Source organism: Musa acuminata, chromosome BXJ2-7 (genome assembly GCF_036884655.1).
Source record: "Musa acuminata AAA Group cultivar baxijiao chromosome BXJ2-7, Cavendish_Baxijiao_AAA, whole genome shotgun sequence".
In the NCBI taxonomy this organism is placed as follows: domain Eukaryota; kingdom Viridiplantae; phylum Streptophyta; class Magnoliopsida; order Zingiberales; family Musaceae; genus Musa; species Musa acuminata.
The window spans coordinates 30,371,517-30,437,487 of NC_088344.1; the positions used below are offsets into that span (position 1 = coordinate 30,371,517).

General features: G+C 39.2%; 9 protein-coding genes across 12 annotated transcripts; 3 read left to right on the forward strand and 6 right to left on the reverse strand.

Annotated features, from left to right (window-relative positions):
* Positions 1 to 11,410: 11,410 nt before the first annotated feature.
* On the reverse strand, positions 11,411 to 12,738 carry LOC103992165 (photosynthetic NDH subunit of subcomplex B 4, chloroplastic). The gene is made up of 6 exons (XM_009411771.3): positions 12,566 to 12,738; positions 12,420 to 12,464; positions 12,185 to 12,347; positions 12,048 to 12,103; positions 11,908 to 11,979; positions 11,411 to 11,714 (listed from the first exon to the last, which is right to left on the reverse strand). The coding sequence occupies exons 1-6, from the start codon at positions 12,659 to 12,661 to the stop codon at positions 11,586 to 11,588; spliced, it is 561 nt and encodes a 186-aa protein (XP_009410046.1). The 5' UTR covers positions 12,662 to 12,738; the 3' UTR covers positions 11,411 to 11,585.
* A 1,948-nt stretch (positions 12,739 to 14,686) lies between these two features.
* LOC103992166 (transcription factor MYB106) lies at positions 14,687 to 16,868 on the forward strand. Its single transcript, XM_009411772.3, has 3 exons — positions 14,687 to 14,962; positions 15,079 to 15,208; positions 15,752 to 16,868. The coding sequence occupies exons 1-3, from the start codon at positions 14,701 to 14,703 to the stop codon at positions 16,611 to 16,613; spliced, it is 1,254 nt and encodes a 417-aa protein (XP_009410047.3). The 5' UTR covers positions 14,687 to 14,700; the 3' UTR covers positions 16,614 to 16,868.
* Positions 16,869 to 27,419: 10,551 nt separating this feature from the next.
* On the forward strand, positions 27,420 to 29,693 carry LOC135617539 (1-aminocyclopropane-1-carboxylate oxidase-like). 4 transcript variants are annotated; one of them, XR_010488779.1, is made up of 5 exons: positions 27,420 to 27,589; positions 27,677 to 27,900; positions 27,990 to 28,326; positions 28,396 to 28,770; positions 29,061 to 29,693. XR_010488779.1 is itself a non-coding variant. In XM_065117879.1 (4 exons), the coding sequence occupies exons 1-4, from the start codon at positions 27,485 to 27,487 to the stop codon at positions 28,684 to 28,686; spliced, it is 957 nt and encodes a 318-aa protein (XP_064973951.1). In that variant the 5' UTR covers positions 27,420 to 27,484; the 3' UTR covers positions 28,687 to 28,862. The 4 variants fall into 4 exon arrangements, 1 of the variants encoding a protein (XP_064973951.1); XR_010488777.1 differs by having other exon boundaries at positions 29,125 to 29,693; XR_010488778.1 differs by having other exon boundaries at positions 29,158 to 29,693.
* Positions 29,129 to 29,566, forward strand: LOC103992250 (uncharacterized). The gene has a single exon (XM_009411886.2). It carries the CDS (start codon positions 29,129 to 29,131, stop codon positions 29,564 to 29,566), a length of 438 nt encoding a protein of 145 aa, XP_009410161.2.
* Positions 29,694 to 31,889: 2,196 nt separating the features above from the next.
* Positions 31,890 to 32,453, reverse strand: LOC135616392 (vegetative cell wall protein gp1-like). Its single transcript, XM_065115578.1, has one exon. It carries the CDS (start codon positions 32,451 to 32,453, stop codon positions 31,890 to 31,892), a length of 564 nt encoding a protein of 187 aa, XP_064971650.1.
* A 798-nt stretch (positions 32,454 to 33,251) lies between these two features.
* On the reverse strand, positions 33,252 to 43,425 carry LOC103992168 (E3 ubiquitin-protein ligase SP1). Its single transcript, XM_009411774.3, has 11 exons — positions 43,112 to 43,425; positions 42,978 to 43,030; positions 40,928 to 41,052; positions 40,721 to 40,816; positions 39,728 to 39,865; positions 39,583 to 39,648; positions 39,240 to 39,352; positions 39,048 to 39,158; positions 36,757 to 36,800; positions 36,571 to 36,679; positions 33,252 to 33,705 (listed from the first exon to the last, which is right to left on the reverse strand). Exons 1-11 carry the CDS (start codon positions 43,183 to 43,185, stop codon positions 33,603 to 33,605), a joined length of 1,032 nt encoding a protein of 343 aa, XP_009410049.1. The 5' UTR covers positions 43,186 to 43,425; the 3' UTR covers positions 33,252 to 33,602.
* Positions 43,426 to 47,242: 3,817 nt separating this feature from the next.
* Positions 47,243 to 48,839, reverse strand: LOC103992169 (uncharacterized). The gene is made up of 3 exons (XM_009411775.3): positions 48,647 to 48,839; positions 48,486 to 48,552; positions 47,243 to 48,405 (listed from the first exon to the last, which is right to left on the reverse strand). Exons 1-3 carry the CDS (start codon positions 48,719 to 48,721, stop codon positions 47,555 to 47,557), a joined length of 993 nt encoding a protein of 330 aa, XP_009410050.2. The 5' UTR covers positions 48,722 to 48,839; the 3' UTR covers positions 47,243 to 47,554.
* A 1,357-nt stretch (positions 48,840 to 50,196) lies between these two features.
* Positions 50,197 to 51,653, reverse strand: LOC135617540 (probable galacturonosyltransferase-like 6). Its single transcript, XM_065117880.1, has one exon. The coding sequence runs from the start codon at positions 51,613 to 51,615 to the stop codon at positions 50,503 to 50,505; it is 1,113 nt and encodes a 370-aa protein (XP_064973952.1). The 5' UTR covers positions 51,616 to 51,653; the 3' UTR covers positions 50,197 to 50,502.
* Positions 51,654 to 52,919: 1,266 nt separating this feature from the next.
* On the reverse strand, positions 52,920 to 59,674 carry LOC135617541 (enhanced ethylene response protein 5-like). The gene is made up of 13 exons (XM_065117881.1): positions 59,388 to 59,674; positions 59,164 to 59,300; positions 58,980 to 59,073; positions 58,784 to 58,873; positions 56,904 to 56,969; positions 56,689 to 56,778; positions 56,526 to 56,582; positions 55,922 to 55,983; positions 55,571 to 55,658; positions 53,708 to 53,784; positions 53,558 to 53,632; positions 53,373 to 53,478; positions 52,920 to 53,282 (listed from the first exon to the last, which is right to left on the reverse strand). The coding sequence occupies exons 1-13, from the start codon at positions 59,553 to 59,555 to the stop codon at positions 53,151 to 53,153; spliced, it is 1,242 nt and encodes a 413-aa protein (XP_064973953.1). The 5' UTR covers positions 59,556 to 59,674; the 3' UTR covers positions 52,920 to 53,150.
* Between the last annotated feature and the right edge of the window lie 6,297 nt (positions 59,675 to 65,971).

Here is a 65,971-nt window from a genome sequence, read left to right on the forward strand (position 1 = left end):
CCAGATCTTGGGTGCTGGGCGGTGCCACCGCCCAGTCTAGACGATGCCACCACCTAGGCCAATTCAGCTCACTGGTTGGGCTCCAAACTTGGCCCAAACCAGTCCGAACTCGGGCCCAATTGGCCCCTACTTGGGTTCTAGGATTAACACCTAATCCTAACCCTAATTAACATGCTAACTACGAATTTAAAGACATTTTCTAAGCTATTACAAAGTCCGTAAGTCAAGACTTCTTCCGGCGAGCTTCCGGCGAACTTCCGACGGTTTTCCGATAAACTCTCGGAAACCATTATGCGGACTCCCGGTAAGCTCCTAGACTTCACGATTTGATCTTGGCGAGTTCCAATGAGCTTCTTCAGCAAGCTCTGATCTTTCTCAAAGAGCTCCACGAACTTCTAACGAACCTTCCGGCGAGCTTCCGAAAAACACTTCGGCAAGCTCCCTACTCATTCTCGGCTAGTTCCGGCAGCATTCCCGACGAACCTTCGGACTTCCGTCGAACTCTCGAACTCGCAACAAATCCTTCGCGCTTGACTCCAACACTTTGTTTTGCTTTATGTCTTCATCGTTATTGTAGTTAATCCTGCACACACAAGCTAAAACTCTACTCCGATCTAGACAATTATTAAAACGCAAATTGACATTCTGTTGCCCAGCACGTCATTGGTTGGCTCTTCGTCCGATTCTTCAGCACATCGTCCTCTCTTGCGGCTTGTTGCCCAATTGGCGGTTGACCTCCGCAACCCCGATATCCTTGGCGTAATTCCGCTCTCCTTGGCCCGATGCCCAACGTCCGAAGCCTTCTGCCGTCCAATATCCTGACGTGATCTCCTCCGGTGCAACGTCAATTCTTCCTGCGTTAACTTGTCTAATCCTGATCGAGTAGACCTGCATCACTCAAAATGCAGTTTAAATTATAAACACATATCAAGTGGTTTCATCATCAAAATACGAGATTCAACAATCAATCTCCCCCTTTTTGATGATGACAACCACTTGATGATGGAGTTAACCTTAACTCCCGGAGTTTAAACAAACTCCTCCTATCAATATGCCATATTAATAGAACCTTGAATTCAAACAGAATTCAAGTCATTGTAATATTCATCATGAATACTTGCAACACATCATCATGAACATATGCATAAACTTATGCATCACATGTCATGTCATCAACATACTTCACCCCCTTTGTCATCAACAAAAAGGAGAAGTACGACAATCAAGTGTTTGTTATATGGGTTCAACTCATTGCATGAAAAACATAATATTAAATTTTTATTATCATGCAATCTAGCAATTTTATAATATTTTAGAACTTGCAAGCTAGCAATTTAGAGATGTTCAAGAAAGCAACTCTTGCTTCTTGAAATATGCAAGTTTTATAAGCTAGCAAATTCAAATATATGCAAAGTTGGCATATTTGCTTTTCTTGAGATAGGCACGATAGCACATTTTTACATTTTCTTGATGTTTGAAGCTAGCAATTCTCGGTGATGTTCAAGATAGCAATTTCTTCTCTTTTGAGAAGTACATTTTTTGCTTTTTTCTTGAATTGTGCTAGCAATCTATCTCCCCCTTTATCATTGTCAAAAAAAAGGGAAAAACCCTTTACATCAATTTCTAAATCATGACAAAGGTAAGTAATCATTCTTCTTTGTGCATCATTATAGTTTCAATGCACAAATTCATTAATATTACATTTCATTTTTTTTTTTTTTTTATGCACGATACTAAATCATCATTATGAGCATATTAAACATGATATTCAAGCATTCATGATATATCATTTTGGCAACATGATCATAGCAATTCAAATGATGGTATCTAAATGTCAAAATTCATTACATTCTATCATGCATGATCATTGACTTCTCATTTGTATTTCATGCATTATTTCATTTCATCTCATAAGGAATATCAAGAAGAGTTATTGGGTGATGAGATAAATATTTTATGAATACACGAAATTGTATAAAAATCATATCATAAGTGTTTTATGTATTCATATTATCACATGAAGCATACACGACAATAATGCAAAGAAATCATGTCATAAAGGATATCAATGTGAAAATTCAGCAAAGATCACATGATACAATCGTAAAGCATGATATAATTATGCGATATATCATGAGATGATAATTTATCATATCAATAAAAGATATCAATTGTTAAACATGATATGATAATAGTCTCAAAATTTTCAATTTGTGATACATATGATACATTGCGATACACTAAAAACTTTAATGTGATGCTTTTAAGGATATCAACCTATTTTTGATACAAAGCATGGCAAGAGCAATTATATTACAAGTTTTCTAAGTTTTGCATTTTTTTGCTTCTTTCGAAATAGCAATTCTTTGCTTCTCTTTATATTGCAAGATTTGTAATTCATTGGTAGTGTTTATGATAGCAAGTTCTTTCAATGAAATGATAGAGCTAGCAAATTTTTCTTCCTTTGAAATATGCAGGCTAGTAAACTAACTCCCCCTTTATCATTATCGAAAAGAAGGGAGAACTCAATGGCTAAAAATTTCAACCATTCAACAAGCCAAATATGCAAAGAATTCATGAAAGATATCAATAAGGATCAATTCGTGAATATCAAAGATATGATTCATGGTTCATTAAAATTCTTCTTAACAAGTTCACGATCAAGATTCATATAATTCATAATAAAGCAAATTGATGTACAATCATCACACAAGACATACAAGGCAAAGAAATCTTGTTATTTCTATATTATGATATCAAGGCTCATGATTCATTTGAAAAGATATAGCACAAAGAGCAAATTGAAACATTCTTATCAAGATCACATTTTACAAGAAATTTCAAGAATCAAATATCAAGTAATCATCATGTTTCTTCAAAATTCTTAAGTCAAGAAGTCAAGGGAAAGTTCATGATTCGATTAAAATAAAATTTCATTCAAGTTAATTCAAAAGAAATCATAATCAAATCATCATTTTTGAGATTCATAACATGAATAACGTTATTACTATTTCATCAAACTCAATTTCAAGATTCACACAATATCATGAAATCATTAATCTCGATAAGATGGGAAAAGCATTTTCTTTTTAAGTGATTCTTTTAACACATCATAAAAAAAACTTATTTATAATTCAAGTAATTTACAAGATATCATAAATGAATTTATCACTTGTATTTCATCAAAATCGAGAACTCTAGAGATAGAAAATGATTGAAGCATTTAACATGATTGAAGCATGATTCATATTTAAAATGTATCTTATGTCGTAAATACGAATCAAGCATTTGTAAAATCTGAAATCATCCTCAAAATTACATTCAATAAATTCATATATGACAAGCATAGATTTATTGAAAAATCAATAAGATAGAGGATTACATTTCATTTTTATAAATTTCTATTCATGTGATTTGATTCTTAAGAGCATGCCTTTGCTTTAAAAAAAAATGTCAACATTCAAGATAGAAAGGTAAATTTCGTAAAATAAATTATCAAGCATGATTCCATGATAACATCCTTTTAATATCTTGATATTCATTATCAAGTATGATTTCAAAAAGTATGTTCAAGAGAAATCATTAAGACCAAATGCATGATACACTCATTTATTTTCAAAATATTAATCATGTTTATTTTCATGAGATTCACAAGATTGGTAAAATAAATTCATTAATCTCAATAGGATATAAAATTCATTTCCATTTCATACAATTGATTTCGTGTGAGGGTGTTCAAGTCTTTTTGTGAAAACATTGTATCATCATTTAAAGTCAAAACATAAGTTTCGTCATAAAGCCGTCAAGACCAAACACATCAAAAATAAAACATCATGATATCACATCTATCATCAAAAGACTATCAAGATATTCATACATAGATGTACATGCACTATGTCATCTTAATATGTCATGAGAATGTCATCTTAATTCGTCATAAAAATGATTAAACCAAAAACATGTTAATCCAAAATGAGAGTATCAAATCAACATTTACTTCAAAAACTCATGCATAACATAAAATCATCAAAATACACATGCATAGATTAATCCTAAGCATTATCACATATCATATAACTATCATCCATAATGTTGCATACATCATTCAACATTTCAAAACATAACATGCATGAAATCTTAGCAATATACTTTTCATAATCAAATTTTTTAGTTTTTCAAAGATGCTAAAAAGAAAAACATAATATAATTTTTGAAAAACAATTTTTTTATTTCCTATTCCTATTATCTAAATTAAGCACTCATGAAGGGCTTTAAATAATTTCAAAATAATTCAAGAGAGTTGAGTTACTTACCTTGTAGTCGAAGCCCGTCAAAGCCCAATTCGTTGTTTCATCTTTGGAAGTTTTTGATTCATCCTTGGTTGCCTTCCTCTTCTTTGGCCTCTTCCTCCGTTCAAGTTCATTATTTATTTTAGATTTTTATTTAATAAACTTATTAAGATTTAGTGTTCGAAGTTCAAGTTCATTATTGTCCTCATCACTTGAGTTATCGCTCAAGTGGTATTCATTTGTCCGGAGTTCCAAATCCTTCCTATTCTTTGGAAGGTGGTTCAAGTATTTATTGTGTTCATCATGTGCATTGCGCACAATTTCATATGTCATCAATGAGCCGATAAGTTCTTCAAGTGAAAAAATATTTAAATCTTTTGTTTATTGTATTGTCGTTACTTTTGATTCCCAAGCTTTAGAAAGTGATCGTAAAACTTTACTAACAAGTTCAAAATTTGAGAAACATTTGCCAAGAGCTTATAAACCATTGACGACATCCGTAAAACGGGTGTACATGTCAACAATGGTTTCGCTCAGCTTCATTTGAAAAAGCTCGAAATCATGCATTAAAATGTTAACTTTCGAGTCTTTGACTCTACTAGTTCCCTCATGCATGATTTCAAGTGTTCGCCAAATATCAAAAGCCGTTTCGCACATAGAAATCCGATTGAACTCATTTTTGTCCAAAGCGCAAAATAAGGCATTCATAGCCTTTGCGTTTAAAGAAAAATACTTCTTCTCCAAATCCGACCATTCGTTCATCGGTTTAGAGGGAAGTTAAAAACCATTTTCAACAATATTCCATATATCCAAATTCATAGAAATAAAAAAAACTCTCATTCGAGTTTTCCAATAAGTGTAGTCCAATCCGTTAAACAACGGTGGACGAAAAACCGATAAACCCTCTTGAAAGCCATGAAGAGCCATTTCTCTCGGGTGTAAATCCGAAATGAGAAATACCGGGCTCTGATACCAATTGTTAGGACCGGAGCAGCACTAAGAGGGGGGGGTGAATTAGTGCAACGGTAAAGTATGATAAACTTTCGACGATTTAAACACTTACGGAAACTTCGTACGATAAAAGCAATGTTTCGTTTGAAACCGTTTCGATTGCATTTTAACTTTAAGGCATATGTAAGAAGGAGACAAAGAAGTAGAGCATCAAAGTGAAGATGGTTTGCAGTAATATAAATGACAATAAGATAAATGCAAACCAGAGAAGATGGTAGTTTATAGTGGTTCGGTCAATCGTGACCTACATCCACTCCTCCGATTCCTCTTCCGTCGAGACCATCGGCATCCACTAATGATCTTCCTTTACTAGGCGAAGATCAACCTCCTTCTTACACCCCTCTTACAACCTCTTACAAGTGGTTCACCCTTTTACAAAGATTTCAATGAAAAGAAAGGAGGTGACCACTCAAGCTATTGAAAACAAGACTTTTCCTAAAGCTTTTCTCAACTTCTAGCTTCTCAAAAGGTTGTATTCTCTGCTGAGAATTGAGGGGTATTTATAAGCCCCAAGAGGATTCAAATTTGGGCTCCAAAATTTGAATTCTCTTGGGTTTCAGAGGTTGGCGGTGCCACCGCCTATCAGTGTCAGACTGACAGTGGACTGGCGGTGCCACCGGCCAACCAAGCGGTGCCACTGCCCAGATCTTGGGCGCTGGGTGGTGCCACCGCCCAGTCTAGGCGGTGCCACCGCCTAGGCCAATTCAGCTCATTGGTTGGGCTCCAAACTTGGCCCAAACCAGTCTGAACTCGGGCCCAATTGGCCCCTACTTGGGTTATAGGATTAACACCTAATCCTAACCCTAATTAACATGCTAACTATGAATTTAAAGACATTTTCTAAGCTATTACAAAGTCCGTAAGTCAAGACTTCTTCCGGCGAGCTTCCGGCGAACTTCCGACGGTTTTCCGATAAACTCTTGGAAACCATTCTGCGGACTCCCGGCAAGCTCCTAGATTTCACGATTTGATCTTGGCGAGTTCCAATGAGCTTCTTCGGCAAGCTCCGATCTTTCTCGGAGAGCTCCGCGAACTTCCAACGAACCTTTCGGCGAGCTTCCGAAAAACCATTCGGCAAGCTCCCTACTCATTCTCGGCTAGTTCCGGCAGCATTCCCGACGAACCTTCGGACTTCCGTCGAACTCTCGAACTCGCAACAAATCCTTCGCGCTTGACTCCAACACTTTGTTTCGCTTTATATCTTCATCGTTATCGTAGTTAATCCTGCACACACAAGCTAAAACTCTACTCTGATCTAGACAATTATTAAAACGCAAATTGACATTCTGTTGCCCAGCACGTCATTGGTTGGCTCTTCGTCCGATTCTTTAGCGCATCGTCCTCTCTTGCGACTTGTTGCCCAATCGGCGGTTGAACTCCGCAACCCCGATATCCTTGGCACAATTCCGCTCTCCTTGGCCTGATGCCCGACATCCGAAGCCTTCTGCCGTCCAATATCCTGACGTGATCTCCTCCGGCGCAACGTCAATTCTTCCTGCATTAACTTGTCTAATCTTGATCGAGTAGACCTGCATCACTCAAAATGTAATTTAAATTATAAACACATATCAAGTGGTTTCATCATCAAAATACGAGATTCAACATAGCCCATATCTCTTTAACCTAAAAACCCAACCCTTTTAACCAAATAGTATGACAGCTAGAAAAAAAAAAAAAAGGGTTGCGGTGGCTATGAATAGGGCTAGAATAATACAACTATGTGATTATAAAACAGAGGAGGAAAGAGTATAAAAATAAGAGAAGAAAAGGGAAGAAGTTAAGGACAACGTAGAGAGACTATTTTGCAATCATCCAGATAGTGTTTTCATCTTAGGTTAGATCAAATATATAGTAGATTCTTATTATGATTACTTAGGGTGATTTTGGATATTGTGCATAGTGACGTAATTCTTATATCTCAGTTATTCTCTTGTGATTGTTGCTTGGATTTTGGGCAAGAGACTCTGATATTTCTATATTCATTATTCTTATAGTAAATTTTCTCTAGTTTACCCTATGGTTCTTATCCTTTATGTTAAAGGGTTTTTTCACGTAAATCTTGATATTCTATTTTATTATGATTTTCATTTAATTCCGCTGTGTGTTACGACCTGCTAGTATTTGTTCGTATACAAAAGTTTCTCCCTTTATATCTCATCAACTAGTATCAGAGCAAGGTTTTGGTAATTTAATTTTTGTGTTCGAACATGAAGACCGGTAGTGTTTCTCGCATGACCAGCTTGAATGGAAACAATTGGATGATATGGAATCCAAGAATAAAAGATCTTTTGTATAACAAGAGATATAAATATAAGGAAATCCATATCAAGTTTTGTACTTACTTTTGCATGGGAGTTGTATCATGACAATCCATATTGTAAATGTGTATTACTCTCTGTACCATATAGGCAGAATATATTGCTACTACAGAGGTTTACAAAGAAATATTATAGATGAAAGAATTCTTACAAGTATTTGGGCTGAAATAAAAAAACTATATGATGAATTGTAACAACCAGAGTGTTATCCATTTGTGTAAGAACCTAATTTTTCATTTCAAGTGAAAGCATATGATGACAAAAACCACTGGATTCGAAATGTACTTGAAGAGAAGCAGTTACGAAAATTCATACAGATGATAATGGAGTAGCCATGTTGACAAAGAACAAAGAACTTACCGAAAGAAAGGAAGGAGATATGCCGACATTTAGTTGGCATGGTTTTATGTTGAGAAGTCATGAGACAATCTCCCTTATGGGCTGAAGGGGGAGGCTATTGGACTGACAGCCCATAAGTTCAGCCTATAGTGGACTTTAACAGCCTATAGCCCACCTCTATTTAACCTAAAACCCTAACCCTTATAACAAAAGAGTGTGGCGGCTAGAAAAAAAAAGGAGGGCTGCGGTGGCTGCGAATAGGGCTAGAATACTATAGCTACGTGATTCTAAAAGGGAGGAGAAAAGGATAAAAGACAAGAGAAGGAAAGGGAAGAAGACAAGGATAGCACAGATAAACCGTTCTCAATCATCCAAGCAGTGTTTTTGTCTCAAGTTAGATCAAAACTACAGTAGATTCTTTTTGTGATTACTTGGGACATTTTGGATATTGTACATAGTGATGTAATTCTTGTATGCAAATTATTCTCTTTTGATTGTTGTTTGGGTTTTGGGCAAGAGACTTTGAGATTTGTATATTTATTATTCTTATAATGAATTTTCTCTAGTTTACCTCGTGGTTTTTACCCTTCACGTTGGAGGGGTTTTTCACATAAATTTTGGTATTATATTTGATTGTGATTTTCATTTAATTCTATTGTGTGATACGATCTGTTTGTATTTATTCATATACAAAAGTTTATCTCTTTATATCTCATAAACTAGTATCAGAGCAAGGTTTTGGTAATTTAATTTTTTCGTTTGAACATAGAGACCGGTAGTGTTTCTTACAAGACTAGCTTGAATGAAAACAATTAGATGATATCGAAACCAAGAATGGAAGATCTCTTGTATGACAAGAGATATATATACAAGAAAATCCATATTAGGTTTTGTACTTACTTTTACAGGGGAAGTTACGTCATGATAATCTAGATTGTAAAAATGTTTTACTCTCTCCACTATAGAGGTAGAATATATTATTGTTACAGATGTTTATAAAGAAATGTTATGGATAAAAAAATTCTTACAAGAATTGAGGCTTAAATAGGAAAATTATGTGATGAATTATGATAACTAGAGTGTCATTCATTTATGTAAGAACTTAATTTTTCATTTCAAGTCAAAGCATATAGATATCAGATACCATTGAATTTGAAATGTACTTGAAGAGATGTAGTTGAAACTTCAGAAAATTCATACAGATGATAATGGAGTAGACATGGTGACAAAGACATTACCGAAAGAAAGGCAGGAGATGTGCTGACAGTTAGTCGACATAGTTTTACGTTGTGGAGTCATGAGATAGTCTCTCTTATGGGCTGAATGGGGGGGCTATTGGGCTTACAACCCATGAGTTTAGCATATAGTGGGGTTTAATAGCCTATAGCCCACCTCTCTTTAACCTAAAAATCTTAACCCTTTTAACAAAAGAGTGTGGCGACTAGAAAAAAAAAAAAAGAGGGTTGCGGTGACTGTGAATAGGGCTAGAATACTATAGCTACATGATTATAAAAGGGAGGAGGAAAGGGTAGAAAAATAAGAGAAGGAAAGGGAAGAAAACAAGGACAGCACAGAGAGACTATTCTCAATCATCCAAGCAGTATTTTTATCTCAGGTTAAATCAAATCTATAGTAGATTCTTTCTGTGATTACTTGAGAGATTTTAGATATTGTGTACTGTGATGTTATCCTTATATCTCAGTTATTCTCTTATGATTATTGCTTTGGTTTTGGCCAAGAGACTTTAAGATTTGTATATTTATTATTCTTATAATATATTTCTCTAGTTTACCTCGTAGTTTTTACCCTTCACGTTGGAGGAGTTTTTCACATAAATCTTGGTGTTCTATTTAATTATGATTTCTATTTAATTATAATTTTTATTTAATTATGATTTATATTTAATTCTGCTACATTTTATGATCTGCTAGTATTTGTTTATATACAAAAGTTTATTTCTTTATATCTCATAGAGTAAGGTTTTGGTAATTTAATTTTTGTGTTTGAACATGGAGACTGGTAGTGTTTCTCGCATGACTAGTTTGAATGGAAACAATTGGATGATATGGAATCCAATAATGGAAGATCTCTTGTATGGCAAGAGATATAGATATAAGGAAATCTATATTAGGTTTTGTATTTTCTTTTGCAAGGGGAGTTGTGTCATGAAAATCTAGATTGTAAAGGTATATTACTCTCTCCACTACAGAGGCAGAATATATTGCTGCTATAGAGGTCTACAAAGAAATGTTATGGATGAAAGAATTCTTATAAGAATTGGGGCTGAAACAGGAAAACTATATGATGAATTGTGATAACTAAAGTATTGTCCATTTGTGTAAGAACCCAATTTTTTATTTTAAGTCGAAGCATATAGATGTCAGATAATACTGGATTCGAAATATACTTGAAAAGAAGTAGTTGTAACTTCAGAAAATTCATACAGATGATAATGGAGTAGACATATTGACAAAGACTTTACCAAAGAAAAGACAAGAGATATATCGACAATTAGTCATCATGGTTTCACGTTGAGGTGTCATGAGACAACCTCCCTTATAGGCTAAAGGGGGAGGCTGTTGGGCTGACAACCCATGAGTTCAACCCATAGTGGATTTTAACAGCTCATGGCCCACCTCTCTTTAACCTAAAAACCCTAACCATTTTAATAAAAGAGTGAGGCAGCTAGAAAAAAAAAAAGAGAGTTGCAGTGGCTGCGAATAGGGCTAGAATACTACAGCTACGTGATTCTAAAAGGGAGGAGGAAATGATAGAAAAACAAGAGAAGGAAAGGGAAGAAGACTGTTCTTAATCATTCAAGTAGAGTTTTTATCTCAGATTAGATCAAATCTACAGTAGATTCTTATTGTGATTACTTAAGAGATTTTAGATATTGTACATAGTGACGTAATCCATGAATCCCAATTATTCTCTTGTAATTATTGTTTGAGTTTTAGGCAAGAGACTCTGAGATTTGTATATTCATTATTCTTATAATAGATTTTCTCTTGTTTGTCTTTGAGTTTTCACTTTTCGCGTTAAAGGGGTTTTCCACGTAAATCTTGATGTTCTATTTAATTATAATTTAATTTTATTCCGCTATATGTTACGATCTACTAGTATTTGTTCATGTATAAAAGTTTCTCTTTATATCCTATCAATATTAACTAGACGTTAATATCATTTTTGTAATTGTCGAAGAACAGAAACCAAAAGGGAGGAGCACAAGTTGTTTTGGGCTTTGAGGCATGGAAAGCATGAGCTTGATAAATTGGCTGCCATTGCCCATATGGTTATTTTAGCATGCTGAGATTACTGTATGAAGTTTAAGATCTCTGAGATTGGTCATGACAGAGAAGGCTGATACTGGTTTACAAAAACGATGTTATGATCATTAATACAGGAAATTAGGTGTTCTCCAATCAGGAAAGGAAGACTATGTTAAGATTAGTATGATGATAAAAGCAGGACACTTATTCTTGATTTAAGTAGCTGAATTGTAGTACATGAGCTGAATGATCGAACAGAGTTTTGTAATGGCGTCCAATCCGATGTCTCTTATATGAACTCGGCTGTTCATTTAGCATATCAGACATGTTCTTATGTGATCTAATTCAAGTAGCCTTCTTCACTTGACAAGCTCCTCTTGTTTTCCAGCTTCTTCCAGCTCCCGCAGCCCTCCAACCTTTTGCTCAATTTCTTCGATCAACTCCTCCCTCCATAGCTCTGCTCTTGCAGCTTCTTCGATGTCTTCTTGCTGCTCGATCGCATGTTGAAATCTATCAATATATCATGAAATCGTGTAGACTGCTGGAGGAACTCAAAGACTCCCGCACTCAACACTGGCCTCGATGTTTTGTGGACAGACACGTGAGGATTCTTTGTCTGATCTAAGCTCGCAGGCATTTCAGTGTGATTGTGGATCTGATGGATTCGAGAAGGTCAATTACCTTTTCATAGACCCAGTGCACAGTTCCATCTCCTCCATCTTTGCGATACTCCTCTCCGTCGTAGAAAGGATCCTATAACCATGTGCTTGATCGTCAATAATAATAGCTGCAGGAAACGAAGAGGCAATCTGCAGTCTTACTTTCGTGGATCCAAAGAAACAGCATCCCCAGCAGGTGAACATGATGTACATGGTGTCTGCACAAACAACTCACAACATGGAGAAGAACACATGAGCCTGAGAGGGAAGGAGAAGATTCTTAATCTGTTTCCACTTACAAACGTTCTTCATAGCTTCATCGCTGAGATGCCAAATTGACTTGTGCACCACAAAGTCCCTCTGATTCGCCACATGCTCTATCATCACGGCCATCAGAGGCCAATCCGGGAGAGCATTCGACTTCCACGAAGAGCTCCTTCCCTGCCTCTTCCCCTCATTACACTGCAAAACCCGTCTTCATCTCTCGAGAATCCTCAGAAACGCTACCACTGAGCATGGAAAGGTGAAGCCTACCTGCGACAAGCCAGTGGTCCACCTGGAGGCCGGAAAACTTCTAAACTGCAACAACAGAGCAACCGAGAAGTAATGCACTGCTTCAAAGCACAGATTCCAAAGAAGGCGAGAAAGCAAATTTGGTGAATGATCAGATGTTTATCTACTGCTTTTGGGAGCAAGCACAGGTTCCCGGTGGTTGAATGAATAGCAGGCCTGCGAACATGTGGCTTCGGTGCCGAGAAACCCATTGCTGCCTCCATCACTGCTCTTGGATGCAGGCTTCAGGCAAGGCGGATTTGGCCGGGAAGTCTTGTATATGGTGCTGAGAGTAGATAAGATAAGGGACCTTTTGCTTCGAATTCCTTTCCACATAAAATATAGTGGGTTGAGTAAGTCCAAATAAAATATAAACGGCAGTCATTCTCGAGGGATTATGTTTTACGAGGAGTTCATTGTACGCTCAAGATCACGTGAGATCACGTGACCTTGATAGAGTGTATGAGATCATGATCTTTATTATTGGTAGAATCATAATAATATATTATTAAAATTTTATAATTTATAATTATTGTAAAAACTTAGTAATAGCATCTATAAGTTGATCGATGATGAATCTTAAATCATGATAACAAAGTAAAAATCGATAATCATATTTTTTTTCAAGAGTAAAATATAGGATTAAAGGATAGATATGTTATCTTGATATTATCACTATACATAAGTAGTTTATATAGTAATGATTGAATCGTCGTAAAAGTAAATGTTTAATTTTTAGTCTCCGTAACTTGTTTTTGTTTTATGATGAATGTTTGCTTCTATCCTTAATTTGACCATTCATTCACTTCACACCATTCAAAAGCTTGTTTTGGATGAATGTTTCCAATCTTATAAATCTGTGGCAGAGAAGACCGGATTATGCTAATTGGGTTATCAAGAGCCTTGATCATTTTCACCATTGTCTCCTTTCTCTTTTCTTTCTTTACCATCTGCTGGTGTTGTGTGAATGCCCAGTGATCCACAAAGGGCCAACAAGAGTGGTACATTATCCAAGAATCTAAATTCTTGGAAAGAGTCATGAATCTTTGGCCCTTACAGTCCCTTTCGAAGGTGACTAAGGACACTATGAGCAATGTACTACTCTTGATGGCAATCTTTATCCTGCTTTTACCATCAGAATTAAAACCATCTTTCCATTATAGTGAACTTGAATCCAAAAGTCAACAGGTCAAGCACCATCTGCTACCTTCATTGTGGAGATACATTGCAGTCAGAAAGCAGTCTTTCACTTCAGTGGCAAGTGGAGTACTGCTTTTTCTAGAGCTCTTTCACTCCCTGGCGGCCTTTTCTAGTTCAAAGAATCCATTAAAAGCAGGCCCTCGACATCACTGTTTATGGAGTGTTAAATGACATCATATTGCTTAGCAATCGAAAGGAAAAACTGATGTCAGGAACAAACCTCCCTCTTGTTTAGTGCTACATTTATTCTCTCTACAATGACTGCTGCATTGATGAAGACTGAGATAAGTTTGATGGTGAAAGAGCTCTCGAGGAGGAGATTTTGATCGACGATGGAGAGACTTTCGAGAACTGATCCGAGTTGTGGGTGTGGATGCGGTACACAAGCAGGTCGCCCTGGTAGAGAAGAAGCTAATAACTCGAATCCATAAATGTATTAGGTGAAGGAGTCAGTCACGTTGCCATGGTTGGACACCACCATGTTCCTGTTCCACTACCAACGCATCTCAAAGGGGACCATTGATTCCTCTTGTTCACCATCTCACGACCGTCTGACTACAGATCCTACGTCTGTGCTCGGACCGGACCGGTAAACATGGAGGAGCATTAACTAAGAAGCTGTAGACCATATTGTCATGGTGAAAACCTCCAAGGAAACCTCGTCTCCTCATCAGATTGATGATAGCAGCAGCTTCTGGATGAGGAATGGCAGATCTTAGACAGGTAGATCCTCATCCCAAGCATAAATCCTCTGTGACTCCAGCAGGTGCCAGTTTTCGATTCGTCCGACCTCAATCCGCTTGGCTGGATTCGGAAGACGCTCACCCTCTCGACTTGATCAGATAAGGAGAGACTATGTGTAATAAATTGGAATAGTCGTACATGAAGTATGGATGTAAGATTTACTGTTCATCCCGATGAATCTTCGAACGGAGACGCTATCTATCAATGGTTTTCTTACACTATTTTTTGTCGTATGCATTACATTAATGCAATAGGTGCGATAAATATCATGATGTGTCCACAGACACACACCTTTACACAGTAGTTTTGTCTGCAATTTATGTATGAAGACCTTGCTTTGGTGCGCCCATTTATGCTTCACCATTCCCACTCCCTCTGTCACTGGCATTCGAGTTCCACCATAAAGACTCCACTTCTTGGCCTTGCTGCAGGTGAAGATCTGAGTGAGATGGGTAGATCGCCTTGCTGTGAGAAGATTGGGCTGAAGAAAGGACCTTGGACTCCCGAGGAAGACCAGAAGCTGCTCGCCTACATTGAGAAGCACGGGCACGGGAGCTGGAGAGCGCTGCCCGCCAAAGCCGGTGAGCCACCTGAGCTATCTATCTATCTATCTATCGATCTATCTATCGTCGTCGCGAATGCGTAGAAGAAGATGGTAGGAGAGAATCGTGATCCTTCTTCTCCCCGGTAATTGCAGGACTGCAGAGGTGTGGGAAGAGTTGCAGGTTGAGGTGGACCAATTACCTTCGGCCGGACATCAAGAGGGGGGAATTCAGCCTCCAGGAGGAGCAGACCATCATCCAACTCCATGCTCTCCTTGGTAACAGGTGACTGCAAAATGTTGCTCACATCTTGCCAGGCATATATTTTTATTCGGTAATTTATAATTTTTTACAGATCGATATCAAGTCTGTCTTTAGAATCAATTTCAAAATTCAGCTTCCATGTTTTTGGTACTCAATTATTTCCAACATAATAATCCAAAAGCTGCATTGTTTGCTAAGTTTGAAATGATTCTTTGCACTGCATGCCAGAAGCCAGTGAAGGTCTCTGTTGTAATGATCACTTGTTCTTTCTGCAATGCAATTCTGGAGGTAGGCCTTTGTCACTGAAAAATCCATATAAGCAAGCTTTTCTAATCATCCATTACCTTCTCGTAATTCGGCTGTTCTCTGCTTCAAATCCTTCAAAATTCACCAACAAAAAGTTAAGCGTATTGCTTAATAATTACTGTGGAACTCGATGAGAAAGAACGAACGACAAAAAACAGAGCATGTTCTAGATGAGATTTTTGCGTTGATCTAAGTCTATTAGTTCAACAGCTGTTGTGCTGATGCTGGTTGACGAGAGTCCTATTTCCTCTCTTTCAGGTGGTCCGCAATTGCCACCCATCTACCCAAGAGAACAGACAATGAGATCAAGAACTACTGGAACACCCATCTGAAGAAGCGACTGGCCAAGATGGGAATTGATCCCTGCACCCACAAGGCCAAGATCGACACGCTGAGCTCCGCCAACGGCCACCCCAAGAAGGTTGCCAACCTCAGCCACATGGCTCAGTGGGAGAGCGCACGCCTCGAAGCCGAGGCCCGCCTCGCGAGGGAGTCGAAGCTCCGTGCAGCATCCAATTCCACAATCCTACCGCAGCAGCAGCAGATGGGAACCTCTTCTTCCTCGTCCTCCACGACCCCTCTGCCGCCAGCTCCTGTCAACCCATGGCTGGAAGCCTGGTCCGCGAAGCCGGCTACTCAGGGCGAAAGGATCGACCTGGAGTCGCCCACCTCCACGTTGAGCTTGGCGGAGAACTGGCTGCCGATCATGGCGTCAGGCACTGAGCTGGTGGACGGCAATGCACCGGCCGAGGCAGCGGCGACCCATCAAGAAGGTGAGAATCTGGAGCCAGAAGACGCGGGGTGGAAATGCGTAGCGAAGGATAGGGTGGACTGCTTCACAGGTTTCTCCATGGAGGCCTTCGGCAGCGAGGCGCCATGGCTTTCGGAACCATACACTTCGCAAGCAGGGTATTCATGGGGCCAATTAGGAGCAGGTTTCACTGCAATGCTGCTGGGTGACTCCGGGGGCCAGAATACTTCCGACTCCTGCGTCCAAGAGGAAGAGGAGGAGGCGACCGGACTAGTGGAGCGAGAGGGGAACAAGACCTACTGGAACACCATTCTCAACTCGGTCAACTCTTCGTCCTCCTCCAACTCTCCCCCGGTATTCTACCACTGAAATCAAAGTACTTGCCGGGAATTCTTTAACGTACAAGACCTCTCTCTGACATCGAATGATAGTATTCATCCACCGCAATGTTAATGGCACTACTCCGCATCCAAGAAATAAAGAACGAAAGTAGGTGATGTGCTTGTAGTTTGTAGTTCCTGGTTGTGTTCGCGAATTGTAATGCTTGAACGAGCGAGAGAGAGAGAGAGAGAGAGAGAGATGCAACAGTACTTGCAGCTAATATTTGTTGTGGATGTTCATCGAGAGCTAGTCTTATAGTTTATATAGCGTTCGTTTTCCATCACTGAGGAGGTTTTCAGGATCAAAGCAGATGTCTAAGCTGTCTTTGGAGTCTCACGAACTCCTGTCCTCCACAAATGGCGGAGGTACGACACCTGTGACCAGCAACCCATGTTCTTCCATCCAGTCTTCACGCCCAAAAACAAGTCATATGTGGATTGAATTGTGGCAGTGAAACAGAGTACTTCACCCTTATGGAGTCAAGAGTCCAACGCCTTAGTCGCATGAACAGACAAAACCCACATGCTCGTAACTCCATGTTCTCCCAGAAGAGTAAGAAGCGAAAGAAATGTCTGCAGTAAACTTCTCCAGTTTTACGTCAACAACACAATGGTCAGAAGGAAAAATCCAAAGAAGACCACATTGATCTAACATCAACACAACGAACATGGTAACATACATGAGGCTTGCCAGAACTTTCTTCTTTCTTTGGATAAAAGAACATTCATGGTTTACATCTACATCTACATCTACTCATGCATAGTTTGATGCAAAGCAGATCTAAGCTTCTCCATAGTGGTATGTTCTCAGGTAAACGAGTGTTACCACAATATATATAAAGCCGTCCTGAAAACACACACATTGACTGCTCTCCTGCCTTTAAATCATGCAAGTTATAGTCATAAAGAGGTGGTCCATTGAAGGGCCTACAGTTCATGTACACGCAAGTAGTCATCTTCTTTCTCGTCCTCATATTGGAGTCAAACCAGACCAACCGACTAAGATAAAGATGCGAAGTGAAAGCACATCCCACAACCTAACCTACAGCACTGATAGGAGAGGAGCATGTGATCAGCTCCATGGAGATTGGTATATGTCCCCATCGCCTCATTTAAGACTGTGTTCCTGTTGCTTCCCCTCGCCCAAGGAAGACGTCTAAGCCACAGTCGGGAGTCTTCCTGTGGAATAAGAAGTAATCACAAGTGACCTTACCAAAACAGAGATGCTGAATTAATCCCTCTTACCGCACCAAAGCAAAGCTTAAGCATAAACATCCCAAGAAAAGGGATGAAGGTGAAGTGTCATCCTGGTGTAACGCAATTAATAGCACATGAGGTAGATGAATGGAAGATGCACAGACATGTAGATAACAAAAAGAACAAAATATGTTCCCAAGCTTAGAATTGCATGCCTAAGAGATGTGCTCGAAGCTAGTTGAAACCTTGGAGAAACAATGACAATGTTAATGCAAGATTATGTTTATCTATGATCTCTCTGTAACATGAGGCATAATACCTCATAGGCAAAAGAATTTTGCAGTTGAGAATGATATGATAGAGGAAAGAAGAATTCGAAGAAGAAACAGAGATGTACAAAGCTTAGTTAAGAAATGTATAATAATAACAATACTAGAAATGAAATTATGCATTAAAAAATAAATGTAATTATTTTTTTTCTTTTTATTTTTTAACATAAATATTCAATCCACTAATAACATCATAATTCATCTATTTATATTTCAAAAAATAAATGTAATTAATAAGAATACAAGAGAATTTAAATCATATCTCATATAATCTTACCGTCATCTCATTGCATATCCTTGATATAATATATTCTGATTTTTTTTTATATATAATTATTTTTTCTTTTATTTCTTTTCTAATATAAATATCCAGTTCACTAAGAACATCAGGATTCATCCATTTATAACTCAAAATATAATTCTAATTAATTAGAATACAAGAAAATTTAAAACCATATCTGATATGATTTTTTTCGACTGATCTGAATCTATCTGATGTTAAACTGAATCCTTCATAATTTTTCTCTCATTTTTTACCTATCTTTTCTTTTTCTCTTCATCTCTTCTTCCTTTTTTTTTCCTCTTCTCTTTCTTTTGGTCACGATCCTTTATTTCTTCCCCCTTTCTTTTGTTCTTGTCTTTCCTTTCCCTCCCCCTTCCTTCCCTTCTCTTCTTCTTCTTCGTTCTTCCCTCTTCCTTTCTTTGTTTTCTTCCTTCTCCTCTCCCTCTTCTCTTCTTCTCTGTTCTTATCCCAAGCCCTCCTCACTTGGGGAGGTGGTTCTGAGGGGGCGGTGGGAAAGCGGTGTCTGCGCCCTTTTTTTATATTTTAGTCCATGTCATTTATCTATTTACAATCTAGGTCCTTTGCTAAAATTACTAATATTAAAAAAATATTCAAAGAATATTTTATCTTTGTAAGGAAAAAATATTATTGATGTTTTAATCAACTTGATTCAAGTTCAAATACGTAAGGAAGTCCGAGGATCTCTAACGTGATAACATGGAATTCTTGAGGAATTATCTACATAAAGACAAAGTCGAAAGAGATTTCTCAATCTAATCCCTCTAACGATCAAATTAATAATATGAGATATGAAAATATAAATATTAATAATTCGAGAAAATTCTTCTTTTATACCTTATTGTAAAGAGCTCGAAGGAAGTTTTGTAACTATCTTTAACTGCACACAAAGATTTGTCGTACATTCTAATTTGAACTAGTTAATCCAAAGGATGGATCCTATGTCACAAGAGTATCACCCCCACCGACGATGACGACGCTCAGCCTTCTAACACTTTCACCCATACATTCTTCCTGCTGAGGTTTGCAACTAGAGAGAATGTCCTTCTCTGTAAGTTGGGAGTGCAGAAATATCACTACTAATGACTCACTTGTGACAGTAGGAGACCCAATTTGGGATGTGGAATTGGATCTATGTAGAATTGGGCAGTATCCTAACACTGATAAGTAGATGAGATTTCCCTAACTGTTGAGCCTAACTGTTGAGGAAATCTCTCTACTCTGTTGAGGGAAATCCTCTAACCCGTTGAGGAAACTTCTCCTTCTAACCTGTATATAAAGACGGAGGATATGTCAATAACATTCAACTTCTTCTTCTACAACTCATTTATCTCTTTATTTTAACATGGTATCAGAGCAGCTCCTCTTGGCGACAGCAGCATCGCCATGTGTTAGCCAAGCGGCCACAGTAGCACGCTGCCTCAAGCGGAGTCATTGAAGAAGTACCAAGACACGGATTCAGAGCCAGTGCTAACCGGTCTTGCTTTTCTTCGCCGGCCTTGCTCCCTCTCCTATTTGCTGCCTACAGCAGACACTCTCCGTCGCCGTCACGCAAGGAGGAAAACATTCTCTCCTCAATAGCAGTGAACGGCGAACAACGGTGTCTTCCTCGCTTCCCGGCCAGTAGCAGTCGCAACTGCTGCACCTTCCTCTTCCTTCTTCTTCGCCGGAAGGACAACGTGGTCCTTCAGCCCCACGTTGGGCAGCACCAGAGAAGACATCAGCCGCCTCCTGCACTTCTCCGGCCAGTAGCAGTCGCAACTGCTGCATCTTCCTCTATCGCAGCAGCCGCCTCCTGCACTTCTCCGGCCAGTAGCTGTCGCAACTGCTGCATCTTCCTCTACCGCAGCAGCTTTCGCTGCCGTTTCCCTCTACACAACGGCGCCTCCTCAACGGCGGTGTCTTCCTCCTCAATAGCGACGAACGGCGAACGACGGTGTCTTTCTCGCGTCTTCCTCCTTCGCTGTCGCAGCCACTTCCCGGCCAGCAGCAGCCGCAACCGCTGCATCTTCCTTCCTCTATCGCAGCAGCTTTCATTGTCGCTTTTCTCTATACACCTAATTGCTACAGATTTCTCTCACTGCAGTTTCCTTGAGTACTGCTGCAGATTTTTGCGGTCATTTTCCGACGAACCGCAGTCTTGAGTACCGCTGTAGTTTTCGCAGCCATCTTCCGGCGAACTGCAGCCTCTACAATCTGCTGTAGCAAGCAGCAATCCACAGCAGCGAACTGCAGTCTTGAGTACCGCTGCAGTTTTTGCAGCCATCTCCCGGCGAACTGCAGTCCCTACAATCTGCAGCAGCAAGCAGCAATCCACAGCAGCTGCCGGCAGCTTTTGGCACTGTTGTAGATTGCTCAATCTGCTACAGCAAGCAATCTATAGCAGCAGCCCCCTCCCTCATTCTCCACCTTGTGTGACCTGAGTATCACACAAGGTTCGCTGCCTTCTTCCAAAAAAAAAAAAAAAGAAAAGAAAGGAAAATGTCTTCGTTCACTTCTTCTGATGTTTCAGTTCCTGTAGGGACTCCCACTTCTTGTTCTTCTACAGGGCTTATCTCCATCAATGCTGCCACGCTAATCCCCTTTAAGTTATCAAAGGGTGGCAACTATGCGTCCTGGCGAGCTCAATTCTCTAATCTTTTATTTGGATATGATTTGTTAGGTTACGTTGATGGTTCTTTCAGTTGTCCTCCGGCCATGCTCAACATCTCCGGTGATCCTAATCCAGTACCCAATCCAGCTCATAAACTGTGGCTACGTCAAGATCGTCTCATTCTCCAAGCCATTCAAGCTTCAGTTGCTGGATCCGTTGCTCCCTTGATATCTTCATGTGTGACAGCTGCCGATGCATGGTCTAAACTGCAAACCACCCTGGCAAATCATTCGCGTACTCGCAAGCTCAGTCTTCTATCCAAGCTTATGGAGACAAAACAAGAGGGAAGTACTATCTCTGATTATTTACAACTTATCAAGGTTATCATCGATGACTTGGCCTTGATAGGTCATTTCCTATGTGATGAAGAGGTTGTCATTCATACCCTCAATGGTCTCGACACCGACTACAAAGAATTGGCTGCTGCAATTCGGGCACGCGACTCGCCAATCTCTTTTGAAGATCTCTATGATAAGTTGACTGACTACGAGATGTCTTTGAAGCGTGCGGACAAACTGCCTGGATCAACTGTCACAGCTCAAGTCAGTCACAAGTCTAAACGGAAGAACACTCGGTACTCACCGAACATCACCCAAGGTTTGGCTACTACGCCTCTTGATTCTGTGAGTTCCATGCAACACCCCTCCTATCCTCCTAGTCATCCCTTCTCGCAAAGTGGCGACTCCAGCCATCATCCGTCTTGGCGTCCTGCCCTACCGAGCCATCAGAGACGGGTCGTTTGCCAACTGTGTGACAAAGTCGGCCATTCCGCTAAAGTTTGCCGGTCTCGTCTTCGCCTCCCTACTCCGTCACACTGGCCACAGGCAAATCTCCTAACTACTCCGACACCTAGCCAGTCCAACTGGATTGTCGACTCTGGTGCCTCTCATCACATCACCGCTGATCTTCAGAATTTGTCTCTTCACAATCCCTATAGCGGCAATGAAGATATCATCATCGGTGATGGTAAAGGACTTTCTATAACTCATACTGGTTCCACAACGCTTAATTCTGACTCTAATACATTTACTCTCGATGATGTTTTATGCGCCCCTCATATTAAACGCAACCTCATTTCTGTTTCTCAATTTTGCAAACATAACAATACTTCCATTGAATTCTTTCCTGATTCATTTCTTGTTAAGGATTTGAGCACGGGGGCATCATTGGTCCAAGGCCCGAATAAAGAAAACATTTATGAATGGCCGTCAGCCTCTCGAATGACCCAGCCCACTGTTCATTCTTCTGTTGCGGCTCCAGTTGATGTGTGGCATCGTCGGCTTGGCCATCCCTCACCCTTTATTCAGCAGAAATTATTATCTTGTCACTCTCTTCCTCTTTTTAAGTCCCCTAATTCTATGATGCATTGTGATGCTTGTCTTAGTAATAAGAGTCATCGGCAGCCTTTTGGTTCATCTTCAATTTCCTCCTCTAAACCTTTTGAAATTATATATACTGATGTTTGGGGTCCTGCTCCAATCTTATCTTTTGATAAGTTTCGATTTTATGTTATTTTTGTAGATCACTTCTCCAAGTACACATGGATATATCCTCTTTCTCATAAATCTGACGTTTCTCGCGTTTTTTCCACTTTCCAGAAGTTGGTCGAAAACTATTTTCAGTCTACCATTAAAACAGTCTACTCTGATGGTGGCGGTGAATATCAAGCCCTGGCGTCTCATCTCTCAGCTTGTGGCATTCAACACCTCAAGTCTCCTCCACATACTCCTCAACTAGTTGGTTCTGCCGAACGCAAACATCGGCATATAGTAGAAACTGGACTCACACTTTTACATCAGGCTTCCATGCCTTCAACTTTCTGGACAGCAGCCTTTCAAACTGCTGTCTACCTAATTAATCGGATGCCTACACCAGTTCTACAACACCAGTCCCCCTTTGACACACTGTTCCACAAACCCCCTAACCTTCGTAAACTCCGCGTGTTCGGTTGTTTATGTTATCCTTGGTTACGTCCCTATGCCTCTCATAAGTTAACATCCCGATCTTCTCCTTGCGTCTTTATTGGTTACTCACTTGACCATAATGCTTTCCGCTGCTATAATCTCCACACTCACAAAATCTTTGTATCACGTCACGTTATCTTTGTTGAGTCTAACTTTCCTTTCCAAACCCTTCCATATCCTGCCATACGGACCACTTCACTATCTCACTGGAGTATACCTTCGGATCAATCGGATGAGCCTCCCATGTCTTCGTCTACTTCCTCCCCTCCTGATCCGCACTATATCACTCCAATTCAACACTTGCCCGTTTCCTCTGTTCCTACTCCACTCCACTCTTCTCCAATTGATGGGGCAATATGTTCCGAAACACAACCATCCTCTTTACCTCCTTCTCGCCCAAGTGCCCCTGACGTGTCTCCACTTGACCCGGCTTGTGCCACTGATCCTCACCCAACATTACCTCCTAATCCTGTCATCTCCAATCATCCTATGACCACTCGCTCTAAGCATGGTATTTTTAAACCTCGTCAAGTACTTAACCTACAAGCTGTCATGAATTCCTCATCCCCCAACATTGAACCCACCACCTTCACTCAAGCCCAAAAATCTCCGCATTGGCGTATTGCCATGAGCGAGGAATATAATGCCCTCCTCCATAATTCAACATGGGATCTAATTCCTTTTCATCCTTCACAAAACATCATCGGGTGTAAGTGGGTCTTTAGAATTAAGCGGAACCCAGATGGCTCAGTTGCTCGATATAAGGCACGCTTGGTCGCCAAAGGGTTCCATCAACGACCTGGAGTTGATTTCACTGAGACGTTTAGTCCTGTTGTTAAACCCACTACAATCCGGCTTATCTTGAGTCTGGCTACCACTAAAGGCTGGCAATTACGACAATTGGATGTTAATAATGCCTTTCTACAGGGATCTCTATCTGAAGATGTTTTTATGCAACAACCCCCCGGTTTTACTCATCCTCAGTATCCACAGCATGTTTGCAAACTTCGGAAAGCCATTTATGGACTTCGTCAGGCTCCGAGAGCTTGGTACACTCAACTTAGCTCATTTTTGACTTCTGTCGGCTTTCTTAACTCCAAATCTGACACTTCGTTGTTTCTGCGACATCATCATGGAAACACAATGTATATTCTGGTATATGTGGATGATATTATTGTCACAGGCAACAATCCCGCCAGCATCCAAGCGTTCGTCAAACAGCTGGCAGCTCGATTCTCGCTTAAGGATCTCGGACCCTTGAGCTACTTTTTGGGCGTCGAAGCTACCTTCACATCTTCCGGTCTCCTTTTATCACAACGCAAGTACATTCAAGATTTGTTATTAAAGACAAACATGCAGGATGCAAATGCAGTTACAACCCCCATCTCTACTAGCGATTCTCTCAAATTATCAGATGGAAGTCCTGCTACGGAACCCACTCAATACCGCCAAGTTGTTAACTCTTTACAATACTTAGCTCTCACGCGTCCAGACATCTCATTTGCTGTGAACAAATTATCACAGTTTATGCAGCAACCATCTACTCTACACTGGTCTGCGGTCAAGAGACTTCTACGATATCTTAAAGGGACTCTAAATCATGGACTCTTTTTTCGTAAACACTCTCCACTTCGTCTTCATGCATTTGCCGATGCTGATTGGGCGGGCAACCTTGATGATAGAACATCCACATCGGGGTATATTATCTTCCTTGGTGCTCATCCAATCAGTTGGAGTTCTAAGAAGCAAAAGACAGTCGCCCGGTCTACAACTGAAGCTGAATATCGTGCCATTGCTGCTACCACTGCAGAACTCAATTGGATCACGAATCTTCTCAAGGAACTCAACATCGATTCCACTCCTACAATATATTGTGATAATATTGGAGCTACCTATCTGTGCGCTAATCCGGTATTCCACTCCCGCATGAAACATATTGCTATTGACTTCCACTTTGTACGTGATCAAGTTGTTCGCCGTCAACTCCGTGTTTCTCATGTTCATACAGCTGATCAATTGGCCGACTCACTTACGAAGCCTATAGCTCGTAAGCTGTTTGCATTACATCAGTCCAAGATTGGCCTCCTTGATAGGAGCACCATCTTGCGGGGGCATGATAAGTAGATGAGATTTCCCTAACTGTTGAGGAAATCTCTCTACTCTGTTGAGGGAAATCCTCTAACCCGTTGAGGAAACTTCTCCTTCTAACCTGTATATAAAGACGGAGGATATGTCAATAACATTCAACTTCTTCTTCTACAACTCATTTATCTCTTTATTTTAACAAACACCATAGCAAATATTGTTCCTTTCCCACAGGCTCCTAATGCTAATGTCCAGTTGAAGTAGATTTATTTGATAGACCTATGAAGCAAAGCCATTCTTTCCATATCACTTTACACGGCTAAAGCACGCAGTCTAATGGATGATGAAAGGAACCTAACCACTCTTACTGCACTGCATGTGAATGGTCACGCATCAAAGCAGGCCAGAGAGGAAGAATAAGATGCAGCAATGGAGTTCTTTCCCCGGCTGGTGTGTGATACAACTTCAGTCCCAGGAAAAGCAGAGGATGCAGAGCAAGCTGTTCTTCTTCCCTGAGTCGTAAAGCTTCTTTCACGCTACTGTAGTGTCTCTGTTGACAAAAGGTTCTTTGGCATTAGGAAGATGTAGAGCTTGACTTCTAGTTTGGGAGTTTGTGCCCTGGTACAGGAATCTTCTCACTGTGGTGGTGAACCAGTGAGTGAAGTCGATGTTAAATGCTACCGTCGACAGTGTGATCGTGTGTCTCAAGTGGGTTTAACTTGATGATTCGAGCTGGCTTGCTGCACTTGGTTTTCTTACAGTACGTGTGTGTCTCACAGACATAAACATGACTCTGTTGACAACAGGGTGAATTGGCATCATCATCCTTTACCTGTCCCTGATTTGAGCTGTAGTGCTGCGCTCAGCCAGCGTTTTATCGAAGAAGATAAACATGCGTGAGCCTACATGCACCAAAGCTTGCCGGCAAGTCATGCATAGCTGCAAACATGTGACAGGCACCGAACCAACAATTGAAGAAGATACGATAAACATGCGTGAGCCTACATGCACCAAAGCTTGCCGACAAGTCATGTTTGGGTGCACAATGTGTCCTCATCTTACTTGCATATCTGCTGTTGCACAACAGCAGATTGCATGGAGGTGTGTTTTCCGGCAATGCAATCTTTGATGTTGGTTCTCTTTTCTCTCTTCTTGCATTGTTTATAGCTCTGTTTCTTGTGCTCTTCTTTTACGTAGATTCATAGCGTAGCTTAAGTTGTTATAGATTACCTGTTTTACTGGGCAAACTTGTGCAACCCAGGAATATTCCCATGTGCATCTTCTTCCTGTTTTCCTCTGTCAAACTGTTCTGTTCATGATGAGGCAGCACCGAATCTAAGAGAAATATCCTAATGTTGATTGATTTAACCTCATAAAACTTGAAGCAGAATATGCTTGCCGCTTTCATGTGATCAATTGAATTGTTTGCTTGCTTCACGAGAACACCACATTCTGAACCCATTGCTTTCTTGTGGCCACCAACCGGAGAAAGGGAGTCTATATAACTAGCCGAGCGAGGATTTTCCCATGACCTGTTCATCTCACGTAGAGATGGTGATTTGGTTATAGTTATAGCGATCTATGATCGAAGAATGAGAAAATACCCAGATAACGGAGATCCATGCGTCACCAGATGGAACCTCGGCCGAGTGCGGCCGAGTGACACTGTTTGCACACCGGATACTTCATGTTCACGGCAATGGCCGACATGCCGAACAGCCATCGAGCGTTGAATGTAAGGCAGGAATGGCCCATTTCTCACATACGAGAGGGATACGAGTGGAAAGGGCGCTCTAATGAGCTGTGAATCGAAACAATTTCTACCTATCGATCCCTGTTCTTTTGATATGAAGTATAGCCAACAGGTCAAGAGAAGACGAGTACACACGCATCGCCGATGCTGTGACGTTACTTTCTGAGGTTGGCAATTTGTCACTACAATCCAAGCGGAAGCCATGCACGCGAGGCGTCGCCATGGAAGAACTCAACAACATGATGCCTTCCCGGGTCTCCTCAAAGGGGAGAGACCGATGGAAGCAGCCAAACTTGGTCCCCGATCGTGATGGGACGCGAGAGGTGGAAGCAAGGAGGGTGGAGAACCAGGCCAAAGGTGGTGGGGCTGAGAGATGGCCAACTGGGTCACCTTATGGAATCGGCTCCGTTACGTCTTCCACTGCTGTTGCTCTCGTCGATAGATCCTTCTCCAACTTTGCTTCTTCACTCATTTCGTCCCTCGACGTCAAGAACGCCTATAAATTGCCTGGTAATCAGCAGCACCTAGCACACTCCAGATAGAAAGCACAAGTGCAATCAGGGAAGAAAGAGCGTGTCATGGATTCCTTTCCGGTTATCGACATGGAGAAGCTTTTGGGAAGGGAGAGAGGAGCAGCCATGGAGATCCTCCGAGATGCTTGCGAGAAATGGGGCTTCTTTGAGGTGCTGAAGCATACATAACTGGTTTTGCTTCTTTGAACTATATATATTGCTAAAAATGTACTATTTGCGCATGCAATCTGTGTGTAGATTTTAAACCATGGCATCTCACATTACCTCATGGATGAAGTGGAGAAGGTGAACAAAGAACAGTACAACAAATGCAGGGAGCAAAAGTTCAACGAGTTCGCCAACAAAGCACTGGAAAACGCCGACTCAGAAATCGATCACCTCGACTGGGAAAGCACCTTTTTCCTGCGTCATCTCCCCGTCTCCAACATTTCTGAGATCCCCGATCTTGATGACCAGTATAGGTTGCACGATCTGATCATGATGTCATCTTCTAGCCTTGTCTTTTCACCTTGCTCATCGTTTCGTTTCTTGGGACGATGACTGCGTGCAGGAAGGCGATGAAGGAATTTGCTGCAGCGATAGAGAAGCTGGCAGAGCGGCTGCTCGACTTGCTGGGTGAGAACCTGGAGCTGGAGAAGGGGTACCTGAAGAAAGCCTTCTCTAATGGATCCAAGGGGCCAACCTTTGGGACCAAGGTCAGCAGCTACCCGCCATGCCCGCGCCCGGACCTGGTGAAGGGCCTGAGGGCGCACACCGACGCCGGAGGCATCATCTTGCTCTTCCAGGACGACCAGGTCAGCGGCCTGCAGTTCCTCAAGGACGGCGAGTGGCTGGACGTGCCCCCCATGCGCCACGCCATCGTCGTCAACCTCGGCGACCAGCTCGAGGTTTGGGTCCTCTTTGCTCTCGTTTCCGCTGCCCGTCGTCTGTGATGTTGAATGCAACGAGGTCTGCAGGTAATCACCAATGGCAAGTACAAGAGCGTGGTGCACCGCGTGGTGGCTCAGACTGATGGCAACAGGATGTCGATTGCCTCCTTCTACAACCCCGGGAGCGACGCTGTGATCTTCCCGGCCCCCGCTCTTGTGGAGAAGGAAGCAGAGGAGAAGAAGGAGGTCTATCCGAGGTTCGTGTTCGAGGATTACATGAAGCTCTACGTCGGGCATAAGTTCCAGGCCAAGGAGCCAAGATTCGAAGCCATGAAAGCCATGGAAGCAGTTGCCACCCACCCAATCGCTACCTCTTAAGTGACAGCCCCCAAGTTAGTGCATGTCGCTGTACTTCGCGTTAGGAAGCTGTCGTGTATGTCTATGCAACCCGATGGAAGCGTGGTATGTACGTGTTTGAGCCTTTTCTAATGAAGCAAGTCATATTATATATATATATATATATATATATATATATAAATAATTACTCTTCAAAATTTTCTTGAATTTTCTCTTTTGTTAATCTTTTTATCCCAATATTTGATAGGAATCCAAAGATTAAGAAAAAAGAGTATGGTAATTAATTAGGGATCATATATACTGTTTTAATCAAGAAAATTTCCAGATTTCTGGATTAGTGGCCAACCTTAAGGGGATTAGTACTAAACCGCCCATCTTTACCTATCTAAACACAGCCTGCCGGAGGAGTCGAAGAACTACAAAACCCTAAACCTTGACTACTACTCCTCTTCCTTCCAGAATCATGGATTCTTCTCCTCCCTCGCATGCCAGATCCGATCAAGATTCGCTACCGACCGCCTCCGCAGCTCCGGACCAGACGATCGCGGACGGGGGAACAACGGTGGCGGCGGACGACGGAGGAGAGGAGAAGAAGGGAGAAGCGAATGGAGGAAGCGAAGTAGAGGAGGAGTGCGGTTTCTGCCTCTTCATGAAGGGCGGCGGGTGCAAGGATGCCTTTGTCGCGTGGGAGAAATGTATGCAGGAAGCCGAGAAGCGCGACGAGGACATCGTCGACAAATGCTCCGAGGCCGCGGCCCTCCTCAAGAGGTGCATGGACGCCCACCCCGACTATTATGAGCCCATCCTCCGAGCCGAGCAAGCTCTGGCCGACTCTGCTGCTGCCGCGGCCGCCAATGATCGTGACTCGGAGGATGAGAAGAAGAAAGGGAAGCATTCGTGAATCCCTATGCCTCTTCTTATTCTTTTTTACCTGATGTCTTGGGTTTCCCCATGTCTTCTGGTTTGACAATGGATTCTTGGATGGATGGATCGATGAGTTCCTTTTAACATAGCTCTTCTTTTAGTTATCGAATCGTGAAATTAATCCACTTTGGTAGGCGTCATGTTTGGGGAACCTAAAGCGATACATTCTTCCTTTGTAGAACTAGAAAATTTTGAAATCATGCACAAATTTTGGTTCCTGTTTGAGTTACTTCTTGTCTGTCTTCCGGTTCGCATAGCTACGATCTACCCTTTTAGTGATTAATTGATTACATGATGCAAACCCTTAGGACATGATATCTGCAATTATATTATAGATTGTGAATCTTTATCTGAAATATTACCATGGTATGGTAAATTGAACAATTTGTTGGAATTGTTGTGAGTTCACAAACATTTTCTCTTATACACAGCATAATATCACAAAAATGATTGAAAGGAAGCAAATGCTTAGAACCCAAAATTTTTATGTCTTATAAGAGCTATCTCTGCCTTTGGGCGTCGAGAGAGATTGTCAGGGTTGAAAGTTTCTAATGACTTTTATATTTAGTGTTTTGTGCCACTAATTTGTCAGAATTAAATGAGATTTGTTGATGGTGAGATTAGACGCCAGCATTATTTTAAGCAAACTGCATCTTATACTCTGCAACCATGAAAATTATTGCTGTATCAAACTTGTTTTCCTTGTAGTTCATTAATGTTCTTTTTGAAACTATTCCTGCTGTATGATCAGCAATATGATCTAGTCAGTTTCCAAGTGATTTTTCTAAGTTTTACATAGATTCTGTTGAACTCGTATGTTATTGATGGCTATTTCATCTGTTCAATTTCTTCTAATTTACTGATGGCCATTTCTTATCTCATTAAGAAGTTTCAAAATGGAATTTCTGTTAACTTTTAGCACATTAGATGAATGATCTCCACAATTCTGGGATAATTTTCTATATAGTTCATCGTTTTTCTAATTGGTGCTGGAGATTCTCGAGAAAATTTATAAAATAGAATTCAACAGTGTGCGTGTTGTATCAAACTTTAGGAGTAATGATTCCTTTGTGGAATCTAATCTTAGCTAATACACCATGAACCTCTGCCTCTCTGATGCGACACTTCTACTGTGTGTTGGTGTCATTCTTTTCATGTTCTGATTGAACCGATCACATTGTCTTGCCTGCTTTAATACAGGAATTGATAAAAAATGCTTGTTCATGTTACCTATTTCTACCTCGCCTTGATCAGGAAGGATATTAGGTTGATAAGAGTGTAGAAGAGCCAAATACGAATAAATGTTTAATCTTTAAGAGTCTCTCAACTTGTGGATAATTGTTGAATCACACGATACTGTATTCCCTTATGTATTACTAAAACAGAGTATGCCTAACTCACAATATTTAGGTTACCATTCCTAGCGATTCATTTGAAGTTGCATTCTTCTTTATGTGCATGTGCTAAAAACATGAACACTAAGGATTTTGTTGGGATCACATATGTGACAACCAACAAATTGGATTCGAGACCCCCAAGTCTCACCTTTGCCATATGCGATGATGTCTGAATAAAACTCACACTATAGTTATCTTTAACAGAATATCTGATCAGATCATGATGTTCCGATTAGTAATGTTGATGAATGTTATTGGCAGATTTTTATTTGCTTTTTTACCTGATGTTCAATGTCAAATATGCAATTCACTCGTCTAAACAGGTAGAAACTTTGGGAGAACATGTTCTGTAGGCAACCAGCTAGTGAATGCGAGGCTGATGGCAAAAGTCTTACTTGGTACATGTATTCTTATTTTTCTCATCTCCATCAAACACAATTGTCATGGTTTATATTTTATTAACTTTGTTAGTGTCCTATATTTTTTTTAGCCAAATAGAAGCTCAAACTTGCTAAGCTTCCATGTTTCCGATGCAAATGAATGTAAGCATGCCTCATCTTTTTGGTGACCACTCCAAATAATAAACAGTCTAGTCAGTTCGGTTTCAATTCTAACCAAGTTTAATTTTGATTCGAATTGAACCGTGATCCGGGCTAGCTACGAGAAGGCATGGCTTCAAGAAGTATTGCCTTTTCCTATTATGTTCTTGAAGCAAACAAAAGGAGCAGCAGCTCAAGCATCCGTTGGGTCTCTGAAATGGAGAGGGACAAAATGACATGCACATCGATTACGTTTTAGCTCTTATTCAAGTACATTGAATCGAGAAAGTAAGGAACACTACATCAAACTTAAGCTTCTTCATCTTGTACTAATGGTTTGGAGTTTCCTCAGTGTATCAACACTTCACTTCACAGTGGGCGTCGTTGCGAAGGACCCAGACCTGATCTTTCTCCTTGAGCTCTGGATAAACTCTGCGGCCTTGTTGTTGATGGTCTTCGTCCTCGTCACCGCTGCAGTCGGTGGCACTGGCTGCGGTTCAGCCACTGCTGCCGGTGGTGCTGGCATGGGAACTGCTTTCTCTGGAGCTCTTGGCACTGTTGTACTCCCAGGTTTGTAGGTAGTGGCAAGGGGAGGTGGAACTGGAAGAGGTATAGGCTTATCTGTCGTTGGAGGTGGTGGGTCAACCTTCTGAAGCTGTTCTTTCGCCGTTGCTGCTCGAGGCTTTGCTGACGGAGGCAGGGCGATGGCGTCGGGTTCTGGTAGTTTAGCTGGTTTTGGCTTCGTTGCAGTAGCAGGACTGTGATCGGTCTTGAGGCCGTTCATGCCATAGTCGGAGTGGTCGGCGGTGGCGGGTTGCTTGTGGAAAGTTAGGCGACGGAGGGGCCGAAATGCTGCATTGAAGCTGAGGGCATTGAAGAGCCTTTCGCACACGCCCAATGGCTTGGAGTCTGCTGCATCCTTTGCCATTCGAGAGTTGGTATGCTCAAGACTGGAGATTTTGGTTGAGCGAGGCGAGTTTTAATGGCGGTTGATGACCCTTTTGAGAGAGAGAGAGAGAGAGAGAGAGAATATAGTAATGCATGGTGTGCCGGTGAGGTATATGCTGGAAGAGGGAGAGAGAGAGAGAGAGAGAGAGAGGGATGGCGTAGAAACAAAGTGGGAACGAAAGCGTATCGCTTTGCTTGCTTTTGTGAGATGCCAAGAAATTTTTGCTCTGTTTCCTGCGATGGAATCGTGTTCTGTTTTTGCCTCGACTTTTTTAGGGGGAGAGTTCACATTATTTAGATGAAAGCAAAAAAAGCCAATGAAAGAGAGAAGATAAATTATAGTAACCAAGTGGACCACAATAATGGAAACTCAACTGAGCAAACACAAGCAAGCACACCACCAAGTCAAGAACAAAGATTATACTCGATTTGAGTTCACTACTCGAAAGATTGTCTTCTTGTTCTATGTTTTTTATATGCCTGTGATTAGGAAGAATCTTTGTACACATCAGCAAATTTTACAACAATTGTAATTTTACAACGATTAGGAAGAAGCTTATCAAATTTTGGAGTATTACTTAAACAAGTGTCACAATATGATAACAAATTCTGAATATCACAACAACACAGTCGTAAAGTCGCAACATATAAAATTCTTAATACTGTATGAGTGTAGCCATGCACAAGCGCCTTCTCCATGTTCTTCATAGATAACTTGGGTACATTCACCTTCTTCCTCATTCTGTTCAGAAAATCTTAATGCGCTTTCACGTGTATATCATTATAATACAATCGAACACTTTTTGAATGCATAAATTCTAACAACTGTAAATTTGAGAATCTGTACCATGAAGAACATAATCAGAGGCTATGACATACTCCAAAGAGGAGTCTCACAATTTACAAAGAGAAGCAAACTACCGACTTGTAAAATCAATCACATCTAACAATCACATGTCTGATAATATCGGAGATAGGATGTGATTCCTTCCTTAAGGCTACCTTTGGCAAGCTTATATCAGCTGTCAGTAGATGACAATGGCTACAGATAAGTCTAGAGCTGGCATTCATAATCTTTCAAAAGAGCCACAGCATCAAATGAGAATATTGTTAAGCTTTCTCTAAAATATCAGTGACGGAAGGTCTTGACAACTTGATCGATTCTTTTACGACACAGTGGGCAGCTAGTTAAGTGTGAAGAGCATGTGGTGCAGCAGCACATATGACCACACCTGGAAAGGTACAAATCACCATTCTTAGTACAATAACCAATTTTATGGTGAGCTTTATATGAAAGAAAACCATTAGCACAAACAGCACTAAAAACAAAGGAAAAGGGGTAGTTTTGATGGTATTCTCATCTATGAGGCACATTAAAAATATATCTGAACGTTTCAAGCACTTTCCAGAGGAAATGTATGAAATATTGTTGTGCTAATACAGCCTCAATAATACAATACAATGAAATATATGGGTACCTAACTTTAATAAAACGATAACTCACTAAATTTAAAAGATAAATAAAGTATGGATTCCATCACATCTCAACAACAACAAGAGTATTACAGTAAGGAGAATTCCATGGTCTTCCCCTCGAAGAATAACAAATGATGGCTTAGACCTATGAATAATATTTGCATATAATTCCTATGCAAAATACTATCCGATTTTGCAGATCCAGAAGAATGAATACCAATAATTACCTTCAAACATTAGGTAATTATACAAAATCAGATTGTGCCGATTGTGAGGACTGGTAGCAAAAGTTTTCCAAAAATTGTAAAACCTAAAACGGGCATCTTATCATGTATACATAATATAAGCATGTCCCATGCATATAGCCTGTGAATACATGTCAAGTCATGCAACACAAACAAAAATGATGAATGTATGCAAATAATGAAGCAGGAGGCTGGCACTGTTCATAAACCAGATATCTAGTGGCTCAGCTTTTTTTCAGCTTGGGCTCCACCTGGAAACCTAGACCAAAGCAAATGCAAATCAGACAACCAGCCCATGACAATTCACCTGTTAAAGAAATACGAACAAGAATAACATCTATAATTTTTCTAATTTTTTCTTTGGTTAAGACTGGCCTCAAATCATATGCATCCTCCCAATTCGCCATCACCAATAGCCACACCACCCTCCTCTCTAACTCCACTTCTTCCCTCTTCCTGACCCCCTTTCTCAACCAAGATCTCGATTGAATGCAAACACCAGCCCATCAATGCCTCTGTGCTGTCCCTCCACGTCATCCACATACACCAACATCCTCTTTGGTCTACTTCTGTTCCATCAGAATGCTTTTGTAGCAGGTCTTTCTATTACCGATATGGATCTCACCAATCGGGCCACATGCCTCCCCCTCCATAAGCTCATCGATGGCATCGACCTCTATATCGAATAGGTAACCAAAAACGTCAAGCTGCATTGCCCTTCAGCAGGCCCCAAGGTAAGCTCAAGGTCCAGGTTGCCATGCAGGAGCCTACCCAATACTACAATGCCCCTTACCTTACCCCATTCCTCCCTGTACACACCTAAATCTTCTTGGACATATTGGTCCGGTGTGCAAAGATAAGCAAAATGTTTTTGTTGTTACCGGTCTAATATACAAAAGCTAGCAGTTACTCAGTCCCTCATGTCATCCATGTTACAAAGAAGGCAGAAAGTGCAAGTGGAATTGAAGGTGCGGACTGAAGGTCTGGATGAATTGCATTTGCTTTGGACTAAAGATTTGAATGGATTGCTTTTGCCTCCAAAGCCTAAAGATTTAATTTTCAAAGAATTCATTGTTCATGTCACCCATGGTTTCTATTTGTGTTTTTAGTGTAATTTTGTATTAAATCTAATTGCTAAAACTATTCTGCAGATTGTTTGCCTTCATCTAATCATAAATAGATTGGGTTGGATAATTATCATGCAAAAAACCAACCTGTAGAAAAGAAAAAAATTTCAAGCCTACCACATTCACCACAATGGTAATAATGTTTTGTTGGACTCCATTACTATTCAAATGGTGAAATTCCTATTTTTGCTCAGATGTTGCACAAGAATAGCCACTAGAAGTCATTGGGACACATATCTGTCAAGCATTCTACGTTAGCCTAATGTTAGTATAATATGCAAATGAAGTTTTGCAACAAATAGGAAGGATGATCTTACATTTAGAGATTTCCAAAATGCAACACAGCCAAACATAAAATGTGTTAATTCTGAATGAAAACTGAAATCTCTATAACAATCCACTTGTTCCTTCTATTGAGATTCTATTTTGGGGTTGCCTTGAATAATGAGATCACCTCTGTAGTTTCTTTGCTCTTCTACATCCTTTTATGCATGATTGACTTCTCACTTGCAAGTATAGTGTTAGTACCAGGATTGAACTCATCTAGAAAACAATATAATCAGGATAGATGATATTGGTCGATCAGGATCATCCTGAGGAATATGCCGAGAAAATAATCTAAAACGAAATGCATGTCTATCTAAATCTTAAAACCATATAAAAATAAAAAACACTAAAAAACATTGAATAGAACTTGAGAAATAAAATATTGTATGCTAAAAGATTCCAAATTATCTTCATATCTTGTACTATATCTATATTTTCAAATAAAAGATATTTATTGAAGCAATATAAACTTGCAGAATTACAATGTATTGCAGTGATTTAAAATCAAACAACTATGAAAAAAGGATTTGATGTTATATGAAGTATTAACGTAACAGGTATCTAGTGTCATATCAAAAGAAGCTAAGAGTAAACAGACTAGGTATAAGTATCACATTACATCATCATCAGTAACAAAAATCTCATTGACCAACAGAATGATACAAGAAAATCATGTGCATGGCAGAATAGTATGTCTCTTGTGCTCAAGAGGCTAAAAGTGCCAAACAAAATCAACATATTGATCTTCCACAAATACAAGAATCTTCTATTTGAAATTGTCATTTCAAATTGATTGCAAAAGTGGGGGCATGGCATAAGCTCATACGAAAAAAGCTAGGACATAAATAAATTATGAACTAAAGGGAAAAATTTATGTTGCATTTGAATTGAAAAAGGAACAAAAAAGTTTTGACAAGCTTACGGGACAAAAACAGCATTATATTCTTGCTCAAGGCAGATCACACATATGTCTAACATCAGATGATCCTTCTTCATGTTATCTGACAGTTTTTCAGACTCTTGGTTTGATCCTGAACAAAGTTATAGTCAGGGAAGAGTGTTGGTACTATCTTACGACTGTTTCACAAGTAAACCTTAAAAGATCTACCTTCAGCATCCCGTGCTTGGCGCGCTGCTGCTGCACTGAGAACCCTGCAAAGATGAACAGCATCAAATAATATCAAACCAGGAACAACTAAAAGAAGGAAACACTATATGTGCATGGGTTTATTAAAAAAAATAGTCTCAGTATTACATGACCAGTTAAAATGACAAACACGAGAGATAGAGAGAGAGAGAGAGTAATTCCGTAACTATTTGATTTCCCTTAGGACCTTGAGGCATCAGTAACATCCACCAGAGCCCTTTTTGTTTTCTAATCCACCAGAGTCAAATTGAAGTACTGAACATGTATTATGCTCTTTACTTGACTATATATTCTAACTTACCTCCAAAACTGTCTAGTAAGTAGATAAATAATAATGTTATACTCCATGTCATCCTTTTCTCCATTGATAAGAATCATCTCAATCGGGGGGTTTAAATAGGTACACGGGCACTTGCCTAGGCACTTGGATCAAGCGAGGCCTGAGCGCCTTAAGCCTCGGCCAGGCGATGCGCTTCAATGAAGCGTTACATGGGCACTCGCCTAAACCCAAGCGCCGGGAGCCTCGGGCGAGTGCTCGACTGAAGCGAAGCAACCGAACCAAACTGGTAGTAAGTTTGGTTCGATTGAACAATAGCTTAGTTGGTTCGATTGAACCAGCCAAACTACATAATGTTACTAAGTTTGCCTCGGACATTTTGGGACCTTGACGTCTAACGCTTTTTAAAACATTGATCTCAAAATGTAAAGTCGAATGGAATTAGTAACATCAACCAGAGTCGAATTGAACATGTATTACGCTCTATACTTGACTATTTATTCTAACTTACATCCAAAACTGCTTGGCAAGTAGATAAATAATAATGTTATACTCCATATCATCCGTTTCTCCATTGATAAGAATCATCTCAAAAAGTACTTATCTCGCATTTATATGTACCAGTCAAATTTGCACACCATTTGATTGTAGTTCCATAGTGGTCCATATGAACCAGGCTTAATTTTTTAGGAGTATATGGATAATCCTTTCCCAGCATTTATTTTTCCTCTTTCCTCTTGTTTGTCTCCTCAATCGTAACTCATATGGCCATCCATAATGTTGTGTGATACAATGTCTGTGGCACACAGCTTGTCGATCACACTGATGGACCGACACGATGAGAGGCAAACAATACATATGACAGAAGAACTCCCAAATGGAGAATTCACGTTGCCTGGGCCTGTTCAGTTTGTGGCTGCAGCATTAGTAGCCAAGATAAGTCATCCATGGCAAAATGCCAAAACGGGATGGTAATCAACAACAGAGGAGCATACTGGCTTCATGGCATCAGCTAACAATGGTAAGCCTATGATGAAAGACAAACAGTGGGGGCACCCTTCCCACATTCTTTTTTCTGTTATTTTATCTTCTGTTAGTGGGGTGGAGCAATGAAGTTTTATTCCTTCTTATTTACTTATAATACTATCTCATAATAAAGCATGTATGTGCAATAGATAATTAACATACATATTTATTATTAAATTGTCAGAACCTGGGTCTTGCAACCCAGATCATAGCTAAACAAGGAAAACCCACACATTATATGTAGGAATTCATTGCTGCAAGGGAAACACTTCACTGTGATTTTTTTTTCCTCTTTCAATCCATAGTTGTTTCTTTGTGTCATTTTCCAAAATCCACATCATTTCCAACATACGATGGGCATAACACATTGCAAATACTAGATATAAGTAGTGCAAATGAAATTTGCTTTGATAGAGATCCTACCCAAAATTAACTCTTCCAACCCTATACAAGAAGTTAAAAGGATAAAGCAAAACGGGGCCTACAAACCCCAAACCCAAATCAATACTTGAAAATTCAGAACTGTCATGTCAAATTGGACCTGAAATTCATCACTTAGACTAGACTAAATTCAGACCATATAGATTGGAATTCAATGTTACATTGGTTAAGTCAGTCAAATGAACATGATGACCCTTCCAGGTCTGTTCGGTGACAACCAGATGATACTTTGAGGTCTCATAAGCCCAGACATACTTACATCATAAACATCTAAAGGATGCAATGGGTTCTTTGATGTTAAAAAGCCAAATTCACACACGGAAAACTTCTAATGAGAACCAGTGTGCAATTTGCTAATCCTAACCTTAAAGGCAATCTGGATTATATTTGAATGTCAACATTAATAACAAAGTTTTCACCTAATCATGCCACAGATAAGCATTTCATTGCCATTCATTGAGTTGCCCAGTTCTTAGTTACTGAACAGCTACTAAAATACAAAGCTTACCTTTTCTGCAACTCCCGGCGTCTCCTCCTCTCCAAAATATACTGCAGTGCATGCTTTGCAAGCAGAAAGACCCCAAAGACTGTAAACCCCATGGAAGCAAATTGGTACCATCTGTTGAGTATCTTCACATTATCAGTAAATCGTGTATAGCAATTAAGTATTTACAAAAACAAACAATCACTAGGAAACCACCTAGCCCATTTTCCAAGATTTACAATTAACTGATCAATGTTCTTTGGGGACACATAAAATGGCCCTTTGTGGGGTCGCTGAATCCTGATTTTTCCAACATCATCTTTAACTGCCTGTTCAGAGACAAGAACCACAGAAAGTTACAAGAAGCCATGCATATACTTTTAGGCATGCTTGAAGATATTGACAATAATACCATGGTCTACGACATAGCATAATGATTTCACTTCAACTGAGCTATCAGAATGTGTTGTTATTTACTTTGAAATAAGAAACATTCAGTAAAGAAGAATACTCGATAATAAAGTTCAGAATGATGACAAATACTGCAGCAATTATCTACCTCACCAACAATAGTCAATGCAGTACCAGTAGGAAGGATTCTCTCAGTTCGCTTAACTCCAAGCATCTACAACAAAACACAAATGTCATCAACAAAAAAAGGACCAACAATAACTTCTTTCCCTAAGAAATTTGGTATTACAAACCTTAAGACCCTGTAGGTAGTCCAGCGTCCCACGGACCAAAGATCGCCCTGAATCCTCAAAAACTTCACTTGCAACAGTTAATACCAAGCCTGTAGCACCTCGAGCACCAACAACATAGACACGTCCAGACCCATCATCCTTGTAATGGCAAAATTAACTTAGTTCAGTATTTTCTCTCAAACATCATCATAAAAGAACCTGATATCTAAACCCAATTAGCATAAAAGTGTCTAGTTGCCATATATTGGCAATAATAACAGGTTGGGTCAGTATGTATGACATAATAGCATACTATTTGTAGCTTTGACGCATACACATTAAGTATTAAGCAAGCATGTCTTTCTGGTTATGACATACATATCTAGTTTCAGAGACAAAACATATTAAGTTAATAGGGAAGAACTAATAGATAAGGCCAAAAAAATGAATCGGAAAATTGACAGAATTCACTGAACATAAGGACCTTAATAGTAATAACTGGGGCACTTAAAGCTTCTTGAACAAGCTATAAAAATCTAAACTCAACCTTGAGCCTCTAAGAAGATCACATAATTTTTCACTTAAAACAGAAAGGTAACTCATTAGATGTCCTAGATCATGACACAAAAATGTGAAGACAGTTACTGCTATGACCTTGTTATATGAATAAAGTTACCAAGTATAGCAAGTCAGCAACTTTCAGCATGCAATACATTAATATTGGATGTAACTAGCTTTAGACATATGTGTTTGAATAACGTCATGCCTGCATAAACCAAACATGCTACCAGTATAACGTGGTACATTTTCCACAAACAAACATGTTGCCACCAAATCTTGTGGGACAACTACTTTTGTTTTAATAAAACCTAGAATTGCTGAAAAGCCGTAAAAAAGAAAATCATAAAAGAATTCTAGTCATCAAAATGTTAATTTCATCAATTAATTCATATATAGCAATACAAATAAAACAACACCAGAGCCTGCATAGAAAGCAGCACAATCGCTACTGACCAAGTACCAAGGGACCTCTTTGCTCATGGAAAGCATCAGAGCAGAATCTTGTATCCAGGATCCAGCATCATTATGTTTTAAGAAGTGTTGTTCTGCCTGAAAAAGTATCAGATGAATACATTACATCTGATGGAACTAACAAAATAGCCAACTTCGAAATATTGAATCTAATGAGTGTTCAAAGTTTTACGAGGACAGAATATGTACCGTTTCCTCAACTATAACACCTCTTAGACCACTTTGCTCACAGTTGATAGGTGTTTCTGAACCAACTCGTCCAGTCACAGTAACAACAAGAGGAAGGACCTTGCAAGCAGTATCTAGGAGAACAGCTAAACAAAACAGGACATAGTAATTAATAGTTCATAGAGAAATTCATTTGCATAGCAACAAAAGACAAGATTGGAGGGGACTAACCCAAAACCACTGATGGATGTGCAACTACCAAAGAAGTAATTCTTATACTTAAGGATTGCACAGATCAAGAGAAATTGGTTGACAAGACATGGTGTGTTCAGTAAGATACGAATAAGTGCAAATCATTATATAGTGAAATACCTGAACCTTGAAAGCACAAAAGTTAGTATTAAACCATATATGAGCTTTATAAAGTACCAGAAAACTGAAACCATATATGAGTTTTATAAAGTACCAGATTACTGCTACAATAACCAAGGTTTGCCGTACCATGGTGTACCGCCCAATATAGACAGTGGTACATACCAGTCTGATGGGAGACCGGTATGGGCGATACATACCGGTTTGTTGGTATGTCCCACCATACCATGTGTGGATACGTCGGTACAGTTTAGTATGCGCAATACCGATAGCCGATCGGTATATCGGTACGGACCGGTAAGGTGAATCATGACAATAACTACTCTATTGGTCTGAACTTGAATCATTCATCTGCACAGCAGTGATATAGAAAGTTCAAAGCTCAGACTTCCCACTGCTAGATATTGTATGATCTATTCAGAAAGTGCACCACAATTTTTGCACCAGATGCTAACTATTTTCAATAAGTTATAAAATTTAATGAACATAATTACACTCAAACCAGGGAAGGTGAGTCTTGATGCCATGGTAAAGTTGGTCTTGATGGTCTGGGTGACTAGGATCAAAGTCATGGAAAAGCCTCTCTGCTTGCATGGGTAATTTACATCGACTCTCACTATACCCTATGTCAGCTTGAAACTCATGCACTGAGCCACTTTAAAGTATAATGTTCATATTTATTGGTCCGACAGACCAGTACTGAATCATATGGAGTGGTGATTGTTGATATTTTAATTTTTTATGATTTTTTAAATGATATACAGGTACTAAACCAGTTTGACAATTTGAAATTGGTCCGATACCAGTATTCAAATCCACGATCATAGCAAGTGGAGTTAAGATGGAACAACAAGTCTAGAATACATATTGACATGTGTTCAAGGCCATGATCCCAATAAGTCGAGTTAGGGTGGAACACCAAGTCCATGTTACATATAGACCAGCGTTCAAAACAATGATCCTAAACTTATCCATGTAACCATAGAGTGCAAGTACTTGGTTATGGTTTAGCATGCACATGTGGGGACAGCATGGCCTTCCGCACATGGATTTGCATTCTAATTGCCTACTTTTCCTAGAGAGACTCTCTACTTTAAAAGCTAGAAATGTTTCTTGAAAATGATCTATTAATTATCATTTCAAGCATTACAGGTGGCTCAAAAATGGATTGCTTGTGCCAACCATAACAACGAAACCCAACATTAAGCATGGGTGTCAACTGGAATCATATGTTAGGCATGCAAGTACAGAAACTCAATTAACTTACAGCTATAAATTTAAAATACCAGCACATGATGATTCTTGCCAAAATAAATTGTTTGGTTTTTAGGCATTAAAAAATACCAAATCTCCTTATGTTCGAGACCAATATCCACCCTAATAACCAAGTAGCTCGGGCAAGAACATCCACTTGATGTCATAGATAACCCAAACAAAATATTATCCTCTATCTCTTTGCGATAGAATATGTCAAGCGTTGCAAGAAAATGGTAGGGACCACAATGACCAAATTTTATCCATCTAGCAAGGAAATTAATCGAATCAAAACAGAGTAGCCGGGACAGATGCTTTTCGTGAAGTAAATTTCATATACTTCAATCAGACAGCAAACAAAATCCCAATAGCATGACCCAGTTGACAGACCCTATGTCTACAGCGAAGATCACAAGATGAATTTGAGACGAGGGCACGGACTCACCCAAATCCTTCAGTTGGTTAACTCTGGTGACCGATCTGAGAACATTCGCATCCCTGCACGAGAAACACATCCGAATCAACGCCATGCCGCACTAAAATCGACCAAACGGACAACTAACCGGAGACGGCGCACACCTTCCGCTGTTCCGCCCCAAGAGATACAGCGCAGCTGCACTTGCGCAGCAGCCCAATCCACCCCATGGAATCATCCTTGATACAGGTTGAAGAATCCAAGAAAAAGGGAGGTAGATAATAGAGATCGGTGAAACGACTATTTGGTGTTCAAATGATGGTAAGAAATAGGGAGAGGGGGAAGGAAATAAATCAAATCTGAGGCGGCGAATCTCCGATTGAGCGAGGAAAGAGAAAAGAAAGCGCCCTTTTTCGATGCGAGTCCGTCGCGAGAAGCTAATCCAAGTCCCAACCCCGACCGACAGTCCGAAAAGAGACCAAAATAAGAAAACATTATATATATATATATATATATATATATATATATATATATATATATTTATATTTACATTACAGAGTTTAAGTTAAAAAGGTATCAGAGTATAACATATAAAGAAAAGTCTCAAATGTTTATTAAAATATTTAATTTTAGTTAGTAAGCAAATGATAAGAGACTGACGAAAATATTGAATGATAAATGGAAGTAAAGTAAAGTCAAACTATAACTAATTATATGAGGTAATATGTAATTAGTCTCCTATAATAATATTAATTTTTACTTAGATTTTGTAAGGTTTTGTATATCATTGTGATCAATATGAGTTAATTATTCATATAATAACATTAAAATTAACATTAACACCCCTTTAAAATATTATAAAACGTGAGAGTGAAGCATTTTAAGCTTAAAATTTTACTTTTAACTATACTTATGGCTTAAGTTTATTGGGTAGATATTAATCAAACTGACATAGATCAAATAGATTTAATATTTGGAGGGTCTGGAAAACAAAATATTTGAAGGAATATGCATTTAACATTAAATTTTGTTAGATGGGTATTACCAAAATAATTATAATACAATATCATCATCAAATTGATATTTTATACATTAAAATTTATTTAATGAAATTAACCTTAAATCACTTCTAAATAGGTATGCAAATTCTGGATGTCTAAAACCATCCTGTATTGTTGTGGCCACAGAATCCCAGGAGACAAAAGTGAAGATCATTGGACATATCCACATTTTTCATGGAATATAAATAAACAGGTAAATCGTGTTCTTACATGAATCACAATCATCAACACCGTTTATCAGGCAACACTCCCTGATTGATATGGGCTTGTCCATTAAGCACAAATACAGGTTTAAGGGCTCAAGGGAAGGGTAAAGGGAGCAATAGAGTTTTGATGGCAGAACTAAAAGCTCAGAAGGTATTAAGGTAAGCAGATCTGACCCATTAATGCAAATTAAGTTGATGCATCCAGACAGCAATTTCCAAAACTCAGAGAATTCAAATTGTGTAGAAGTTACTTTTATATGCTACTAAACAATTTGCCATACAAGCATCATCTCAGCATCAGATTTGGTCACCTCTCTGACAACCAGCAGAATGCACACCCCAAGTGGGACATTTTGCGAAAAGATTGAAGCCCAAGGGATTGACAAGGCGAAATCTATAAGAAAGAAAAGAAAACAAAATCAGATGCTCTGTTCAGACAAGAAATTAATATATACTGAATAAAGATCAGCTGAAAAGTAACTTCATCATTAAGAATGCAACAGGAAGAGATAAATAGATCCTAAAGGCAATTTCACCAATTTAATTTATGAAGATATCAATCACCGTTACCAAGCACGTCAAAAGCTACCTACAGATGACAGACTATTTGTAAAGACCAGAAAAGAAAAAACAGTGAAGCCAACCAGGATTCTTGAGTCTTCATGCATGAGATCCAGAAAATCCAAGAATCGCAAAAGATAGAAAGCAAATGAGATTACCTTCAGGAAAGAATGGATCGCTTTAATTGTCAAATTCTCACCAAGTGGAATGAGATAACCTTATGAGGATTACTGATCAGCATATATCTTCCAAATGAGTACCATTAATCCAATAGAACGCCTGAGATCTCTTTTCTGTTAAGAATGGAGAGCATAGATGGCAAGATAGAAGAGCGCTACTGAAGATTGGTTAAGATATGAAACCTGATCATACATCAAAAGGCAGATCTAGGCCATCTGTGCCAGTTACTTTTAATTGATTGATCTTCGGTGTTAATTCTAGGATCACGTATTTAAAAATAATATTTATGAAATATGCAGGTTAAGAAATCTTTTAATATGAAATATCTCATTTTCACAAATTTTATATCATTTTTTGATATTTCATTAAATATTTTCTTGAAGTATCCCAATCCCATAGATCGAATTTTCTGAATCTGTCAATCTCAGTTATGCCCTAGTAAGCTGATCCAATCCCAATAATGATCTTGCTAATTATGATTTATCCATGTCGCTCATCCTTGAATTAGAGAATACCCTAATAGGAAGGTCTAGTCACTAAACAATCTATTGATTGTGAAATCCTAGAATAGACTAAAACTTTTTTCTAGGATAAGTATAAAATAGAGTAAACAAGATAGTACTTGAGATGAAAGAAAAATATAAGAACTACTATGCTCACTCTAGCTCTGGGAGTAACATCCAGAAATGAAAATCTCACACCTTCACATATTCCACACATGAATGATGAAATCAGACCATCAAGAAAATAATATGTTCTCACACCACTCACAAATATTGTGATGTGAAGAAACTAGTATTCATCCATTCATTCATCATTTATTCATGTTTCAATTACAATCCATTTTCCTCTTTTTATAGCTCATTGAATATAAGAAAAAAGAACTAAAAAAGTAAAGAAGAATATAATAAATAAAATAACATATCATAAATCAAAACATATCAATCATTTCATCTTTTCTTCTTTTGGTTTGTCATTCTTCAATTATTATAAAACTTCCTCATAGAAATGAAATAATTCAATGAACCCCTGAAATCTTCAATCAAGACCAAGATGTATTGCCTTCCTAAAACCTTAAATTCTCCAATGAAGCCTAATATTTGTCTCATTCCTTTTATTTGGCTTCTTTTCTTTTCTTTTCTTTTACTTGAGCAATTTTGATAACTGATGAAGAATTATAAAAGATAATGGCATTTGACAATTTATAAAATTTGAAAAAACAAACTAATAAAACATTATTCAATTAAGAAAAAAATAATAATGGTTCCACATCTTTTTACCACTCCCACCATGATCAAGAGCGTTTTCTGGCCTCATAATCACTCTTATACACCCTAGCAACACCTTTATTTATTAAAGAAATTAGCTTTCTTTCCTTTTTTTTCTTTATTTGCTTTGGTCATCCAATAATGAACAACCCTAGCGCTTAAGCCTTTTTGTCAAATAAAAAATATATATACACATTTTACTTGCTTTTCAGTATTAAAATTGCTAAGATAAATCTTCAGTATGAAACATAAAGTTTAATCAAGGCCTTCAACACCTTGTGTGCCCCATGTATACATACATATCGTTATAATATCTTCATAATTCCTCAGTCAAACTTGTTTCGTTCTCTATTCTATATGGTTCACATTTAGCAACAACTAACTTTCAGATTTGTAAGCTGAATAAGTCTAAATCAAATACATCATTCTTTTCAATAAAACAATACACTACAAGCAGACAGTTCCTGGATGATCAATATCTGGTTACAATAAACAGAAACAAGCAGTCAGATCAAGAACTAAAGTTAAAAACCAAATTACTAGGCCAGGAAACTCAAACAGCACAATATTCCTGCCAAAATGTCAACAACATTGCATGAATGGAAATCGCTACCATTACAAATACATGAAAGAAGAAATCTAAGTCAGTTCAATTCGATGACATGGTAAAGACAATATCAAAAGTGGTATACCTCAAGAAGCAACATGGAGCTTCATGACATCCTTCAAAATCCAGAAGATAAGATCGCTGACATGCAAAATTTTACCAGGTAAGCTTTCATGAATGACTCACTTGAGACAGATTATCCAAAATATGATAGCGTATGGCTACAGACACAAGTAAAAAAGACCAAACAAAGCAAAAGACACCTTTTTCTAACCAGGAAAATGAATCTCAGGAACCATTTTACCAAATAAAATTAATGTGAAAACTGAATCTGCTGCAAGGTAGCAAATTTCTACTATTAGAGGGAAAAATATAAAGATCAATTATGCATAGATGACATCATACACAGGACTGAACAGAGAACACAGGGTTTGATAACATTAACATTAATATTAACAGAGAACAAATGACTGAACGAGCTTAAACAATAACATTGGTTATCAAATTCTGGCAGTTTAATATAACTGTTATTCATGTCCTCCACAGTATCAACAGAGGTTCTTGACACTGACACATATGACTATAGATCTTTATAAATAGCAACTCAAAGACTCGAGTTCCTTTTTGATACCATTGTACAGATTCTGATTCATATTCACAAATCATTCTATTTGAAAGATCAAGATTTTCTCAAATAGTTAGACACTAATAGCAACTTGCATATCTAATGTTCCCTGTTCCAAGATCTTGAACTCATGCTAAAAGAACGGGACAACCACGGTGGAATTGGCGGTGTGCCAATAGTATTCATGACCAGCGCTCCACCCGACGTGTTGTCGTATTGTTTCCTGCAACCAGGGCAACGCCCATCGGCCTCGAGGATCCTCTTGTGGCAGAAGAGGCAGAGACGGAAACCGCACGAACAGGGGAAGAAGCTCGAGTCCGTGGAATCCAAGTCCTCATAACAGATAGGGCACGGGCACGGGCGCGGGCACGGAAATGAAAGGATGCCCTTCTGTTGGGAAGCCCAGCCGTGCCGTTGTGTGTTAGATGGGAAGCTCCACTGCTTCGAGATACTAGGAAGGCTCCGGGGCCGAGACGCATCGTCCGGCCTCCAAGCTCTGGAGGTGCTCCGGATGGGCTCCCGCTTAGTGGTGCCCCCATCACGAGGAGGCTCATTTGGCATGCCAGCAGAAGCAGCAGGCTGAACAGCCGCCGGCACTACAGGATCCGGGTCGTGGTTGTCGCAATCATTGGCTTCTGACAAGGCATCGGCAACCGCCTCCCAATCATCAAGGACCCCGCTTTCGCCCCTTGCCTGACCCGCTGCCTCCTCGTCGTCATCGCTGACACTTGGTGAGCTGGACTCCATGCTGCTTCCGCTGCTTATACTCGTTCTGTTACCCCGGGAAACGTGGGGATTTGGGAAGTCCGAATCACCGCTCCCATGCGTGGTCGCATCTTCTTCTCTGATCCTCGTCTTCGCGTCGTTCTCATCAGCCCGAGGCCGCGGCGAATGGTCGACAGGAGAAGAGGCGGCCGTGCTCAAAATCTTGCAATCATCCTTGCTCCTGACTGATCCCAACACCAGAAGAAGAAGAAGAATCAAAGGAGTGATCTAAACAAAAGGGAAAAAATGTATGCGGGAACCAAACCTTGAGAAAGCCACTGCTCGCGGCGCACATCAAGCTTGCACTGCTTCAACTTCGCCGAGCGATTCGTCTGAAACGCAAACCATTAAGCGGGCGATCAGAACAATTTCAACAAACTATTCCCTGTATTTTATTCGGAAGAAGTGATCTGAATCTATTCTCACCCTCTTTTTCTTGGCGGCGTCGCGCGAGATCAAGGCAGGAACGGAAGCACCGTTAGCCATCGCGCCGTAGCCCATGGTATTAGCCGCCCGTTTCCCTCTTCTTCCCTTTTATAAAGAAAACCCTAAGATGGCGAAAAGGAAAGATTTTTGCCCCCACAGAGTTCTCCCCCTCCCCCGATTTCAGCGAGGGCCGAAGCACACATCCATTGCGTCAGATTACTAAAAAGACCCTCGCGATGCAATCTAATTACCCAATCAGACATCGTAATGGGAAGGAAGTCCAACTTTAGTCACCTCGAATAGTCCCTTGGCGAAAAGTCATTTCATTTTCCAACTTAATTATGGAAAATTTCGACGCTTAAAGTGATGTGATGTGAGGAGAACAAGAAAATAATAATATTAATATGATAAGAAAGACTCCCTCCATCAAATAATCTTTTGATTATTTATATAAGCAAAAATAAATATCTTACCTTATTTGAAGAATAAATGTTACATATTCGTTTTACCAAATAATCTTTTTTTTTGTACTTAATAGTCTATTAAATTAGTTTCTGTAAAATATTTAAAATATTATAAAAATAGGAAAAATGCTTCCTAAATTAATAAATATTTTATTTAAACGATATCAAAGCTCTAATGAGGGATCCAAATGGGAGAAGATTATTGGTGAATTCATCTCTTAAAAATATGAGGGAATTCATTCGACTAATTCGTTCATTAGTGTCGCCGTCAAATATGATGCATAACTTGTCTTGTACGAGACTGTTTGCTGTCGGAGGCCATCACCGTAAATTCCAGAAGCATCTAGACTTGGGTGAAGGAGACCACGTGGTACAAATTGACTGGATAAGGCTACATAAAGCGCACGATTGGACTGGATCCTACGGAATTGGCCAATGCAGCTCTTAAAGCAGATCCAACGATGCACACGTCGCATCTTTGTTTCGTTGACTTCGACGTGGTCAGCAACTGCTTGTTGCTGTCATCGCCACCACCATCCAATATTAATTCAATATAATTGTTTTAACAAATTACTTACAGATTTTATATAATATTTTAACTTATTTAATATTTATTAAAAACATGTTTATATTTGATTGACACAATTTTTCTTGAATTAATAAATTTTAGTTTTACTATAGCATTTCGAAATAAAACAACTAAGTTTTATTTAGTTGAGGTAATTAATCTATCTGGAAACAATTAAATTAGCATCTGTCTATAGGCGATTTGAGGTTAATATTATTTATCCTATGCCTAATTTTGAGAATATATTGATGCAAGCTCATGTCCTATTTTTCTTTTATTTTCTTTTCTTAGAAAACAAACTTCTATTATTTGTTCTCTTCCAAGCTGGCTTGTCTCACCTTCAGATACTATGAGTTGAGTCCAGACATCTCCAGGCTGTCCCAACAGTATGTGCTGGAAAGGGAAAGCATCATCTATTGGATTATTCCCCTCACCAACCATGTAGTCATTCCTGCCTCATTTTCCATCATGCACAGAGAGAGAAAGGAGAAGAACGACAACACAGACATATACTAAGCTAGAACGAATGAATGGTGGATCGATATGTCAATTGAATCTTCTTTTTTATACAGGAATTTAATGAGCAAATAACAAAAATTGAATCGAAGGAAGGAAGGAATGTGATGAGAGATTCAAATCAATCTTTGAACCCCGTGAACCGACCTAATGAGCCGATGCATCGTTTCTATGTGTCCGTTCTCATCTGTACATCGTCACCGCCGGCGGTGGCGAGCTGCCTTCGCCGCCGCTCTTAATGGAATTTAAGGGAACAAAGAATCCGAATGTGATAAGACGCTACCAGACGAAGAAAGGTAGGAGGAGGTTCATGTGGTGGCGATGGAGGAGGTACCGGAGGATGGCCGGACGTAGAGGTCGTATGGCTTCCAGAGTTGGTCGACCGGGCAGGGGTTACCGGCGTCTAGGCGATCCCATGGCTTCCCCTTTCCGCTCCAGTGCATCAGGCTGACTGGGCCGGGATGGAGCTTCCGGCACTCTCCGGTGAGGTTGTCGCCGCCGAGACCGTGCTGGTTCCACCGGTGCTCCAAACCCTCCACCTCCCCGGCGAAAACCAGCAGGAAGGGCGGCAGCGAGCCCAGCTCGTAGATCCGACGCTCCCGCTGCACCTCCATCCACCGCTCGATCCGGCGGCGGTACCCTCCGGCCCGCCACCGGCGGAGGTCCATCACCATCACGCCGGTGTTGAAGTAGCAGGGCCGGTGACGCCGCCCGGCGAAGGCCTGCGCGCCGCCTTCCGCCCAAAAGGAGGGCGCGAAGTAGCGGGTGAAGTTGGCGTGGCAGTATTCCGGAGCGGCGACGACGGCGGCGGCGGAGTCGAGGCGGGCGGCGGCGTCGTCCCAGAGACGGCGAACGTCATCGACGACGATGACGTCAGAGTCAAGGTAGACGACGCGCTGGACGCAGGAGTCGATCAGGTCCGCGAGGTAGGCGCGGACATAGTTGAGCGGGTTCTGGAGGGCCACGCGGACGGAGGAGGAGATGAGGCCACTGACCAGCTCCGCCCGGAAGGGGTACACCTCGAATCGGAGGGCCGGGAAGACGGAGAGAACGGTGGAGCCAAGAAGGCGGGAAAGGTCATCGCCGCCGACGCGGCCGCCGGCGGGAGCGAAGAAATGGAAAAAGAGGGTGTCGGGGCAGGAGCTGTGCTTGAGGATGGAGTGGACGGCGGCGACGGAGCCGCGAAGGTACTGGGCGTCGAGGGTCATGGCGATGTGGACATGCGAGGGGTCGCAGGCGGCGGCGCGGCCGGCGCCAGCGGAAATCGACGGGCATCGGACGCCGTTGCGGAAGTGCGGGGCCTCAGCGAACCGAGGGGCATCGCCGGTGGCCGCGAGGAGGGAGGAAAAGAAGGCGTCGGTGGGGGATGCGAGAAAGAAGAAGAAGAGAAGGAAGGGCGAGAGGGGGAGAGAGGAGGGCATGGTTTCCTTGTTGGACTGGAGTCATCGTCGTCGTCATCGTTCTTTATAGGCCAAACTGGCTGTAAAACAAAAGAAGGACTAGAGAAAGGGGGGGGTGACGCGGTGTCATTTACGTTCCCCATCGTCGCGTTGCTTTTGTCCGGGTTTGACGACGCCAAAGCGTGTTCCGTTTCTACTACGACCTTTCGCTCGTGCAATAAAATTAACGTAGTCACGCGGTCGTTGTAGCTGTGGGGGGGAGCGGCTTCGAGGAAGGAAAGGTCGTGGGGTCCACGCGTGCAAGATGTAACAGCTCGGGTTCGAATCGTGAGGAAACTGCGGGGGCCAGCTGCTCCGCCACGTAGTCGTTACGATTCGGACCGCGAAAGATGGACGTCGATGATCGCAACCATGCACAGCGTATCAAAGCTTCGTGTGTAAATTTGTTACGCTATTTTGCGCGATGTAAAATTGAAATACCGATTCAAAATCCAAACGAAAAGTGGGCCCCCGTCAACAACAACGTGTCATAAGCCTCAGAAGAGTCCAATCATTACGTCTGAAACCGAAAAGTAGTTCGACGTGTGCGCCAACTTTGGCGACGCCGAGTTCAGATCGTGGACGGCTTACTTGTTGGGGGTGGGTGACGCACGTGGTGCGTCGATGTCGGATCTTATTGTATGTTTTGTATATTGAGGAATTTTATCATAATTATTATTTTTATTATCTGATAATTATATTTATAATATATTTTATCTAATTAAATAATAAAGAGCATCTCAAGAAGAACGTCGACTTGCAAACGGCAGCATCGCTACGTTCAACTTTCCAACATCTTCCAGAAGCGTAAAGGAGAGAAGGCTTTTGTCTCAAGGAACCAATTTGGTCCCTGTCCTTACACTTGTCCAACAAATCAAAAAGATACTTTTCTTCGTCGACAATCTCGATGACTTTAATATGAGCTATGATGTCTCGTATGATCACTAAAATGGCTTATATTAATTACTGGAAAATAACCACCAAATACAGAATCACCTTAATGACAAAAGTGAACACCATGCAATTTTTATAGACCAAATTACATACGAATTTACCCCTAAAATTAATAATTCTCATATCGCTCCTCTATATTTTATTTTATCATATAAGCCTGTAAACTAAATACTTATGAAAAACAATTAAAAATATAAAATATCAAAAACCTTCCTAATATTTTTAGAATATAAGCAATCTTTTTAAAAATAATACATATTAGATTTTCAACTCTAACTTGTAATTTTACATCTACTGAAATAAGATTGGCATTAAAGACAACTAATCGGAGATATTGGAAATTAAATAGCGATATATCTTGTCAGTAATTCCTTCTTCTTGCTCAGTAGACTCGTCAATTTCATCCAACATATAAGGGGGTCAAGACGAATCCAATTCTGAAAATAAAATACATGTAAAAGCACCAGTTGAAGGGCTGACCTGATTATTAAATCTTCTATACTAAAATTGTAGGCACTGAATTACTATGTAAAAAATAAGTTAGTTCAGCAACTCATGATCCACTATGAACCGATAGGCTTGCCATTCAATTTGGGGAATGGATCTTGTTTGCTGAGGACAACAACTTTGCTTTTGTGGGCAATGTAACCCTTGATAAGATTCTTATAGATAAGAATGGCGACTATACACTCCACCTACAAATTACAAAGTAGGGCATTAGATCAGCAAGGAAAGGCGTTATGATAAATATCAAATGGAACATGAAAAGGACAGTTGAGGAGTACCTCATCGATGTCCATGTCCAATTCAAGCCATTTCAAGGCTTTCACTATGATTTCCAACTTTACTTGATGTGCTTTACTAGGATCCTTCTGTTTTTGAAGTACATAACTGTGGAAGAGCAATTGCTATTGAGACTTGATACGGTCATGAAACCATAAGTTTATATGGAGTATCAGGGCGAACTTACATTTTCTTTATCAGTCTTTGATACACCAGGAGCTCCAGCTTCTCCAAAACAAGGTAAACACCTGATCTTAAGAATCTGATGGTCCAGAAAAATTAAAAGTGAGAATTCCATTACCAAGAGTTTTTCCGAAAGAATAAGTATGAAACACACCTGTCCTCGTGCTCCCGAAGAGCTTGCCTGAGTAGTCTTAGATCTCCCTTTTTAATTGCATTAACAACTTCACCATACTGCAAAAAGTACAAAGATCAATCAAGGAAAGTGATACTTCTGAAATTCCAACACATACAAAACCATTGATTTATAAGGAACTAAAAGAGCATTTCAACACCAAAACCATTGTGTCATTCTAAGAATTCTCATGATCCCACAGCTGACTATGTGAGAAGATTTAGTCTCTGTAGAATCACAATTCCTGTTAATAATATAAATGAATTTTTCACCATATAGCCAGTTCGATCTGTACTCCTGTGAGTAACTGTGCGTGAACCATTCATACTAATAATATATCAAATAAATCAACTACAAGTGAATGCACTCTTCTAAATGCACTGCTTTCCAAAACAAACTATAACATGTAGAACAACCATAGCTCTCTATACGAGCAAATAGCATAATTACATGTAGTTCCTTTGTGATACCTGATCAGTTTGATTGAACTTAACTAGACCTAAATCTTAATTCGATTGATTGATAAGCAATCAAATCACAAACTAATCTCTCTCTCTCTCTAAGTATTTACTGGTCTGACAGGGACCAACACATGGCCTGAGCAATTTCACTTGGTTCAATACAAAACGGAGGAACATTTTAATTTTAATTTTTTAAAATATATGGGCATCTTTCAACAGCTGTTGACCTGCACATGGACCATGTGAATTAGCCAAACTCGAAGTAGAGAACTTTTATTTTTTAAAATATGGGTGCTGAAAACAGCAGCAGACACCTACACAACTGCCGATAGTAGTTTCCCTCTTCTCTTGCTTTTTTGTCACCTTGACCACAGCCTCTGCCTCCTCTGTCATTACCTTGGTATTCGTATCCTCCCCTCACCCTCCCTGCTATTGTCTCCTCGTGTCACCATCGCTGTCTCGTCCGATCCGATATGTGTCGTCATCTCCTCATCCTCATCATCGTCATCTTCCTCTTTCAGTTCTTCTTTCTATTTGGTCCAAGCAGCATCAACCCATACTTAGTATCAGTCCCATGTCGCTAATAGTACAGTACTGGTCTGACCACCGATAGAAATTGACATCGAACCAAGATCTTAAACCTTGATGATGTGTTTCAGTTATTACTTGGAACTTGGAATAAGTGATCTGTTGTCTTGAATAGGAAACTTTAAAAATATCTTTCTGTAATTTAACAAAAAAAATTTAGTGTTATGTCAATATCAAAATTTATGTATTTTATGAATTGCTTATATATTATTAAAATATGTGTCCTTAGCTTGTTATTATTGATTCTTTTGGAATAATAGAATGATGCACATTTTTATTTCTTGTGCTAGAAGTTACTTTGTAAGATTTATTTAGGTGTTTAATCTTATTTCTTGTATGTTTATATTGAAATGTGAGTTGGTGTTTTACTATGTAATGATTGATGTGTATGTCTGACAAGTTGTTAACTGCTTATGGTGCATGTTCAAGAAATAGTTTGATGTAGAATTTCAATTAAATTCTTGATAGTTTCTTTTACAATTGGTTCTTATTTCATTGAAGATTCAAAGGACAATAAATTTTCAGACAAATGAATGGTTTTTTTACCATAATGGCTGTTGGCAATTTTCACGATTATGAAGGTCATGTAGTATAATTGTAGTTCATGGGCATGAAAATGCTTTAGATTGCTAGAACCGTTGTGTCCTAATGCTCAGTTACCATGGTCATATCTAAAATAAAGAGTAGAGCCAACTAAGGGAGAAAGAACACATCAAACTTTCAAACTTTTAAAGTCTTCTTTAGGCATAAGCAATTTGACAATGAAGAAACAGTATGAGATGTTAAAGAATTGTACCTCAATCAGATTGTACTTCTCTATAAGCCACTGTTTAGGCAAGATACCAATTGAAAGCTTCACAGGAATGAGATATTTCAGAATCATCCTATTTAAGAGTAAATTCCACAAATTAGTATACAATGACATACAGTTTGGTTCCTCAAATATTTTGTGAAATACTCATGACTTAGCATCCTATTCATGACAGTGCCAGAAAGAATAAAATTTGTCAAAAAATCCTGTTATAAGAATATAGACCTGACCTTAGAAATTTATTTATGTATTATCGAAATTGCTCATGCGTTAACATTTTCATGCGGCAAGTAGAAGGTATGAGAGGAATATATAATATAATATGCTTAATCATACCTTTTGTTAGCCTCTTTCCTAGGACTGCAATGCATCAAGGCATATGTCAGTTTTTGATCAGCCTGCTCCATCACAAAAGTTAGAAAGAATTGTGTCAAGCGACATTCACAGAAAAGCATATGAACATATAGATTTGAAGAGATAGCATTTTCCTATAACATTCTCATTTGCATATAACAACTTGGCTGCATATGTAATACAATTAAATCACCAGGACCATGATGCATTCGCAAGCGAACCCTACCATGCCTCTGCACTTGCAAGTGATCAATTTGGCTATGCTAGAATGATCATGACAGACTGATAATATCAATCTTCCATTCTGGCATATGCTTTTGCATTTTCTTTCATGGCATGTAGTGACAGACACATTAGGAGTTAGGTTTCCATTGTCAGGACAAAAAAAATTAGGAAAATATTATTGCTGAATGATGTATTGTAGGTGAACAATGTTATTATAATCATGGCATATCAAGCAAGGGTTAAAACAAGTGACATCTCAATTTTAAATGTCTATTTTAAATACACAACATAAAAAACAATAAAGATATTAAAAACTCACATCGAAATGTATAAAAAAATTTAATTTCCAAGAAGTACTTACAACAAGAAAGTTTTCATTGTATACTTCCAAACGGCCTGTATAATACATGTAAGTGACCTGTGCAAGGTTGACATTACATGTGGACTGAGTTAGGAAGTGAACAATAAACTGAAGCAAATGCAAAAATAGAGAGAATTTCTCTACAGAAGTCAAGCATGTCAACCTTGTCTTTGACTGGAAATTCCTCAAAATCAAATATTCGAGCAGTTTCAATACTTCTAATGACACTACGGCAAAGATGCACTGTACCAAGCTGCAAAAAGTAACGCTCATTTAACAGGATCATAAAACATTATACTTGGGAAATGGCACTAATACCAGAAGAAAGAAAGGCTAGCATCTGGACTAGGGATCATCCAAATTCAGCAATGCAACAACCTTGAAATATACTTTGAACAGTTGGCAAGCCACGTACAAGGCTCCAGCACGTTTGGGACCTTTCCCCTACAAAATGTTATTCCCAGAACATTAAATTTTATGTTGAAACTTAAAAACAAAAATAGATAAATGACATGCAGCCCATTAGTACTAAAAGATAAACTTCTGCCATCTGTTCCATATATTTAAATCTGGCAAAAACAATCAGCCTCAACACTAGCAAAAACTTAAGCAAGCAAATCTTTTTTATTTTTAAGCAAGCAGATCTTGCAGTGTACTAAATTCCAATTATTGTAGTGAAGATATGCAAATATTCATTTCCAATCAATTTTCAAATTATTTAAGCAATAATGAAATGAACTGTTGGCCAAGGTGTAGAACTTTTATTAAGTCTGACAAATGGACATCTTGTTTTTACAGGGTAATTCAATTAGACTCGATGGTAAGTGGTAGATGAGCCGGGTGCATACATCATAAGATAGTTCAATCCATATTTGGTGCAGGCTCTTTCCCTGGTACAAGAGGACAACTAAGGAAGCATCATCTGGTGTACCAGTATTGTGCCCACGGTAGCCTCCTACAAGCAATAACTGCTGAAAGCATCTAAGTAGCAAGCAATATATGAAGGTTGACACTCGCCCCATGCTGGAAGGTCAAGGAAGTTCACTTGATGAAAGGAGAACCAGCGATTAAAGCCGGTGAGTGGCAAACTGTAACTAATGGTCCTGAGTGGCAAATCTCCTTATAGCAAATTTCCTTATTGGGTAAGTTTTGAAAGGCATGAAACTTGGGCACTTTGAGAGGGATTAGATGAGCCTCAACAACCACAAACCAGAACATTATCATTAAAGCTGATTCTTCAAATTTAGTTCAGAATATCAGGAATAAAATGTTCCTTGAAAAGCTAGAGAACAATCTGAAGGACTTCCTCTTGTTTCCTTGATAAAATCCAGAAGGTGGCTGAAGAGTGCGCGGATTTGGTTAGCTAGTGTGGATTGAAATGAGGGTTATCCTACTACGCTTTCTACCCATCTACAGTTGGACATACCTGGACCTTATTGCAATCATGCTAGTTGATGAATAAATTCTGCTTTATATCCATTTGAAGAACATGAACCATCGGAAGAACCGATAGCTAACATTCACACAATATAATTTGTTAGATTTTTTAGCTTGGAGAAAATGTATTAAGGATCTCCAAGACCTTTTTCGGTTTTAAAAGCCTTTTTTCTGCACAGCCAAACGTCTTTGTTGATTCTCTACCACTACAATCAAAACATATGCATACACTAGGCTCCCTTGGCACTCTTTAACAAGGGTATGACATTTTAATGACAATGATATTCTAGCATTCAAGCATAAGGTATAGGCTATGGAGTTAATGAAAATTCTCTTCTAGATGCAATGGAGACTATGTCCATATGTACAACCTAAAGCATACATGTGGGCTAAGTTCATAAAACAATAAGCAAGAAATTAATTACTATGATATAATAGCCTTACAGATTAAAAAGGCAATCTGGTGAGTTAATGTAAAGAAAAAGCTATGAAGGTTCTCTTAGGTCTTATTTGATTTCAAGAGACTTCTGGTATTCTTGCAATCAAGTAATGTTTGATTTGCAAAAGTAGGGTTATAAGGCATAATAACCATACAAGAATGATATCAATATCTTACTGAAGGAAATTAAGCTAGTCATACATGCAAATCACACTCTTCTCTATAGACAAATAACCTACAAAGGTTAAGAAGTGGAAACTTGTCCCAGAATATCTTCAAGAGGATAGTTCAAGAAAAAAGAATGATGACTATCGTTGATAAGCAGACACCGTGTTGTGAAAATATAGTGCTACCAGATCTTAGAAGTAAAGAGGAAACGTACAGCCAGGGCGCCGAAGACTCTCATCAGGAACGAGCCAGCTCCCTGCAGCTTCTCAGGATTCTTCCCACTCGAAGCCAGCTCTCTATCAGCCTACAAGAATACAAGAATAAAAAGAAAAAGGTGAACAAGGTCCAAATTCCAGAAAATACCCAGTAAAGAAATCGTCAAGACCATGCCCTTCCATATCTGGACATACCTTCTCTGCAAGCAATCGAATCTCTAGCGCCAGAGTGTACAAGGCTTCCATTGCCCACGGAGTCTCCCAATTCCGAAACTCCTGCAAGAACGCACTGAAAAATCCCCAATGTCAAACAGTCATGAACGAGAACAAAGTCGGGATCTTTGAGACGAAGAGACAGAAGAAAAAGACGAAGTAGTACTTTGCGGACTTCTCAAGAACGACATAAGCATCCGCGAATCTGCCGAGTCGGTAGCTCTGGATGCATCGGAGAAGGGGGGAGAGGATTTCCGCGAGCTGGGAGGATCTCTCCAACTGGCCCACCAACCGATTGGAATCCTGCGCAAGAATCACAAATCGATGAACCGAGTGAGAGGAAGAGAGGAAGCGAGGAGGGCGACAACTGTGGAGGGTGTGGTGGAGGACCTGGAAGACGTTGAGGGCATCGGCGAGGGATTGGAGGGAAGCCGAGTTGGATGAGACGGCGAGAAGAGGGGAGAGGACGGCGGCGTCCTGGGAGGAGACGGCATCAGAGAAGCGGGAGAGGTAGTCGGTGATGCGTCGGTGGGCCTCACCCATGCTCAGGTACGCCATGACCTCAATTACTTGTGCTTGCGCCCCTTATTATCACCGAGAGAGCGGTGGCGACTGCGGTGGTGCCGGTGAGACTGTTGTTTTGATTGGGGGTGCAGCCGTAGAGAGAGAGAGAGAGAGAGGCTAATAGAGCTGTGACAACTGTTATAATGGAAACAGGAAATCGGAAACCGATATGGAATATATATCGGTCGCTTATTTGAATTCCGACTTACACTAAATAATTGTTTGATGTAAAAAGTATATAAAATAAAAGAACGATTTCCTAGAAAATATTCATATTTTAAATTATTTTATGTATATATATATATATCCAAAGATATTTATGTTTTTTTAAAATTAGAGTTTTTATCTACGATGTTAATGAATTCATTGAAAATAATTTCAAATTTTGAGTTATTTTTCCCAACTTTGAAAATTGCCCAAATAATCCCTTGTGAATTTGATCTTCATTTGGGCCTTCGTCGTAAAGACGAGAAATCAAGTTTTTTATATAATTTTTTATATAATACCCCTTGTGAGTTTAAAAATTATCCATCTCCTTATCCTTTTTTTCTGATTATATATATATATATATATATATATATATATATATATATATATAGTTTTAAATTCTTATTTTTCAAAGGTTTAGGGTTGCTACTATTTTTCATTGTCTCATTTTTCATAGTAGCTCCTTTGGTTTCTCTTCTTTTAATGAGTTTTGAAATAGTAAGGATTCATGAGAGAGGTTTATAGATCATATATTTACATTGTCGATTAACATATTTTTTAAGTTTCTTGGATACTAGTTTAATAATTATATTATCAAAATCATGTTCCAAGACAAATTTCATGAACTTTTTAAATATGTCAAAATATATATATATATATATATATATATATATATATATATATATATATATATATATATATCATAGTTTTTGCACTGAGACTATTGAGATTCATATAGCTTGATTGTTCTTATGGGATATCATCCATACATGTATCAAATATTTCATAAGTTTCTTATTGCAGAATGAAAAACAAACTTAATATTTAATTATCTAAAAAAATATAATTAGAGTGGCTCATTAAAAAAATAAACCTAAGTGAGTGATCCCTCGGTCATATATTAGCAATTGATACCTCAACAATTGGTACCTCAGCATCTAATACCTTAACATCTGATACCTCATCAAGTGGTGAATTATATAAATTTAATTATACTTCGACAAACGATTTAACTCTTTAATAATCTACAAATAATAAAAAATGATCGTTAAGATAATTTTACTTTATCATGTGATATTATTGACATAATTTTATTAAAATTTTTTGATGTAATGTAGGAATAGAGCATCTCTATAATCATGAGTCGTGCTCACAAAATCAACCCTATCAAAGATCAAATACATAATCAAATCATGTTATACCAAAAATAGGATACAGTAATTGCAAACTAGATGCCTCTAAGTAACTTAGCTGTAATATGGGTAAGTAGCCTTTTAAATAGTAGATAGTTGGATACTTCTTTTGCTTGAATCTATGTATTCTCTCTCCCACTATTATAACTCTCTCGTATATAAATAAATGAATGCTACTGCCCAATTATACTTATCCAAAAATTTTATATTGTCAATGATTGATACTAATGACCATTACCGGTTGCATTGACAAAAAAAAATATACATACAAATATATATAGCATATACATCCGACAAAAATTGATCACCGATTCCACATGATTAGTCCTTAAATATATATATATATATATACAAATATTATATATATACAAATATATATATATATACAAATATATATATATATATATGCAATGTTATTAGAAACCTTTTTAAATCCTTATTGATTAGTGTTTTTAAAAAATACTTTCATATAAGATACTCATTTATTCTACATCAACTAACATATTTTTGTTGAATGGATTTTGATAATGAAATCAATTAATGAGTTTACGATCTAATTTACATTTTAAGTGACGTAACACTAACTTCAATCAGAAAAGATAAATCGATTAAACTAGAAGGAATCGGACGTTAAGATGTTGGGTCGGAGTGGCAACTAAATTTACGAGGACTATTGAGTGTCGATCGAGAATCATTCACTCTCGGTGTCATAAGAGGAATATCTCATATGTTCTTATTTAGATAAATTTTTGGCTAAAGTCATTCGGATTGAGAGAAAAAGAGTTCTCTGGGAGAATCCGATTAGAGCAAGACTTAAGTAGAAACCATATGGGTCTGACAGCATTACGCCCGGTATACGGTCTCTAGGATATTAGATAGATGAGGAACTATAAGTACATGGTAACTAAGGACAAACGAGTCCAACGGATTGAATTCTCTTGTATCGTCTAGAGACTATGGTATAGTGGCCTAGTACATTTGCAATCGATAAGTAGAGTGAATTATTATGGAGATAATAATTCACAAAGGAGTTCTGACAAGTATGATTCACGACCAACTCGATATTAGGCCTAGAGGGTTACATACATATGGTAGACATTACGATGAGTAAATGTTCAAATATGAGATATCCATCGAAGCCTCTACCTTATTAGATATCTAATAAGCCCTTGAATTATTAGATTTTATGGATGAGATCTAATAAGAGCTAATGAGAGATTATTAGATGGAGATTCATTAATCTAAAAGGCTTGGGTAACTGGATGGAGATCTAATACTCAATAGGACAGGATCCATTAGGGTAAAGTTGATAGAGAATCTCTATAAGAAGGGAACAAATGGTTTATAGGCTAGAGTCTTTTTGGGTTGTCTCTCCTCTTCTCCTCCCCTTCACCTCCTCAGATAGCAGGCTTTGAGTTTTGAAAAGTATCGTCGTAGTTATGCTATGTGGATCATCGCTAGAGAGGATGACGCTTGACCTCCTTCACCCTCTCCTAGAGATCTGTAGAGGTTCAGGGATATACGATCTCCCTAGGTAATACAATCTTTAATATACGTAGTTTTTTATTTTATGAATTTTACACACTAATCTTTACATGACGACGAACGCATCTTTAGAAAATTAGAGATTTTATTTTTATGTTCTTTCACTACATATATGATGTCGCCCCTAAGATTTTCCAACAATTACAAGCGGTGGTATCGTCGAGACTTGAGAAACCTAGGATAAGATCTTTTTTTACCCTATTTTTGAAGTCATTTGAGGTCTATAAATACCTCAACTATTCTTGCATGTAAAGGCATGGATTTAAGCAAAAAACGGAGAAAGAATACTTGAGAAAAAATTGTAATCTCTCTAGATTAGTGAGTCTCTTCCTCCTAAAGTTAAAAGATTTCTAAGAGAGAAATGAAATATAAAAGAGAGGTGTAAAGGTTCTCTCTTGAACCTATAAAAAGGAAAAAAGAGTTGTAAAGGTAGTTGATCTTCGTCCGTTGAAAGAAGATCAATGGTAGAAACTGATGGCCACGAGTGAAAAGGAATTAGGAGTGAATGTAAGTCACGATGATCAAACCACTATAAACTCGGTGTGTAATTTTCTTTTTGCTTTTCATTAATTCACCTCCCGATTTCGATCCTAACAATTTCAACTCCATTTACTAGAAATTTATTATTATCAAACAATATCTAGATATCTAGGAAATAATCAAATAAAATATTTCTTATAATATCTAAATAACATTGCCTCGGTGATAATTGTTGAATCACGAATTTTAATGATGAAACCAATTAATAAGTTTTATGATTTAATCTACGTTTTGAGTGACGTAGAATACTTCGATCAGGATGAGACAATTAAAGCAGGAAGAATCATGTTGGGCCGGGGGAAAACATGTCAGAAGATTAGAAGTCGAGCCAGTGGATCAGTCGACGTATCAACAGAAGGCTTTGGGGCATGGATTCGGGCATCGGGCCAAGAAGAGTGGATATTGCGCCATGGATATCGGAGTTGCAGAGTCAATTGGCCAATTGGGCAATAGGCCGCAAGAGAGGACAATGCGCCGAAGAATTGGATGAAGCGTCGAGGGACCAATGACATGCCGGACAACATGATTAATGGTTATTATTAATTGTCTAGATCGAAGTATGTTTTTATATGTGTAGGATTAACTACGATAGCAAGGCATAAAGCAAAATGAAGTCCCGAAGTCAAGGACACGATTTTGTTGAGAGTTCAAGAGTTCGTCGAAAGTCTAGAAGTTCGTCGGAAGTTCTACAGGAACCAGCCGAGAAGTCTAGGAGCTTGCCAAAGAAGCTCATCGGAACTCTTCAAGAAGATCGTCATGAAGTCTAGGAGCTTGTCAAGAGTCCACTGGAACAATACCGAGAGATCGTCGGAAGTTCGTTGGCTCGTTGGAAGAAACTAGACTTATGGACTTGTTTAACTTAGAATATATCTTAGGAATCGTAGTTAGCATATAATTGGGATTGTAATTTAGCCAACCCAATTATGGGCCCATGTAAGGATTGTGTTGGGCTCAATGAAAAGCCCAAACAGTGACCCAAGAGATGACACCATCGTGGCACAGTCTTTGAGACTGTGTTAGGCAATGGTACCGCCAGTCTGGGCGATGGTACCACCCCTAGCAGGGTGTCAGGCAGTGGTACCACCAGTATGGGCGGTGGTACCACCCAATGCAGTGTTAATGTCAGATTGACATAGGCGGTGGTACCGCCCATACCAAGGAAACTTGAGATGAGATGTTTTTAGGCTCCAAGTTTGAATTAACTTGAGCCCTATAAATACCATTCTCATCCCTGGTTAACAAACACAAGTATTGAGAGTAAAAAAGGAAGGAAACGCTGCTACAATCTTGTGTAAACTCCTCTCGAAGTTCTAAGTGTTAGAATAATTTGAGAGAGGAGTAAGTGGTGGTGTAAGGGTTATCTCTTAAACCCGGTAAAAGGAGAATCGAGTTGTAAGAAGGAGGTTGTTCTTCGCCTATTAAAGGAAGATCAATAATGGATGTCGATAGCCTCGACGGAAGAGGAATCGGTGAAGTGGATGTAGGTCACGACGACCAAATCACTCTAAAATCTGGTTTGCATTTACTTCTTACTATTTATCTTTATTACAAACTGAATTCCTCCTTCACTACATTTCCGTATAATTTCAAGTTAACATCTATACGAAACTGGTTTTATTGCAACGAAGTCTTTAAACTGACGTTATTTTATCGCTGCACTAATTCACCCCCACCCACCCCCCACCACCCACCCACCCACTCCCCCCCCCCCCCCCCCCCCCCCCCCCTTTTAGTGTCGGACCCGTTTCTAACAGTTGGTATCAGAGTATCGTTTTCTCATTTGGTTTAACACTTAAAGATAAATGACTCTTTTCGGCTTTCAAGAGGGTCATTCTCTCATTCATCCTCCCATTTTCAATGGGATGGACTACACATATTGGAAAACTCGAATAAGAGTTTTCTTACTCTCTTTGGATTTGAATTTATGGAACATTATTGAATCCAGTTTTAAAAGGTCTTCTCTTCCAATGAAAGATTGGAATGATTTGGAGAAGAAGATTTTTTCTTTAAATGCTAGAGCTATGAATACTCTATTTTGTGCCTTAGATCAAACTGAGTTTAATCGAATTTCTATATGTGAAACGGCTTTTGATATTTGGCACACTCTTGAAATCATACACGAAGGCACTAGCAAAGTTAAAGATTCAAAAATTAACTTTTTAATACATGATTTTAAACTTTTTTTAATGAAGCCAAGTGAAACCGTTATTGACATGTACACCCGTTTTATGGATGTCATCAATAGTTTAAAAGCACTTGGTAGAAGTTTCTCGGATTTTGAACTTATAAACAAAATTCTAAGTTCTCTTAATAAGAGTTTGGATCCAAAAATAACGGCAATACAAGAGGCTAAAAATCTAAATAATCTACCACTTAAAGAACTAATTGGGTCTTTAATGACTTACGAAATGACCAATGTGGCACAAAACGAACTTGAGAACAACCTTCCAAAGAACATGAGGAATTTTGGACTTAGAACAATTGAATACTACTCGAGCATAAGCTCAAGTGATGGTGAACTTGAACTACTCATAAAATTTAAAAAGTTAATGAAACAAAAATTAAAGAAAAAAAAGAACGCAACTACTTACTATGAACGTAAGAAGAATAAAGCAATCTTGGACGAATAAAGCTCATCCGAAGACGAGAAGAAAATCAACAAAGACGAGATAGCAAACTACACCTTAACGGCTTTTGACGACAAGGTAATCAAAATACTTTTAGTTTATTTCGAAATTACAAAATAATTTTCATAATTTATTTTTAATTATTTTTCTTGAAAATTATATGTTTAAATAATGTAATGAAAATACAAAAAAAATAAAAATAAAATAGGATGATGCTTACCTTTCTAGTGATTTAAAAAATAATCATAAAAATTATATGTTTTATGATAAACAAACAAAATAATTTTGATTAAAAATG

Bases quoted from the DNA above. Each gene is read 5' to 3' on its own strand.
- LOC103992250 (XM_009411886.2), top strand. From the start codon at position 29,129: ATGGATTCTTCTCCTCCCTCGCATGCCAGATCCGATCAAGATTCGCTA.
- LOC135617540 (XM_065117880.1), bottom strand. From the start codon at position 51,615: ATGCCCTCCTCTCTCCCCCTCTCGCCCTTCCTTCTCTTCTTCTTCTTT.
- LOC135617541 (XM_065117881.1), bottom strand. From the start codon at position 59,555: ATGGCGTACCTGAGCATGGGTGAGGCCCACCGACGCATCACCGACTAC. The intron at 53,633-53,707 runs GTGTGTTTCATA...CTGGACCATCAG, and splicing joins CTTCGGGAGCACGAGGACAG to ATTCTTAAGATCAGGTGTTT. The intron at 53,283-53,372 runs GTACTCCTCAAC...TGTAATTTGTAG, and splicing joins TGGACATGGACATCGATGAG to GTGGAGTGTATAGTCGCCAT.
- LOC103992169 (XM_009411775.3), bottom strand. From the start codon at position 48,721: ATGGGCTACGGCGCGATGGCTAACGGTGCTTCCGTTCCTGCCTTGATC. The intron at 48,553-48,646 runs GTGAGAATAGAT...TTTGCGTTTCAG, and splicing joins ACGCCGCCAAGAAAAAGAGG to ACGAATCGCTCGGCGAAGTT. The intron at 48,406-48,485 runs GTTTGGTTCCCG...TGTTGGGATCAG, and splicing joins CGAGCAGTGGCTTTCTCAAG to TCAGGAGCAAGGATGATTGC.
- LOC135617539 (XM_065117879.1), top strand. From the start codon at position 27,485: ATGGATTCCTTTCCGGTTATCGACATGGAGAAGCTTTTGGGAAGGGAG. The intron at 27,901-27,989 runs GTTGCACGATCT...GACTGCGTGCAG, and splicing joins GATCTTGATGACCAGTATAG to GAAGGCGATGAAGGAATTTG. The intron at 28,327-28,395 runs GTTTGGGTCCTC...CGAGGTCTGCAG, and splicing joins ACCTCGGCGACCAGCTCGAG to GTAATCACCAATGGCAAGTA.
- LOC103992166 (XM_009411772.3), top strand. From the start codon at position 14,701: ATGTATGAAGACCTTGCTTTGGTGCGCCCATTTATGCTTCACCATTCC. The intron at 14,963-15,078 runs GTGAGCCACCTG...CGGTAATTGCAG, and splicing joins AGCGCTGCCCGCCAAAGCCG to GACTGCAGAGGTGTGGGAAG. The intron at 15,209-15,751 runs GTGACTGCAAAA...CCTCTCTTTCAG, and splicing joins CATGCTCTCCTTGGTAACAG to GTGGTCCGCAATTGCCACCC.
- LOC103992168 (XM_009411774.3), bottom strand. From the start codon at position 43,185: ATGATTCCATGGGGTGGATTGGGCTGCTGCGCAAGTGCAGCTGCGCTG. The intron at 43,031-43,111 runs GTGTGCGCCGTC...TTTCTCGTGCAG, and splicing joins TTGGGGCGGAACAGCGGAAG to GGATGCGAATGTTCTCAGAT. The intron at 39,866-40,720 runs GTCAGTAGCGAT...TGCCATTACAAG, and splicing joins AAGAGGTCCCTTGGTACTTG to GATGATGGGTCTGGACGTGT.
- LOC103992165 (XM_009411771.3), bottom strand. From the start codon at position 12,661: ATGGAGGCAGCAATGGGTTTCTCGGCACCGAAGCCACATGTTCGCAGG. The intron at 12,465-12,565 runs GTAGATAAACAT...CTGTTGTTGCAG, and splicing joins TGTGCTTGCTCCCAAAAGCA to TTTAGAAGTTTTCCGGCCTC. The intron at 11,980-12,047 runs GTAAGACTGCAG...ACATGGTTATAG, and splicing joins GTTTCTTTGGATCCACGAAA to GATCCTTTCTACGACGGAGA.
- LOC135616392 (XM_065115578.1), bottom strand. From the start codon at position 32,453: ATGGCAAAGGATGCAGCAGACTCCAAGCCATTGGGCGTGTGCGAAAGG.